The 72,089-nt window shown below is 39.4% G+C and overlaps 1 protein-coding gene across 1 annotated transcript; it reads right to left on the bottom strand.

Annotated features, from left to right (window-relative positions):
• Nucleotides 1-14,860: 14,860 nt before the first annotated feature.
• On the bottom strand, nucleotides 14,861-65,277 carry CA5A (carbonic anhydrase 5A). Its single transcript, XM_027847696.1, has 7 exons — nucleotides 65,071-65,277; nucleotides 58,405-58,602; nucleotides 34,281-34,399; nucleotides 29,860-29,955; nucleotides 29,598-29,660; nucleotides 18,354-18,509; nucleotides 14,861-15,131 (listed from the first exon to the last, which is right to left on the bottom strand). Exons 1-7 carry the CDS (start codon nucleotides 65,225-65,227, stop codon nucleotides 15,009-15,011), a joined length of 912 nt encoding a protein of 303 aa, XP_027703497.1. The 5' UTR covers nucleotides 65,228-65,277; the 3' UTR covers nucleotides 14,861-15,008.
• Nucleotides 65,278-72,089: the final 6,812 nt, after the last annotated feature.

Genomic DNA, 72,089 nt, shown 5'->3' with positions numbered 1-72,089 from the left:
AGAGATAATTCTTGTCCCTAAAGAAGTAACATTTGAATAGAAGACCACACACGGAGAAGAGTAGTGATCAAGGATGAGTGTTTTGTTCTAGAAAGGTGGGAAAGTAGAGTTGGGGGAGGGGGCTGGGGGAAAACTGCATCAAGCAGATGGTGAAATGGCCTGGTTGGATGTCTGAATGGAATATGAAACTGAAACATAGTCTTCTGGGCTCTCGGACTAGTCAGTAGATATAGAGGGCTAAGTGGGCTAGTTGGCACAGTCAGCCAACATCAGAGTTAAACCCCAGAGGTAGAAATCTGGAGATTAATGGATTAACTTCCCCTAAGGGAACTGGTGGCTGAACTCTGAAAGACCCAGATATGAAGTGCAGGCTTCAGGTTCAGGTGGGCAGGAGCAGATCATCAGAGAGATGTCCTTGTTTGATGGCTGAATGGAATGTGATAATGAAACATATGTCAATGAAATCCCTGTTCTAGTCCTTGCCCTATCTACCCTGAATGAGGTAGTCCACATAAATACATTTTCAGATTATGGAAATTCACTCCTTTAAGCACCAGAACTTTACAGGACTTAGAGCTAGAAGGATCTTAGATACCACTAAGTCCAACTCATTGTTACTGATGAGAAGCCTGAAGACCAGAGGTTGTAACTTGCCCAAAGTCACATTAAGTAGCAAGTAGTAGATCTAGGATTCCAATCCTCACCTTCTAACTCTAGTTCTAATAATCTTTCTGTTATATTATACTGCCTTTCAAAGCATCTGGGGCAAAAGTTTCCTAACAGATTAATAAAAATTAAATTCAATAATTTAACAAACATTTATTAAGTACCTACTATGTGCAGTTAAGAACTAGAAATATTAAAATAAATTAAATCATCTTTCCTTCAAAGAACTTATATCCTACTGAGGGTGTATACCAAGAGTGGGGAACCTGCGGCTTAGACGCCACCCCTGGTGTATACCATGAGCACAGATAAATAAATAGGAGATAATTAAAGAAGGGAGAAAATTAAAAACTGGGAAAATCAGGGAAGGCTTCCAGCAGGAGATGAGTCATGAAGGAATCTGAGGATTACAATAGGTAGAGATGACTAGGTAGAGCATTACAGGCATACAAGAGTACATGGAGTCAGACAATGAGATCTACAGTCTGAGGAACTACTATATTCCAGTTTGGAGGAATGTAGAGTGTGCTAAGGGGAAGAGTATTAAATAAGACTAGAACTGTAAATTGAGGCCAGGTTTGTGGTGGGGTAAGGATTGGGGTAGGGGGGGAGAGGCACTTTAAATACCAAGCTAAGACATTTAGATTTTGTCCAAGAAGCAATAGGGAGCAACTGATGTCTTCTGTTTCTAAATCCAGTGCCCCTTCTATCATACCAAGCTATATCTAACCTCATTATAACAATGTGGAAACTGAGGCACAGAGAGGTAAATTAATTTGTCTGGTGTCTAGGTATAAACAACCAATTGGTTGCAAAGCTGGGACTAGACCCCAGGTTTCCTGGTGTCTCTCCTCCTTCCACCATATCCCATTTCCTCTACTAACTCAATCTAACTCAATCCTATCAAGTGAAGCTCTTGGTACAGGTATGGGGATCTTAATCTGGGGTCCAAGACTTTTTTTTATAGTCAATCAATCAATAAACATTTATTAAGTGTCTTCTATGTGGCAGGGACTGTGCTAAACTCTGGGCTAGTATTAGGGTTAATATTTGGATAACTGTATTTCCATATAATTGTTTTCCTTTTGTAATCCTCTTTTATTTTGTACATTTTAAAACATTACTCATTCCCCACAACATTTATTTCAAACCTCGCCTTCTTTTTCCAAGCCCTCAACTCCATCCTTACTCTCCCACATTCACAACAGATTATCTCACCTCCTAATTCAGTGAGATTTCACTAAGAGTTCCATTGTCTTTAGCCTTTCTTTGTATCCCCAGCACCAGTAGGTGCTTAATAAACGCTTATTGGCTGACCAATTGACAGACTAATATGGGGCCAACAGATATCCCCAGACTGCCAAAGGAATCCAGGACACGAACAAGGTTAAGACCACCATGTCTAATAGAAAGACTGCTGCTAACTCTTAAATCAGGGGATGAGAATTTAAATCTCAGCTCAGCTATTACTATATAGTAATAACTGCTCTGAGCCTAATTTCTCATCAATAAAATAAGAGAGTTATCGCAGAACACCTCTGAAGTCCCTTTCAGCTCAGAATCCTATTATAATAAGTCCTAAATTAGTACCTTTTGTGAGGGCTGATCTCAAACACATTGAGAGTTGAGGAGGGATGGAGGGTAGAAGGGAAACAAGGGTGGCTCTCACCATTGCTGCCCCACCCTCCACCATATCTCTGGGATTTCCAAGCTACATGAGATACTTTGTAGGGATAGCCAGGACTACCTAAGAAACATTGTCTAACCTGATTCCCCACCGTTCCAGTTCAGCTAGAAAGAAAGAGGAAGTTGGGGAATCTGTATAGGAGAGGTCCCTCAAACTTTTACTGTCTTTTTTGACCCTTCTAACCTTGCCTTGCTTCATTTTGCCCATCTCTCTGATTTCAAGATGAAACTGATAAGGCTGGAAAATGGCATCCATTTACTCTGACCATAGTTCTTTTTTATTAATTTTTAATTTTTTAATTTTTAACATGTGTTTTTAGAACTTTGGGTTACAAATTTTCTCCCTTCCTCCCTCCCCACCCACCCTCATTGAAAACACAAGCATCTCGGTACAGGTTATAGATGTGTAGTCATGCAAAACACTTCCACATAGTCCTGTTGTGAAAAACTAAGTATATTTCCCTTCATCCTATCCTACCTGCCATTTATTCTGTTCTCTCTTTTGACCCTGTCCCTCCTCAGAAGTGTTTGCTTTTGATTATTCCCTCCCCTAATATGTCCTCCCCTCTATCAACCCCCTGCTCTCTTGTCCCCTTTCCCCCCTTATTTTCCTGTAGGGTAAGATAGATTTCCATATCCCATTGTGTATGTTATTCCCTCCTTAAGCCAAATGCTATGAGAATAAGATTCACTCATTCCCTCTCACCTTCCCCCATTTCCCCTCCACTGTAAAAGCCTTTTCTTGTCTATTTCATGTGAGATATTTTACCTCATTCTACTTCTCCCTGTCTCCTTCTCCCAGTATAATCCTCTCTCACCCCTTAATTTTATTTTCCAGATATCACCCCTTCATCTTCAACTCACCCTGTGCCCTCTATCTATCTATCTATCTATACCTACATATAATTTTTTCCCCTCCCACTACCCTAATACTGACAAAGGACTCATGAGTTACAAATATCATCTTTCCCTGAAGGAATGTAAACAGTTCAACCTTATTAAGTCTCTTACGACTTCTCTTTCCTATTTACCTCTTCCATGTTTCACTTGAGTGTTGTATTTGAAGGTCTGACCATAGTTCTTAAGTGTTTGTTGAATTGTTGCTTTGCTTTGAAGGACCTGTGTTCCTAAAAGACATCTAATCATGTTATTTCCCAGCTCCCAAAGCTGTATGTTGCATCTAGGATAACATACAAACTCTTTTGACATTTAAATCTGGGCTTTAACTACACTGGACTGGAAGCTTTCTTTCTAGAGTTAATACACATCAATCCCTTTATGCACTTTACATGCCAGACAAAATGTCCTACTTGTAAACCATAAATAATTTCCAGCTTCCTAATTCTAGATCTTTAGGTCAGGAAGACTTATCTTCCTCAATTCAAATCCAGCCTCAGGCACTTACTGGCTGTGTGACCCTGGGCAAACCATTTGCCTCAATTTCCTCATCTGCCAAATGAGCTGGAGAAGGAAATGGCAAACCCCTCCAGTATCTTTGCCAAGAAAACCCCAAATGGGGTCATGAAGAATCAGACACAACTGAAACTACTGAACGGCAACAACAAATACATGTACCCATATATACATCACAGTGTATACATGTGCAAATTGTTACGTTATTGTCCAAAAACAGTCTGAAGCAGCCTGAAAAAGTAACTGAATGTAGACCTAACCCGGTATACCTCTCTCTTGAGGAAATAAAAGGACAGATTAGGTCTGTTAGAGTCTCCAAATGCTATCTCAAATCAAAGAAGAGAAATTATCTTTTGAATGTCATTTATTTTGGCAGAAATGTGCATCCTATTATTTGTTGATGTTGTCTCTAGCAGATTTCCTTCATTCTGCTATCAGCAATTTACAGGACTAACTACTTCAAGCCATACAATGTCCTGGCAGGTACTACAGACAAAGATATACATAACTTCCTTATGTTTCTTTGCTGAAAAAAAAAATACAATCACTGAGAATGCTGTGGTGTTTAACCCAAGTGTGAAATAACAAGGCTTTAATGTCTGTGTATAAAAGAGATGCAATGCTATTTTTACTTGCCAGACAGTTTGCCTCGGGTAGAGACACATGAGCAATTCAATTTCATTTCCTCTAATGCCACAAGGATTTACTAAGTGGCTACTATGTGCAAAGCACTACAGTAGGGCTCACTATATTTAACTGATTGGCAGAAAACCGTGCAGGCTCCTCAAATTGCCTCAGTTATAAACAAGATGGTACTGCAAGAAGGAGAAACCTTTGAGTGAATTCAGCTGTGTCTGAACTTGAAAATACCTAATTGACCATTTTGAAGAGTTTCAGAAAGGTAGGGTAATGGGGAGAGCACTGGAGCTGAAGGCAGAAAATGCTCAGATCCCTAGTGTCAGCTACTTATTATCTCTGTGGTAATAGTAATAATAATGAATAATAGCTAGTTTATATAGTACTTTAAGTTTTGCAAATTTTGTGTAATGTTTTAAGGGTTGTAAAGTACTTTACAAACACCTCATTTAATCCTCACAATAACTTTGTGAAGAAGGTGCTATTATCTCCATTTTACAATTGAGGAAACTGAAGTAGACAAAGGGTAAGTGACTTGCCTAATTTCACACAGCTAATATCTGAAGCTGGATTTGAACTTAGGTCTTTCTGACTCCAGGCTCAGCACTCTATCAACTACTCCACCTAACTGCCTTTGGTTTCACTATTTAAGGCTTCCTTATGAGTTCTTTTGTATTTTCTGTCTCTGATGCTTATTATCTGTGTGACTCAATTTCTCTAAGCCTCAGTTTCCTTATCTGTAACATGAAGTGAATTAGACCATATGGTTTCTAAGGTCTCTTCAAACTCCAAATCTATGATCCAATAGCTACACTAGATGCCTTCTATTTCCTTCTAGCACTACAATGCTAGTATTCTAAGCAACTCATTTATTCATTAAAAATGTCTTTGACTAATGTGCAAATATATTCAACATGATTGTACATGTATAACCTGTATGAGATTGCTTGCTCTCTTGGGGAGAAGGGAGGGAGAAAAATTTGGAACTCAAAATCTTATTTAAAAAATCAATGTTGAAAACTATCTTTACATGTAACTGGAAAATAAAGTACTATATACGTAGAAAAAAGTGTCTTGAGTGGATGATCAACTGGGAAAACGTGGCTACTCTGATTAAGACAGTGATCTGAGACAATTCCAAGGGACCCACACTAAACAATGCTGTCCACTTGTGGAGAGAACAGATGAGCTCTGAGTGCAGATTGAAATATACTTTTTTAAACTTTATTTTGTGTGTGTGTGCATGTGTGTGTGTATTTGGAACATGTCTATATAGAAATATGTTCTTCATGACTTCACATGTCATATTAATATATTCTGCCTTCTCAAGGGGTAGGAGAATGTAGGAAGAAAAGAGAGAATTTGAAACACAAAAACTTTTTAAAAGTAATTGAGGTAATTTAATGTAATTACATGTAATTGGGAAGTATTCAACAAAATAAATAAAAATATATTAAAAAGAAAAGATGTTTTGAGTGCCTACTATGTGAAAGGCACTGTGACAAGTTAGACATGATTCTGGCCCTTCAGGGACTTACAGCCATCCTACAAATAGAATGAGATGAGTTCCATAAGCAGGGTACAAAGGACATCAGTAATGGTAGCTATGCAGATGGCCTTCAAATCTACACATGCACCTCTAGAACCATCTCTATAACTTCTTGGGACTTCTACCTAGAAGTTTCTATGGCATCTCAAATTCTTCATGTCTCCCTCACCCTCCATGTCCATATCCCTGCTGGCTCTATCTCTACCTCTACGTCTCTCTTATCTAAAATGTGTCATTCATTCATTCATTCATCCTGGAACTTCCCTCAGCTCCTGGAGCCTCCTCACACTGAAAAATCTTGCCATACCTATAGCCTACTGACCCTGGAATATCCCTCAGAAAGGCTCACCCCTCCATTCTACCCTGCCCCTTTTCTCATGGGCTCCTTCTGGAGCCTCTAATTGGTGAAGGGGACAATATTTTAAGATTTACAAAGCACTTTGCATGTGATAACCCTGTGTGTGAAGCAGGAAGAATGAATATTACTATTCCCATTTTATAGATGAGAAAATAGAGTCTCAGAAAAGTTCAGTGACTTGTCCAGGGACACACAGCAAATGTCAGAGGTCTAGGTCTCTATAAGCCTTGGGTCTAAACCTATTTTCATTACATTACTTTCTGATTCTTAGAGATGGTGGCCTCCACTATCACCACCAAATCTCCCATACAGCCAGGAAATCCTCGAAATGTGTGGATGGCTGTAACATATCCTCAGTGCCTACTAAGGGCATTCTAGATAATAATTGTTGTTGTTGTTCAGTCTTGCCGGACTCTTTGTGATCCCATGGACACTGTCCATGGGGTTTTCTTGGCAAAGATACTGGAGTAGTTTGTCATTTCCTTCTCCAGTGGATTAAAGCAAACAGAGGTTAAATGACCTGCTCTTGGTCACACAGCTAGGGAGTATCCAAGGTCGGATTTGAACCCCAGTGCTCTATTCCACTCAGCCACCTAGTTGCCTCCTAGAGATAATAACATACAAATCCAAACAACATACATTTTGGTTTAATTGAATCAAAGAATTCAAGAGAGGGGGAGATATTTTGGAGGCAAAAGAGGAAAGTGAGGAGGGAGGCAGGAATCAGATCTACATTGCTTTCTTAGGCTTAACCAAACCCTGTTCTTGTAAAACTCCCTCATCCACCCCAAACTCAGAGAATGAAAGACTCTGTGAGTGCCTATCAGCCTTTAAGGCAAGTAGGAATTCTCAGGAATTTAGGAGACAGAAGTAGACTCTGGCTGGTCTAATAGGATTATAGACCTAATAAGATCATTAGTGGAGGAAATTAGATTTGGTTTATTTTTACTCCTTTACCTGGCAATGAATAAAAAAAAAAAGCATTAATTAAGAACTCATTTTATGCCAAGAATGATGGTAAACACCTGGGGTCACAATCCAAAAGGGAAGACAATCCCTTCTCTCAAGGGAATATTCTAATTTTGAGAGACAACACTAGAAAGAGGAGGGGGAAAAAGCCTCACAGAAGATCCCCCCTCAAAAAAATTAGATAAATAGGATGATGGGATTTAGAGCAAGAAGAGGCCTTAAAAATCATGTGGTCTAAACCCTCTCCTTTTACAGATCAAGAAAGTGAAGCCCAGAGAGGCAAATCCATCTGCCCAGAGTCCCACAACTATTATGTAACCAAGGCAGGACTCAAACACAGGTCCCTTCATTCCAAATCCAGTCTGTCTTTCTATTATATCATCAACCCAACACCTAGTCCTCAGCCCTGCAATTCAGAAAACACCCAGTTGTATTATGTGACTTCTAACTTACTTTCTCCTCAGACTTTCATTGGGTCTATCTCTGCAGGTCTAGAATTCCCCTGTGATCCCTCCTTCCAGTGCCCCCAGTCTGTTACTGCTCTCCATTTCAATTTAATTCAATAAGTATGCACTAGGTGCCTACTTTATGCTAAACACAGTGCTAGGGTCTGGAGATGCAAAACTAAAAATTAAATTGCCCCTGCCCTTGAAGAGATCATATCTCCTGATACCTTGAAGTCTATGCTTGTCCTCTAGGATGTGCAATGCCAAAGACTAACGGTGATTGGAGCTTGTATGGCTGGCATGACCAGTAGAATATACAGTCTTGGCAAGATATTCAAGATATATAGGGAACTAACACAAATATATAAGATTGAGAGCTATAATCCAATGGATAAATAGACAAAGGATAGGAAAATAAAAATCCTCAAAAGAATTACAAACTATAAACAACTTTGTGAAAGATGGCTCCAAATCACTTGTAATAAGATAAATGGAAATCAAAACAACTCTTAAGTTTCACTTTGTACTTAGCAAAAAAAAAAATGACAAAAGATGGGACAGACAGCATTAGAAGGGTTGTACACACTAATGCAGCATTGCTGAAGTTGTGAATTGGTCCCAATATTCTAGAAAGCAATTTGGAATTATGCTAAGAAAGTGGCTGAAATACTCATGCCCTTTGACCAAAAGATACCACCACTTACATGCAGGTAGGCATATATATCTTTAAGGAGATCAAAGACAGAAATAAAGGTGCCAAATACATGAAAATTTTTAAAATAGAACTTTTTGAGATGACAAAGAACTGGAAACAAAGTAGATGTCCATTGATTGGGGACTAGCTAAATAAATTGTGGTACATGACTATAATGGAATATTAGGGAGTAGTAATAAATTTCGAAGATGAAGAATGCAAGAGGAACATGAGAAGATTGTTATGAACCGATACAAAGTTAAGTTAGCAGATCCAGAAAATGGCACAACGCTTATAGCATTGTAACTGGGAGACAACAATAGCAAAAAGAAAGTGAATGTTATGTAATTATAGTAACCAAAGTTGGCCCCAAAGAAAAGAGGAGAAAAGTTAACTCCCTCCCTTCTTTGAAGAGGTGGAGGACTATAGGTAAATATGGAACATTGTATATTATGCCAGACTCATTTGATATTTGTACATTTTTGCTGAACTATTTTTTATTTTTCTTTACATTTATATTTTCTTTATATTATATATTATATTATATTTATAAATTTATATTGTACATATTTATTTATTTATTTTTATCATACAGGAATGGCCAGATTGGTATGGGAGAGGAAAGGAATATATTTGGAAATGAAAGTATTTTAAAAACAAAAGATATCAATATCAATCAAACTTTTTTTTAAAGGGATATAGTCAGATGCTGATTCACCATTGGTGAAACTGTGAACTGATCTGAACATTTTGGAGAACAATCTGGAATTATGCCCAAAGAGTTATAAAACTATTTACACCCTTTGACCCAGCAAAACCATTATTAGGTCTGTTTCCCAAGGTGATTAGGGAAAAAGAAAAAGAACCTATATGTTCTAAAATACTTATAGCAGCTCTGTTTGTGGTGGCAAAGAACTGGAAATTGAGGGGATGCCCATCAACTGAGCAACTTGTGGTATATGGTTGTGATGGGATAGTACTGTGCTATGAAAAATGATGAGCTGGTTGATTGTAGAAAAACATGGAAAGACTTGCATGAAATAATGAAGAGTGAAATGGGTAGAACCAAAAAGAACATTGTACACAGTAACAGCAATATTATTCTAAGAACAACTTTGAACAACTAAGACATTTTGAGTATTATAAATACTCAAATCAGCTACAAAGGGCCTATAGAGGAAGATGCTATCCACAACCAGAGAAAGAACTGATAAATGGAAGTATGTGTAGTATGGTTTTAGAGATACATATATGTATATATATTTCTCCAAATATATATGTATGTATATACAATTTGCGTCTAATAGTGGTCTTCTCTAGAATGGGATGGGGAGGGAAGGAGAAAAATAAATAAAAAATGCACAGCAGAGAACAAAAGAAAACTTAGAAGAAGGCACAGAAAAACAGCCTTGAAAACAATGCGTAGTATTTATTACTTAGTTGTTTTTTTTTTTAAGTAAGCAGTGTGAAATAGAAATGCATGGTTTTATATTGAATCCTCCTTTTACGTTGTACTGTATACATGGAAATGTTCTCTTTTTTTGGTCTTTTTGTATTTATGGATAAATATTTATGAAAAGGAATAAAACTTTTTTTTAAAAGAAAAAAATAAAAGGAGCTTGGAGGTTAAAAAAAAAAAGATTATAAAGTCTTTGAGAGGCAGCTTGGTGAAATGAATAGAGAGCTGGCCTTGGAGTCAGGAAGACTGGTTCATGTCCTCTGACACAATACTGGCTTTGAGATTTGGGCAAAACACTTAACTTCGGTGGTGTTCAGATAGAAATCAGGGCCAATAAACCACACCCTAAGGCTCCTTGTGGGCTACATATTGACTTAGAAAACCACATATCAATGCTATCTGTTTTAATATATTTTAATTTATTTTGTTAAATATTTCCCTATCACATTTTCATCTGGCTCGGGATGCACTGGAGTGTTATGGGCCAAATTTGGCCCTGGTGGACACCATTTGATACCTTTAATCTCAGTAATCTAAGCTCTAGGCTGCAGAGAAGGACCCAACATGAATTTGGAGTAGTTTTCTCATCTGGCAGTTAGTTCCCTATATTAATGAAACGTCAAATCCAGTTTCTATTCTAAGACGATTGAAGGCAGGAAGTTTGTCTTTTCTGATCATCTTTATCCCTTGCAGTTACCACAGGGCTCCATGCATGGTAGATGCTTAATAAAGGCCTTAAATTTGAATTGAAAGGATGAGCTCAAACTTCATTTTAGACACACTCTCTCTTGCTCTCTCTCTCTCTCTCTCTCTCTCTCTCTCTTTCTCTCTCTTTCTCTTTCTCTCTCTCCCTCAGAAGCCTTTAGGTAGCACAGTGGATAGAGCACAGGTCAGGAGGACCCGAGTTTCAAATCTGACCTCAGATACTTACTAATTGTATGACCTTGGGCAAATCACTTAACCCTAATTGCCTCCTAAAAAAGAACCTACTATGTGCCAGCCACTGTGCTTAGCACTGAGGATACAAAGAAAGGCAAAAACAGTCCCTGCTCTCAAGGAGCTCACAGTCTAATAGAGGAGACAATGTCAAAGAACTATGTACAAACAAGGTCCGAGTCGACTAAATCAGAGATTATTGTAGAAGCAAAGAATTAGCATTAAGGGGGACCAAGAAAGGCTTTTTTTCCCAGAAGATGGGATTTTAGCTGGTACTTGAAGGAAGCCAGAAAGATCAGAGGCAGGGATGAGGAAGGAGAGAATTCCAGGCGTGGAGAACAGCCAGTACAAAGGCTTGGAGCCGATGGATGGAACGTTGTGTTGGAACAAGGAGGTCAGCTATGTTCTAGAAGACTAGAAAGGCAAGAGAGGACCAGGTTATGAAGGGTTTAAAAAAAAAAACAGGGTTTTTATATTTGATCCTGGAGGTCATAGGATTTTATTAAAAGGGGGGGGGTGTGACCTAATCAGATGTTAACTTTAGGAAGATCACTTTGCTAGTTGAGTACAGGATGGGCTACAGTGGGGAGACATTAGAGGCACGGAGACCAATCTAAGGCTCTCCAAGTAATCCAGGCTTGAGTTGATGAGGTCCTGCCTCAGAGTGGTAGTTGTGTCAGACGAGAGATATTCTGAAAGTAGAAAGCATTTTCAAGGAGTTTAGCCATGAAAAGGAGGAGAAATGCAGGATGATAGCTAGCCAGATGTTGTTTGAAGATGGGAGAGACATGGGTATATCCAAGTCAGCAAGGAAGCAGCCATTAGACAGAAAGCAAGTCAAGATCAGCGAGGGTACGGATAAAAGAAGAGGCAGTCTGGTGGAGAATACAGGATGGAATGAGATCCCTTGTGCACGTAGAAGGGCTTGCCTTGGCCAGCAGAATGGCCACATCTTCATGTGAGATGGGGTGAAGAAGAAACTAGTGGTAGAGAGTATCTGAGTGATACGAAACGCCTAGGAAGGGGAGAAGAGGAAGCTCATTTAGTTAAGTGAAATACGAGGCAAAGTTCTCAGCTGAAAAAGGGTAGAGGGGGAACATTGGGAGGTTTGCAAAGGGATGAAAAAGTTTGGAAAAGACACTGTGGTGAACGGGAAATTGAATCAATTAGGAACGTATAAAAGGACTGCCTTGGGCAATATAAATATAAATTTTTAGTGGAACCAGTCAGCACAATTTTGTGATTTTCTCCAGCTTCTTTCAGGAGCATTTTACGTACATTTTACAAGAACAAAGGCAGCAATGAGTAGTAGGAATAAGTAAAGGCTAGCACTTGTCAGGGCAAGATTGACTATAGGATAAGAGAACAGTGGACTTGAAGGAAAAGGATAATGTATACAGTTGAACTGGTTGGCCAACGGGTCAAGCTGGGGAAAGAAGAAGACTGTAGCCAGTGCCTGGAAAAGAACTAGGGGACTAGAGGTCATGGTGAAGACCAAGAACAGGCCGTTTCAGAATTAATGAACAAGGAAATGTTGCATTTATGGGTGATGGCAAGATCCAGAGGGTGACCATCTCTCTGTGTAGCTAAGATGGGGTGGAGGAGCAGGTCGTGTGAAATAAGTAAGTTGAAGAACTGAAAAATTAGGGCATTTGAGGGAGTATCAATATATATGTTGCAATCCCCTAGTAAGAGGGCAGAAGTTAATGATGAGAGAAAGACTGTGAGCCAGACACTGACCTCTTTGAAGAGGGAGGAAGAGCGTCCTGGAGATTGTCAGAATCTTGATTGATAAATATGGATTGTGAATGAACATCAGAGGAGAGGTTGCTGAATGGTGGTGTAGAGGGAGAACTTGGAAAGTGGTAAAGGAGAGCAAAGAGGATTAGCAGGTCCCCAACTCCAGCTAGTGAGTGGTATGAATGAAAGTGTAAAGAGAGTGACCTGGGAAGCTGTGTCATCTGAAGGGAGGCAGGTTTCAGTGAGTGCAAAGAGATGGCAGGAGTGAAAAAGGAACAGGTTTGAGATGAAAGTAAGTTTGTTACCTAAGGATCAGATGTTCTAGAGGGCACAGCGGAAGGGGTGGGATACACTCTCTACCCTGGCTTCTTCACAAAACAGAGACTCCTGGAGGAACTCAGCAATGAGAGAAGGCAAGTGGACTTTAGTGAGGTTGGGGCAACCGGTATGGAGATGTAGCAGGTCCAAAAGGGATTCCTTGAGGAATCCTAATGCCCAGAGGCAAACTTTTCATAGAGCAGATATTTAAGCAATGTTCATTGAATTACATAGAATTGAATTGAGCTAAATTGAGTGAAGAGGAGTTTTACAAGGTTAGAACCTTGGGAAACAGAGGGCAAGGACTGCCTGAGAGCCTTGGCCGGGGACCTAGTGGTATTAGCTTAAGAGAGAGTCTGGGTTGGTTTAGTTTGGTTCTGTTTTTAAACAGAGCATGGCTGACCTTTAAGATATGCTCAGGCAGCAGCCTGATTCCACTTTCCAAAATAATACCAGATAAAGTTTAAGGATATCAATGACATGCAAGATTATAAACCCTTTTGTCTCCTAGGAGCCTATTGGCCCTGAGTCACAGGACTTACTGAGGAATTGCAGCTCAGATTCTGGGTCTGAAGTCCAGCTGAAGGCTGAAAATCCTACTGAACTTTGAGGAATGAGTATTAATACATTTCAGTCAAGTCAGACAGTGGCCTGATTATGTATTTGTGTCAGCTAAGCACATCCTCAATGGTCACACAAATCCCTTTGGTATCTGGTGGTCAGCTGCAAGCCTGTTCGGCACGTGGAGACTAACGTATGTTGGTCAATTCTCGGCCACTGAGTAGCCCATTCCCTCTTGCCCTCTCTTCCTCACCCCGACACCCAGCCTTGGAGATATCCCTTGAGTAAATTAGACCCTTCCTCTTCATTCCCTGGATTTGACCTGGGCTTCAAGCCAGAAAACCAATCTAAAACTGGCTTGAGATATCTTGGGCTCATTTTACAACTCTTGAATGTAAGAAGTAGAAAAAGGCATGCTAGGACATAGGAAGCTGGAAGGGATCTTAGAACATAAAATGTCAGAGCTGAAAGCCATTCTGGAAAACCTGTAGTCCAAACACCTGATTTTGCAATGAGGAAATATTTCAGAGGAAATGAAGATCCAAAGCGAGGAAGTCATTTATCTAAAAATCTCACAACTAGTTACTGAGTTAGTGGTAAAACTAGGGCAAAAAGCCAGTTGTCCCGATTTATAGCTGGTGCCCTTTTCACCTAGAAAGCTAGGACAGAGCACTGGTTTAGAGTCACTTAAACTGCCATCTGCCTCAGTTTCCTTATCTGTAAAATTGAGATAATTATAGCACCTACCTCCCAGCTTTGTTGTGAGGGTCAAATGAGATAATATTTGTAAAGTTCTGTGGATATTTTAAAGCACCTAATGCTTTATATGATAATATAATGCTTATATTTCAACTATACCTTGATACTAATCTAAAAATCCAGGCTGTCCCTAAGATTTCCCAGAGGTGCCAGGGTTATGGTTGGCTTCAGTGTTTGAGACAGAGACCATGTCCCTCCTAGCAGCTAAGCAAGGATTCTCCGCATCAAACCCAACTATTCTTGCATTTTTTGTGTTAACAAACTTTCAGAGTCTTTTTCTTAAAATGATGTCAGAGTGCCAAATTGATTGAATCCTTAGCCATCCTTTAAAGCTCATCTCAGATAACACCTCTTTCAAAAAGCTTTCTCACATTTCAGATTATTATATTGTTTTGTGCCTCTCAGATCAGCTTATCATGGGATATTGTATACCACAGTCATCCATGCATTTATGTCTTATTGTCCTAGTAGACTATGAGTTCCATGAAGGCAAAGAATGTGTCATCCAAGCTCTGATTTCCATCAGTGTTTAGAATAGCGCTCTATAAGCAGTAGGTACTTAATAAATACGTGTTGAAATGATTGAATGAATGAGTCGCCCAATGAATGGATCAAATGTATGAATTGGATGGATGAAATGGATCTATTTTTCTTAGTTTATTGTGGCATAGGTCACATCAATTTCTATCCTGCCTTTCTTAGCAAATTGGAATGCTGAAATATCACACTGGCTCTTTCTTAAAGACAGCTAGACATGGGTTGATCGGGGGTGTAAGAAGGGGATTCTATTTGGAGATAAGTCCTGTGTTTCAAAAGTGCTAGGCTTGGAAGGATGACCAGACAGTACGATTCATGAGAGGTTGAAGTGGGCGAAAGTTGTTCACCATCTTCTTCTCTTCCTCCCCAAGGGCAGAAAACAGTAGCCTCCGAAACTCAGCTAGCTAGAAAAAAGATCAAGTAACTCATCAGGGTTAGGGGGCCTGCATAGAACAACAGCCAACAACAATGCTTGGATATGGATGCCAAGGTTTCTAGACTTGAATATCCATGCTTCAGAGACAGCACGAGTTCTGGCTGTGGACAAATCCAGAAACACCTTTGGTAACGCTTTCAAAAAATACTTTATCAGTGTGGAGGTCAGATTCTTCACTCCCAAATTAAATAGATTACAGTAATGAAGAGTTTCAGAATTTCCCTCTGATAGCCAGGGGTTTTATAACCTTCAAGTTTTAAAAGTTTAAGAAGGAACCACAACAAATTAGAATTAACTCTAGGCATAACCACATTGTGTGGAGGTAGCTTCATGGCTCAGTGAAAAACAGTGCTAGACCTGGAGTCAGGAAGACCTGAGTTCAAATCCGGCCTCAGACATTTATTAGCTGTGTGACCCTGGACAAGTCATTTCCCCTCTGTTTGCCTTAATTCACTGGAGAAGGAAATGGCAAGCCACTTCAGTATCTTTGCCAAGAAAACCCCATGGAGAGCATTGGCGTGATATGATCCATGAGTTCAAGAAAAGTCAAACACAACAGAATGACTGAATGACAATCACAACATACACCAGATTTGCCTTTGGCCTTAAGGGGCCTCTTTGTCATACTGGAGAACCTTTCCTGCCTCCAGTGCCCCATCTTCATTCCCCTTATCCTCCTGCTGCCCAGAGCTTTTATAAAAATAATGATTTCATTAATATTTCAATTAATATCATTAACATCTCAATTTTACCAGCCACTTTCCCCATAGCAACCCTGGGAGGTCCACAATGGAAGTATTTTATTGTTCATTTTACAGATGGCGAAAATAAGACCCAAAGAAGATGTTACCTGCCCATGGTTACACAGTCATTGAAGGTCCAAGCTGGAATTTTCCTGACTCCAAGTCCACTATGCCACACTTACCTCTCAAAGCTAAACATGTCCCTGTCCCTCCATGGGCCCCTAGATGGCCTCTAATACAAACGCATCTGGTCCCACCATTTTTTTCTGCATTTGCCTTTTTCTCTTGGGGGGAAAATCCCTTCCTTAAAATTCTATCCCTCTTCAGTTATAATGTAAAGTGAGTTGAAGAAATCCCACTTGGAGACTTTAATTACCAAACTTTGACTCTTAAAGGCTGATAGTACCCCTAGAAGGAGTCAGCTTCTTCCTGGAGAGTTCCAACAACCACCTTCCCTCTACCAATCTTCATGAGGCCTCTTCCAGCTCACCACCACAACAAACCACAAGGCAGTGACAGGACTCTGTTTACAACTGAAGGACTTTTGCGTTCATTCATTCATTCATTCATCAGGCAACCGGCATTTATTAAGTTGGGACTTGAAGGAAGCCAGTGAGGCTAGGAGAGGGAGATGAAGAGGGAGAGCATTCCAGGCATGGGGGACACCAGTGAGAATGCACAGTTTAGATGTAGAGTGTCTTGTGCAAGTGACCACAAGAAGACCAGTGTCATTGGATCTTTGTGTGCATGGTGGGGAAGTGTAAAGTACAAGAAGGGAAAGGTGGGAAGGGGCTGGGTGACGAAAAACTTTGAACATCCAACAAAGGATCTTATATTTGATCCTGGAGGTGACAGGGAGCCATCGGAATTGATTGAAGGTGGTTTGGGGAAGGTGAACGAAATGGTCAGGCTTATTCTCTTGAATATCGATTAACATGAAGGCTCCCAGATCTACCAACTGAAACTGCTTTTTAGCAAGATGTCTTATTATCTCCATGAGTGTAAATCCTGGTGCAAGCACAACCCAGGCCTTGTCTAGAAAGGTCATGATCTCAGTCTATAGGTATCAGGACCCTGGGCCAGGGCTCTCAAGGTGATTTCCGACCTTGATCTGAGTATTGAGTTGTTCTTTCCAAAGCACAGAACAAAATGAAAGGTCTCCCTCAAACCTCTGTCAACAGTCATCATTCCAAAGTGGTTGGATAGGAGCAAGGTAAAGAATCCAGTCAGGGATTTGCCAGGGAGCAGGAACATAACAGACTTTCAGGGCAGGGCAGAATGAGCTGGGTTGGCTGGGTCCAGACTGCAATGCAGAGGATGCATCAGATAGAGTAGAAGGAGCACTTACATGGTTATGTGGAGAATAAATATATAAATATCTGCACATATAATTTATATATTTATATGGGGGTATTTAGACATTTACATGGGGCATTTAGATATTTATATGGGGTATTTATAGATCTTATGGGGCATTTATAGATTTATATGAGGCATTTATGGATTTTCATGGGTATTTATATATTTATACAGGAATTTGTGTATTTATATAAAACATTTATATATTTAAATACATATTTAATAGCATAAAATTAAAAATATAAAAAATTAAAAATAGTATTATATGGGGCATTTATATAGGGCATATATATTATATAGGACATTTAGATATTTATATAAGGCATACACATTATGTGGAGCATTTATATATTAATACAGGGCATTTATGGAAGGACTTGGACAAGAATCTCATAGTATAGGAAGCTCTAGATGGGTTGCCATCTCTATGTATGGGACTTCACAAATTTAGGAGCCTCTCCAAATAGAAGCTTCTGGTCTTTCTTTCTTATAGTAATAGACTTCATGGCACTGATCCATTCAAATGCCATGGAATGTTGCTGATTAGCTGGATACTCTAGGCAATCTGGAAAAATCCTCATAAGACAAAATCTGAACCTTAGGAAGTTAAACCTTCTACTGGCAAATAAGCTTCCTTAGCATGCTAATATATTATCTTTTTCATTTGACTACTCAGTTAGTTGACCTCCGGTCTTGCCCTCTGGCAGGTGAGTATCTCCCCAGGCTCTCTAGGAACCCAGGCTGAGACATTTCCCCCAGAAACCACAACTCATTGACATCGCTCATCTTATATAATTCTTGTGTAGTTTCTCCTACAAATCCACTCAGGAGTCCAGCCAACCTGCTGAGGACCTTCTTCAAGGCCACTTGCCATTATGTATGCAACATCATAGAACTTGGGTTGTCCACATTTTATCTCTCCATCTCACCACATTATTGGCTTGCCTCCTTTTTGATTTATACAGTCATCTTTTACTGATTTAAAATATGAAAGCATAACTTCTAGCTATTGTGGAATTTCTTAAATTCATCCAGGAAATCCAGTCTAGGCCAAGAATTTTAAGAAGCTGGTTACACACATGACTCACCTGATTATGACCAACCTCAATTGGTTTTTTCTTAATGATCCAAGTGACAGATTCTGTAAGTGGTGGGGTGGTCAAAGATCCAGCATAGGTCCAATAATCTTGACAGAAGGGCAAAAGACACAAGGGATCAAATCTGTCAAAGGCCGCATGAGTATCCTAACAGATCAATAAAACCAATAGAATACATTTAATTCATACACTAATTAAGAAAGAATTACAGGAAGCAACTTAAAATTATAGAAATTTATGTCTTAGGTCTCTGAAATGTAATCACCAAATAGGTAAGAGAAAACATATGCACAACATGTTCTACTAATTCTATTTCTTATATGCTTCAATGTGTGCCTCTCTTCTATATTACCTTAAAATTACTCATTTGAAGATGCAAAGAGAAATTCAAGATGGTGCCAATCAGTTTTCCTAGTTCTTCCACTGCTCAAAACTCTTTAGTGGCTCCCCATTGGGTACTTATCAAAGCCAAATACCTTGGCATGAAGAAAATACACTCTCCACCCAATCTTTTAAGTGTCCTTTTTTTTTTTTTGACAAATTCATTGAGAAAGATGCATGGTACATCCAGAGAGTGCTGAAATGGGAAAGGCATTGGCTCCAGACTCAGAGGATATATATTTAAATTGTGGCTTTGCCACTTACTACCTGGGACATCTCTGGACCCATTTCCTCATATCAAAGATGTAGGGTTTGTACAACAACATCTCTAAAATCTCTTCTAATTCTGAGTCCATGATCCTGTGAGTCTATGCTTACAGTCAATCAATCGATCAATAGGCATTCACAAATGTAGTACCCACTATGTACCAGGCACTGTGCCTATATATCAAACACTGTCAAAATCATGGACACGTTCCTGCTACATTCACTAAGAGAGAGGCAGAGCCAAGATAGGAGAGTAGATAAGCACTCAACTGAGCTCTTTCAAATTCTCCTCCAAACAACTCTAAAATAATGCCTCAAATCAAATTCTGGAATGGCAGAACCAATAAAAATCCAAGTCAAACAATCTTTCAGCCCAAGACAACTTAGGAGGTCTGCAGGAAAGGTTTGTCTTACTCAGTGGTGGTCAGGCTTGAAGTGCAGTGCAGACTGGGCAGCAAGGCCATGCTGTGGGCCCAGCAGCTAGTCCTGGAGGTGACTGTATTGGCAGCAGTGGAAGCTTTGGGAATTTTCAGCCCATAGATTGTGGAGTGGTCAGAAGGAGATTGTAGGGGACTCTTTGCTGGTACTGGGTTTAGTACCCTGTTGTATTGCCAATGAGCAGTTCTGGGTCACAGTCCCAGGACCAAAAGGAGCAATAGCACTTGTAGCCACAGGAGAGCAGGGGCCCCAGTTGTGGTTCCAGGGTGAAAAGGAGTACATGTGGTCACTCACAAAGGAGTAGGAAACTTGCTCTCAATTTCAGGACAGAGAGAAGCACTAGCAATTGTGGCTACAGGAGAGTGTAGGACCTGGTCACTGTCTCAAGGCCAAGAGGAGTGCTACCACCATTAGCTATAGGGGAACAAGTTCCCTTCATGGGTAAAAGACTAAAGCACAGGCCAGGAGAGCAGTGATCACACCTTCCTCTAGATCACTCCACTTGGAAACACTGAAAACCTGCAGACCCCAAAGCTAGTTCTAAAAACAGTAACAAGTAAGAACTGAAGCTTGGGACAGTGGCCCCTCCACTCCTGAAGCTGAGCCCAACTATAACATAAAGTTAAAAGTCAAATGGAAAAATGAGCAAACAAACAAACAACAACAACAACCCCTCCCCGAAAAAAAAGAACCTGACCATAAAGAGTTATGGTGAAGATCAAGACACAAACTCATAAGAAGACAACAAAGTCAAAATAGCAACAGACAAAGCCTCATAGAAAAATGTGAATTGGTCACAGACCCAAAAATAATTCCTGGAAGAGCTTAAAAAGAATTTAAAAACTCAAATAAGAGAGGTGGAGGAAAATCTGGGAAAAGAAATGAGAGTGATGTGAGAAAATTATGAAAACAGATTCAACAGCTTGGCAAAGGAAGCACAAAAAATACTGAAGAAAATAACACCTTAAAAAAAACAGAATTGACCAAATGGTAAAAGAGGCACCAAAATCCACTGAAGAGAAGAACTAATTAAAAAGCAGAATTAGCCAAATGGAAAAAGAGATACAAAAGCTTACTGAAGAAAATAATTACTTAAAAATTAGAATTGGGCAAGTGGAAGCTAATAACTCCGTGAGGCACCAAGAAACTATAAAAAAAATTTTTTTAAATTGAAAAAATAGAAGAAAATGTGAAATATCTCATTGGAAAAACTACCAACTTGGAAAACAGATCCAGGAGAGATAATTTAAAAATTATTGGACCACCTGAAAGCCATAGTAATAATAATAAAAAGAGTCTACACATCATCTTTCAAGAAAGTGTCAAGGGAAACTTCCTTGATATCCTAGAGCCAGAGGGTAAAATAGAAATTGAAAGAATCTACCAATCACCTCTAAAAAAAGATACCAAAATAAAAATGCCCAGGAATATTATAGCCAAATTTCAGAGATCACAGGTCAAGGAGACAATACTTCCAGTATCCAAAAAGAAACAATTCAAATATCATGGAGCCACAGTCAGGATCACACAAGATTTAGCAGCTTCCCCCTTTAAGGATTGGAGGGCTTGGAATATGATATTCCAGAAGGAAAGGGAGCTAGGATTACAACCAATAACCTACCCAGAAAAACTGAGTATAGTTCTTCAGGGGGGAAAATGGATATTTAATCAAACAAGGACTTTCAAGCACTCCTAATTAAAAGAGCAGATCTGAACAAAAATTTGATTTTCAAATACAATACTCAAGAGAAACATAAAAAAGTAAACATGAAAGAGAAATCATAAGGGAATCAACAAGATTTAAATGTTTACATTCCTGTATGGGAAGGTGATAATTGTAACTCATAAGAACTTTATCATTATTAGGCATTTAGAGAGACTGTACATATACATAGGGCACTGTCATGAGTTGACTATGATGGGATAATTAAAAAAAATAAAATTAAGAGGTGAGGAAGAGGGATGCATTGGGAGAAGAGGGAAGGGAGAAGAAGAATGGAGGAAATTATCTTACTTTTAAAAAGTATGAAAGGCAGAGATTTTACAACGGAGGGCAAGATTGGGATGTAAGTGGTGGGCAACACTTGAACCTTACTCTCATTGAAATTGGCTCAAAGAGGAAAGAACTTGAACATTCAGTTGGGTATAGAAATTTATCTTATTCTTCAGGGAAGTAGAAGGGGAAGGGAATAAGAGAATGGGAGGGAGGTGGATTAAGGAAGGTAGTGGTCAGAAGCAGAAGAAACTTTTGAGGAAGGACAGGGTAAAAAGAGAGAGAGAGAAGGATACACAGGGGGAAATAGGATAGAGGGAAATACACAGTTAATAATCATAACTGTAAATGTGAATGGGATAAACTCACCCATAAAATGGAATTTGATAAAAAAGTGAACTAAAAAAACAGAATCCAACAATATTTTATTTACATGAAGTATACTTGAAACAAAGAGACACAATGAGCAAAAGGAAGCAGAATCTATCATGCTTCGACTGAAGTGAAAAAAAAAGTAGGTGTAATAATCATGATTTCAGAAAAAGAAAAAGCAAAAATAGATCTAATTTTAAAAGATAAGCAGGGAAACTACATTTTGCTAAAAGGTACCACAGACAGTGAATTAATAGAAATACTAAACATATGTGCATTAAATAGTATAGCATCTACATTTTTTTCTCCCCAGGAATACTTACATTTTATTTATTTTTAACTTTTTTATTAATTTATTTATTTTTAGTTTTCAACATTAACTTCTGTAAGCTTTTGAGTTTTAAATTTTCTCCACCTCACTCCCCTCCTCCTTCCCCAAGATGGCATGCAATCTGATATAGGCTCTACATATACATTCCTATTAAACATATTTTCACATTAGTCATGTTGTAAAGAATTATAACAAATAGGAGGAACCACAAGAAAGATGAAACAAAACAAAACAGAAAAAAAAGAGCAAATAGTATGCTTTGATCTGCATTCAGACTCCATGGTTCTTTCTCTGGCTGTGGATAGCATTTTCCATCATGGAGATGTCTTAGATTCTTGCATTGCTGAGAAGAGCTAAATCTATCAAAGTTTGTCATTGCACAATGTGGCTGTTACTGTGTACAGTGTTCTCCTGGTTCTGCTCACTTCACTCAGCTTCAGTCCATACAAATCTTTCCAGGTTTTTCTGAAGTCCGCCTGTCCATCATTTCTTATAGCACAATAATATTCCATTACATCCATATACCACAACTTGTTCAGCCATTCCCCAATTGATGGGCATCCCCTTAATTTCCAATTCTTTGCCACCACAGAAAGAGCTGCTATATGTATTTTTGTACATGTGGGTCCTTCTCCCATTTTTATGATCTCTTTGGAATATAGCCCTAGAAGTGGTATTGTTGGGTCAAAGGGTATGCACATTTTTATAGCCCTTTGGGCACAGTTCCAAATTGCTCTCCAAAATGGTTGGATCACTTCACAACTCTACCAACAATGCATTAGTGTTTCAATTTTCCCACATCTCCAACATTTATTATTTTCCTGTTTTGTCATGTTAGCCAATCTGATAGGTGTGATGTGTCACTTTGATTTGCATTTCTCTAATTAATAGTGATTTAGAGCATTTTTTTATATGACTATAGAGAGCCTTAATTTCTTCCTCTGAAAACTGCCTGTTCATATCCTTTGACCAGTTATCAATTTGAGAATGACTCATATTCTTATAAATTTGACTTAGTTCTCTCTATATTTTAGAAATGAGGCCTTTACCAGAGACACTGATTATAAAAATTCTTTTCCAGTTTTCTGCTTCCTTCCTAATCTCAGTCTCATTGGCTTTGTTTGTGCAAAAACTTTTCAATTTAATATAATCAAAATTATACATTTTGCATTTCATAATGTTCTCTATCTCACTTGGTCATAAATTCTTCCGTTCTCCATAAATCTGACAGGCAAACTATTCCTTGATCTCTCAGTTAGCATCTAAATTTTTGAAAGAGAAGTTGAATGAGTTACAGAATGAAACAGACAATAAAGCCATATTAATAGGTGACCTCAACTTTTCCCTCTCAGAACTAGATAAATCTGATCCTAAAATAAATAAGAAAGAAGTTAAGAAGATGAATAGAATTTTTAAAAGGTAGATATCATAGACTTCTGGAGAAAATTGAATGGGAATAGAAAGGAATACATCTTTTTCTAAGCTGTACATGGCACCTTGACAAAAACTGACCTTGTATTAGAACATAAAAAACCTCACAGCCAAGTGCAGAAAAGCAGAAATATTAAATGCATTCTTTTCAGACCATAATGCAATAAAAATTAAATTCAATAAAAGGCCATGAAAACAGATTAAAATTTATCGGGACTAAATAATCTAATCCCAAAGAATGAGTGGAGCTAAAGAACAAACCATAGAAACAATAAATAATTTCATTGAAGAGAATGACAACAATGCAACAACATACCAAAATTTATGGAAAGCGGCCAAAGTAATACTTAGGGGGAAATTTGTATCTTTAAATGCTCACATCAATAAAATGTATAAAGAACAGATCAATGTATCGGTCGTACAACTAAAAAAAATAACTGGGAAAAGAACGAATTAAAGATCTCTGATTAAATGCCAAATTGGAAATCCTAAAAAATCAAGGGAGAGATTAATAAAATTGAGAGTAAAAAAACTATTGAACTTACAAATAAAACTAGGAGCTGGTTTTACCCAAAAAAATTAGATAAGTCATTTGTTAATTTGATTTTTAGAAAAAGGAAAAAAAAAACAGATTAATAATATAAAAAAATGAAAAATGTAGATTCACCACCAATTAAGATGAAATTAAAACAATTATTGGGAGCTATTTTGCCCAATTACATGCTAATAAATCTGACAATCTAAGTTAAATGGATGGATATTTACATAAATATAAAGTACTCAGATTAACAGATGAGGAAAAAGAATACTTAGCCCTATCTTAGAAAAAAGATATTGAATAAACCATGAATGAGCTCACTAAGAAAAAATCCCCAGGACCAGATGGCTTCACGAGTGGATTCTACCAAACATTTAGAGAACAATTAATTCCAATACTACACAAATTATTTGGAAAAATATGCAAAGAAAAATCTTACCAAATTCCTTTTATGACACAAATATGGTGCTGATAGCTAAGCCAGAAAGAGCAAAAAACAGAGAAAGTTATAGACTGATTTCCCTAAAGAATATTTATGCAAAAATCTTAAATAAAATACTTGCAAAGAGATTACACTAACATATCACAAGGATCATACCCTGTAACATGGTGGGATTTTACCAGGAATGCAAGGCTGGTTCAGTATATGGAAAGCTATCAGCATAATTGACCATATCAATAACAAAATGAACAAAAATAATACGATTATCTCAATAGATGCAGAAAAAGCTTTTGACAAAATACAACACTCATTCCTATTAAAAAAAAAAAAACACTAGAAAGCATAGGAATAAATGGAACTTTCCTTAAGATGATAAGTAGTATCTATCTAAAACCATCAACAAGCATTATCCAGAACAGGGATAAGCTAGAAACCTTTCCAATAAGATTGGGGTGAAGCAAGGATGACCATTATCACCACTATTATTTAATATTGTTCTAGAAAAGCTAGCTATAGCAATAAGAGAAGAAAAAAATAATTAGAAATTAAAGAAATAGAAAGAAGAAATTAGAATAGACAATAAGAAAACAAAACTATCACTCTTTGCAGATAATATGATCATATACTTAGATAATCCTAGACAATCACCTAAAAAACCAGTTGAAATAGTTAGCAACTTTAGCAAAGGTACAGGATATAAAAAAACCCATACAAATCATCAACCTTTCTATGTATTACAAAGTCTAGAAGGAAGAGCTAGGTAAAGAAATTCCATGTATAATAACTACAGATAATATAAAATACTTGGGAGTTAGGCCAAGACAAACCTAAGGACTGTATGAACACAATTACAAAACACTTTTCACACAAATAAACTCAGATCTAAACAATAGAGAAATATTAATTTCTCATGGGTAGGCCAAGCCAATAAAATAAAATGACAATTTTACCTAATTTAATTTACTTATTCAGTGCCATACCAATTGAATTATCCCAAAATTATTTTATGGAGCTAGAAAAAATAATAACAAAATTCATCTGGAAGGACAGAAGGTCAAGAGTATCAAAAGAATCAATGGGAAAAATGTGAAGACAGGTTGCTTAGCAGTACCAAATCTCAAACTGTATTGCAAAGTGGCAATCTTAAAAAAAACTATCTGGTAATGGTTAAGAAATAGAATGGTGGGCCAGAGGAATATGTTAGGTAAACAATACATGGTAGTAAGTGACCACACTGATCCAGTGTTTGACAAACCCAGAGATCCAAGATTGTGGGACAAAAACTCACTATTTGACAAAAACAGCTGGGAAAACTGGAAAGCAGTTTGGCAGAAACTAGGTATGGATGAGCACTGAGATACTGGTGTACTGAGATAAGGTTGAAATAGGTATATAATTTAGACATAAAGAGTGGTATCTTAAACAACTGAGGGAGCATGGAATATTTTACCTGTCAGATTTATGGATTAAGGGAAGAATTTATGACCAAACAAGATATTGAGAGCAATATAGGATATAAAATAGGCAATTTTGATTATATCAAATTTTAAAGTTTTGCACAAACAAACCCAATGCAGCCAAAGTTAAAAGGAAAGTGGGAAACTGGGGTGGGGGGGAATTCTAGCCAGTGTTTCTGATAAAGGCCTCATTTCTCAAAAAATAGAGGACTAGGTCAAATTTGTAAGAATACAAGTCATTTCCCAATTGATAAATGGTCAAAAAATATGAACAGGCAGTTTTCAGAAAAAGGAATCAAAACTATTAATAGTCATATGGAAAAATGCTTTAAATCATTATTGTTTAGAGAAATGCAAATTTAAACAACTCTGAGGTAACACCTTACACCTATTGTAGTGGCAAATATGACAGAAAAGGAAAATGACAAATGTTGGAGGGGATGTGGAAATGCATTGTTGGTGGAGTTGTGGATCTATCCAACCATTCTGGAGAGTAATTTAGAATTATGCTCAAAGGGCTATAAAATTGTGCATACCCTTTGACCCAGCAATACCACAACTAAGTCTGTATTTCAAAGAGATCAAATAAAAAGGAAAAGGACTTATATGCACAAAAATCTTTGTAGCAGCTCTTTTTTGTGGTGGCAAAGAATTGGACATCAAATGAATGCCCATCAATTGGGGAATGGCTAAACAAGTTGTGGTATTTGGTTGTGATGGATTACTATTGTGTTATAAGAAATGATGAGGGGATGGTTTCAGAAAAACCTGGGAAGACTTACATGAACTGATGCAAAGTGAAATGAGCAGAATTAGGAGAACATTATACACAGTAATAGCAATATTTTACTCTGTTCAACTGGGAATGACTTAGCTCTTCTCAGCAATACAAAGATCCAAGACAATTCCAAAGAACTTAGGATGAAAAATTCTATCCACCTCCAGAAAAAGAACTGATGAACTGATGGAGTCTGAAGGCAGATTGAATTATACTCTTAAAAAACTTTTTTATTATTCTTTGGGAGAGGGGTTTGAGGGGAAGGGTCTGTATTTTCTTGTGCAACTTGGTTAATGTGGAAATATTTTGCATGACTGTACATGAATAATCTATATCAAATTGCTTGCCTTTCTATGGAGGGGAGATGGAAGGAATGGAGGAAGAGAATATGGAACTAAAAAAAATTTAAGAAGGATGTTAAAAAGTTTTGCTTACATGGTAATTAAAAACTAAAATTAAAATTAACCATTCACAAAAAGAGGGGAAACTGTATCAAGGCAAAAGGTAAGGAACTATTGTTGAATGAAAAGAGAAAGAATAAGTCAGGAAGTCTAGATTCTAGTCTCAATTCTGCCAGTAACTAGTTGTGAGCTAGGCTAGGTCAGTTAGTCAACTAGCATTTAAGTGCCCACTATGCACCAGGCACTGTGCCAAGCACTGGAGATACCAAGAAAGGCAAAAACCAGTTCCTTTTTTAAAGAATCATATGGTCTAATGGAGGAGACAACATGCAAATAACTATGTACAGAGAAGATACACACAATATAATTCGGGGGTAGCGTCAGAGTCAGTTCTCCTCTCTGAGCTTCAGTCTCCCAATCTATAAGATGAGAGGGTTTGGGGGGTTATCTAAACATTTTTTGTATCCTGGACACCATAGGCAGTTTGGTGAGATCTATGGGTTTCAGAATGATGTTTTTCAAGGCATAAGATAAAACACATAGAATTACAATGGAACTCAAAGGTTGTGAAAATAAAGATTTTTTTTCCCATCCAAGTTCATGAACTCCTAGAAATCTATTCATGGACCCCTTGGCCATTCGTAGACCCCAGGTTAAGAACCCCAAGGCTAAATGATCTCTTAGACATTGACCAGAACTCTAAGTTCTCCATGAAAATGCTGCCTCCCTGAATATTGATCCCAGAAAGTTTTGAGCTGAAAGGGACCTTAGAGCTCATCTTTATTTTACACATTAGGAAGATGAGGCTTCAAAGTGACTTACCCAAGGTAAAAAGGGTTAGTAGTAGTCATCTTCCCAGGGGGAAAAGTTTCCCAGAATTTTCAAAGAAGAAAAAGAGGGAACCCTGAGTAAACAACGTTGCAGAAGTTGGTTCTTCACTGCCAGATCTTTTCTTTCCTACCAAAAGGCATTGTGTTGTGGCCTTCTTGTTGGAAAACATCCCAGGTTTAGTTTGGCAAAGAAAAGGATGAGGGCTCTGGGATTCACCTTGAACTTGTAAAGTTCTGTAGTTTGCCGAGATGTGTGTGTGGAGGGTGGGACTGACTTGATCTAAGCTCCCTTTAGGGTGAGGGGGCCAAGAGGAAGTCCAATGCACAGATCAAACAGAGGCTCTGAGGAAAACTCATGCTTTCCGAAGCTTTAATCCAGTGGTAGCCAACACCATTGTTATAGGGAAGGTTTATAGTTTTCCCAGGGATCACATCTTAATATCGCTGTTTATTGACAGCATCTAGGAATCCTTCAGGATGCTTATACATTTCACTTCTTGTTTGACCCTGAATAAATAAACAACATTTCTTGAAATTTCCATTCCATATTCACCTAACAATCAGAAAGCCCTTTTTCAACTAAAATTGGAGCAGAGTGACATGCTCATCTTTGCCATGGTTCTCTTGGATTATGGAGTCCTAGATTTCAAGCTGAAATGGACCTTAGCAGTCATCTAGCCTAATCATTCCATTTTACAGATGAGAAGACTTAGGCCTCAGAGAGGTGATATCACCTGTCCAGGGTCACCCATGTAATAAGATAAAAAAAAAAAAGATTTGAGCCCAGGTCCTCTGACTCCTGAAGCAGTACACTTTCCTTTTATGTTACTGGGGTCATTATACAAATTGTTCTGATTCTTCTATCTTCTCTCTGTATCAATTCATCAAAATCTTCCCAGAGTTCTTTGAACTCTTCATATTCATAATTTCTTATGGTGCAATAATATTCCATTACATTCATGGACTACGATTGTGTTTAACCATACTCCATTTCTTGGGTGCCCACTTTGTTTCTAGTTCTTTGCAAAAAATAACCAACTCTCCTTGCACTGCACCAAACTGCCTCTGTTATACTGTGAATAAATCAGTAAATTTAGAATGCTTTAGTGATTGATGCAGTGAAATCCTAGAAGGTCAGCTCTGGAAGTAAAGAGGAAGGGAATAAGCATTTATTAAGAGCCTACTGTGTATCTGGTACTGTGCTAAGTGCCTTACAAATATTATCTCATTTGATAAGAGATTTGAATTAGGGGCCTTAAAGATCATCTCATCTAACCCCTTCAATTTATGGAGGTAGAAACCGAGGCATAGAGAGGTAAAGTGACTTACCCAAGGTCATATCACTAGCTATTAATAGAACCCTGGACTTCTGACTCTCAGTCTGATGTCTTTCTGCCATAGCATGCTTTGTATGGTAACAAGAAATCACAAAAATGATAACAAAGCATTCCTTTGGCACCAAAATACAGCGAAGTTGGTCAACTAGCATTTCTTAAGCACCTCCTGTGTGCCATGAACTGTGTGCTAAGCAAGTTTTGCTTTCCAAATTACGTTGATTTCAGGATAACCATCTTACCTTATGCTTAATTTCTGGTAAGACATTGACCAACTTCTGTAGTTCCTTGTGCTCTGCTCCCAGCTGTAGGATGCAAATCCATAAAAACTTGTGTTAAAAGTGCTGTCTGTGTTTTTTTTTTAACCAGAGAGGTAAGAGTAGCTTAGCAAGACAAGATGACAAATTCATACCCATCACGCTTAATTTTTTAAAAATCAATGTTTAATTTTTTTGCCCACATTGAATTCCTGAGTGGAAGAGCTATAATATTATGAGGGTTTACCTTCAAAAATACTCCTATTACAGCCAAACCACTTTCTCCCATTACTGCTTCTTTGTAATTTTGGTATTTGGCAGAATTCCAGTGTACTAAATGAAGCTGAAATGAAATTCAAAAAGAATTTAAATTTCCTGAGACATAGCAAATATTAAGACTTGACTTCATTTGAAAGCTATGGCCTTCTTTGATCTTTCCTTCAACCTCCATATTGGGGAAGTTGAGGTAGAATTTAGAGGGAAGTTGGAAGGAGGATGCCATGGTCTCTCTGTCTCAAGTTTCTCTCTACTCCAGGCCATTCAATAAATTCTGTTGATTCCCTATTATCTCCAGGATCAAATATAAAATCTTCGGTTTGCCTTTCAAAATCCTTTATAACGTAGCCCCTTCCTTCCTTTCCAACCTTCTTATACCTTATTCTCTCTCCCAACCCCCAACATTTTCTGCAATCCAATGACAACGGCCTCTTTCCTGTTTTTCGCCCAAGTCCCTCCATCTCTAGATTGGAGCATTTCCACTGGCTGTCCTCTCATACCTGGAACTTCTTCCCTCCTTATCTCTGCCTGCTTGGCTTCACTGACTTCCTTCAGATCTCAGATAAAATCCCACCTTCTCCAAGAAGCCTTTCCCAGTTCCTCATAATGTTAGCAGCTTCCCTCTGTGATTAGCTACAATTTATTCCAACTCTAGTTTGTTTATCCGTAGTTGTTTGCATGTTTCCTTCCCATTAGATGGTGAGCACCTTGAGGACAAGGGCTTTGCTCACCTTTTTTTTTTTTAATGTCTCTAGTGCCTAACACAGTGCCTGGCATATAATAGGTATTTAATAAATGCTTGTTGACTTGATCATAAAATTGTGTGATAACTTATCTCCCTACTAAATTATAAGCTTCATAAGGGTGGCAAGATCAAATTACCAAATCAGATAATATTTGCAAATATTAGCATAGTGCCTGGAACATGTTGTTGAGTTGTTTCAGTTGTGTCCAACTCTTTATGACCCCATTTGGGGTTTTCTTGGCAAAAAATACTGCAGTAGTTTACCATTTCCTTCTCCAGCTCATTTTACAGATGAGGAAACTGAGGCAAACAGAGTTAAGTGACTGGCCCAGGGTTACATTGCTAGTTAGTGTCAGAGGCCATATGTGAACTCAGGAAGAGGAGTCCTCCTGATTCCAGGCCTAGTACCCTATCTATTGCACAACTTAGCTGCCTCCTGGCATATAGTAGGCACTTAATAAATATTCTGACTAGTGACAATGTCTTATTTAGACTGTACCATTATTGATTGATGTGATGGAGTCATCAGATGTCAAAGTTGGAAGGACCTGTAGAATGTTAATAACATTATTAGATATAGATCTGAACTCTATATGTGAGAGATCCATCCTGGACTTCAGACCTCGGAGGTTTAATTCCTGAAGGGGCTAAAGGCCTTCCTCACAGGGCCAATTTCACCTCTGGGCCATTGTAGCAGAATTCCAAGCGTATTGTTAACCAACTGAGGAAATACGTTCTTTTTCCTTCAATGTATTAAATGTCAGTCCCCAAAGGTTGATTATCAGGTGATCAAATGTCTGGGCTACCTGTAGTCCATCTACTCAGAAAAAGCTGAATTGCAATCTGCATTGGTGGAGGGAGTAACTATAGCCGAAGTGAAGAAATCACCCACTCTTGAAATATTTATGTATTCAATTAAATTAAATTTCCTGAAATACTGTTCAAAGTATGAAAGTTCAGAAGCTCCTCAGATTTGTTTGTGAGCTCCCCTTTCAGACAGAATAAAAACTTAACAAGGTTGTCTGGCTTTGAAACTATAGCCTGAGAAAGAGGAGTGTTTTGGCAATACTAAATAAATAGGCTGTAAACTTCTCAACTAGACTGGAAGTTCCTTGAGGGCGGGGATTGGGTCATAAATATTCATCTTTATATTCTCCCCCTTCTCCTCAAATTGTCTAACACAGTAGGAACTCCATTTCAAAAACTTCAATAATTCAATATAACATTCAGTATAATAATTCAAATAATCAATAATTTTCCAGTATTGGTACTTCTTTCACCCATGTAGATCTCAGCCCTTAGGAGGCAATGAAGTACAGGGAATAGCACACTGACTCTGTAGTCAGATGCGTTGGGTTCAAATCCTACCTAACGGCTAAATCCTGGGTAACATTGAGAAAATCATTTCGCGTTTTTTGGGCCTCAGTTTTCTCATATGTAAAATGGAGGGGGAGAGGTTGCTGGACCAGAAGGCCTCTGAGGTCCCTTCTAATACTGGATATATGATCCTGGCCATCTGTCCCCAAAACTGCACTAAGACTTATGGGACACTGTACAATTTATTAGAGAGACAACTCAGAGAGTTGTTGTCACAGGAAAAAGAGTTGTGATTCTAGAATCATCGCGATGATGGGCCTTTCCGACAATTGCCCAGGCTGGTTCTTGAATAATAGACTTCCCGTCTCTTTCTGAGTTTTCTAGCATGGCAAGACTCAGCAGAAGTTACGTTCTACCCTCTCCGTTTTAACAAAAAGGTAGATGATTTTGAACTAGATGGGACCTTAGAGTGTCTACGATCCAATCCCTTGGTCTCAGATGAGGAAACGAAAGCCACAAGACAGGATGTGACTTGCCCAAGGTTATATAGATGATGCCTTTAAATTTCTGAAAATTCCCAAAGAACATGACTTTTTGAGGCTGATCATGTCTTATCTGAACTTCCCGTCTCTCTCAGGGCCGGGCATGGAGTTCCCCACAGATTAGCCACTAAACAAATGTTCATTGTCTTGTTGTAAATAAAGGTGGCCTTTCCCCCCATGTATTTATTTATCTATCGCTACTTTTTAGGTGCCACTCACTGTTTTTGCTATGTTTCATTTCTGGCCTTTGAGTCCTAAAATACTATGTTTCTTTTTTTGCTCCTCTTCCCTTCCTGCTTTCTCCTGCTTCTCCTCTCCCCCTCCTTACTCTCACTCCCCTGCTTTTGAATCCCTTCATCTGGGGATTTCATTGTCTTAATCCCAGCCTCTATTTATTTACCCAACTTCCGGAGAATAAACATGTGATATATCCTTGAGCTTCCAAATTACTATGGAAATGGAAGAGAGCTAACCAGGCGGGTTCTGTCTGTCGGCAGTGAACTCTGCCTGGGGAGAAACCTCGAGTCAGCCGGGCCCTTTCTTCCCCTACCCCTTCCATCCTATTACTCCAAAGGCAGGCAGACAGGTGCAAACTAAAGAATCAAGGTGGCACAGTGGATAGAGGGTTAGATCTGCAATCAAGAAGACATTAGTCCAAACTCTGCTTTGGGCACTTGCTGGCTGTGTGACCCTGGGCAAGATGCTTAACCATTTTCAGCCTCAGTTTCTTCATTTGTAAAATGGGCGTAATAATAGTACCTATATCTCAAGCTTGTGAGGAACAAATGACATAGCATTTATAAAGTCCTTAGAAAACCTTAAAACACTATGTAAATGCTAGATATTATTATTATTTAGAAACAGTACAAACTATGGGCAAATTGAATAGTGATCTCATCTTCTCCTCCAAATTGGGAGATATAATTTGTTATATAACTAGAACATTCTATACTAGCAGCATGATTTAAAGACTTCTCTGCAGAGCTGTAACTAAGTGGGACAAAGGGAACTCTGCTCCAGGGTGCCAACATTCAGGAGAAGCATATTCTCTCCCCACAGCCACCCCACGCCTATTTTTGTGGTTCTTTGGAACTTCAGGGTAACCCCTCCCAGATTTCTGGTCCCTCATGCCTTTGGTAGGACTGTTCTCTGCACCCAGTACTACCCTTCAACCAAATTTGCCCCAGATACCTCTCATCTATTTGCATCTGGACCTCTCATTCCTTCTACACCTACCCCTATAGTAAGATCATCAGCCTCAGAAGAATAATAAATAACTCAAATTTTTATAGTGATTTAAGATTTACGAAGCCATTTCCCGTGAAGTAGGTAGTAACAGTATTTTTTGTTAAATTGTTTCAGTTGTGTCTAACTCTCTGTGACCCCATTTGGGGTTTTCTTGGCAAAGAAACTGAAGCCATTTCCTTCTCCAGCTCATTTGACAGATGAGGAAGTTGAGGCAAACAGGGTTAAGTGACTTTCCCAAGGTCACACAGCCAGTAAGTGTCTGAGGATGGATTTAAACTCAGGTCTTTCTGACTCCAAGCCCAGTACTCTATCCACTGTACCACCTAGCTGTTCCTTTTATGTTCATAAACCCTCTGCCATATCTGAAATCAAATGATGCTCTGCTTTTGATACCTGCTACTTCTCCTGCTACCTTTACTCTTCCCAGTATGATTTTTCTCAAATATTCGTGTTTTTAAAGTTCTCTGGGCCCGAGGTTGTCTGTCGGTGAGAGAGGCATCCTTAAATCCTTTAAATAAAGCCATGGTCACATGTGCAAACCTCAGCTGGGTAAACTTGGTTGTCCACTGTGTGCTCTGAACCCCAGTCGTTCATTTCTCCCCAGTGGAAGTGGAACTGTTTGAGTCTGTAGTGATTGTCCAAGGGTCCACCACTAATTCCTAGAAAAGGAAGCCAGAGAAGTTTTACAGCAAGCTGCCTCCCCATTGCCCTGTTTTCCCAACTACGAGGTTGGACTAATTGGGTTGTAGATGTTTCAGCCTGCAGATTCTACTTTGCAGAGGGTCACTCACCACTCAGAAGAAGCGAATCTCTACTTGGGGGGAGGGGGTGGAAAGTGGGAATTCCTGGAAGGAGAATTCTGAATTCTAGCCCTGTTATTTCATATCTACGTCATCTCAGGTAATTTCCTTTCCTTTTCTGGACATGGAGGGAATAATCCTGCTGTTCTTGCCTTTGGGCAGACCACATGGGGAGTTTGGGGTTCAATTCTGAGCCCCACATTTGAGAAAGGGCATTAGTAAGCTGAGAACATGCAAAACAATGGTCAAGGGCCCAAGTCCATGTTTTCTGAGGATTGATTGAAGACAATGGGGGTTTTTAGCTTGGGAGGAGGGCCAAGGAGGTGGGCTGGAGAATTAAAGTGATAACCTTGTCAAGGACTTGAAAAGTGGTCACAAGGAAGAAAGATTATTAAACTTTCCCTTCTTAGCTAAACCAGGAGCCATGAGTGAAAGTCACAAAGGTCAACTGAGCCTTGATACCAGGAAAAACTTTCTAATAATTAGAACTACTGAAAATTGGCTCTGAAATTCTGTGACTTCAGTTTTCTCATCTATTAAAAAAAAGGACTAAATGATTTCTAAAGGCCCTTCCAGATCTCCATCCTATCCGTTTAAACTCCTAGGTCATGCCTTTAAGACTCTCTATAATTTGACCCAAACCTGCCTTGATAGTCTCATGTCTTGCTATTCTTCAAGGCTGTTGTGGGTCCCTGAGACTTCCACTTATGTAATTCAGATGCAAAAAATCACATTCCAAAGCTGATGGTCCACAGAGATTCTCACAGAATCAACAAGGAAAATCAGTTCTGATCATTCAGCGTACACGTCAAGGAAAGCAAACAAACCTCGCCGAGACAGAATAAAATAATCTGATTAATGTGACTATAAAAATAAAAGCATGAGCCGGTTCCTTCCAGTCTTTGTACACACATCAATGAAAAACATTCTATTTTGACATCTATTCCTGGAGAGGTATCATAGCACAGCAGGCACTGGCCTGGGAGTTAGGAGTTCTGGGTTCTCTTCCCAGGTCTGCCCTCTCTACAAGGTGGATGGGCAGGCTACTTTCCCTCTGTGGACTTCAGTTTTCCCAACCACAAAATGAGGACGGTCAATTATCTAACGACAAATGCTCTATCTAAGGGACCTTCTAGCTCTAACTTTCCTTAAGTAGACATTCCAAATAGTAAATGCCAATTTCAGGTCATTTCTATTCCTAATTCTCTCCTTTTGCCCCTATTGCCCTGTAACTTGCATTCTATTTCTTTGAGAACATGTCAGACTCTCCCTAAAGACTGAAAGCTTTTGGTGTTTGTTCAGTCGTTTCAGTCATATCCTACTCTTCATGACCCCATTTGGAATTTTCTTGGCAAAAATATTGGAGTGGTTTGCTGTTTCCTTCTCCATCTCATTTGACAGATGAGGAAACTGAGGCAAACAGGGTAAAGTGACTTGCCCAGGGTCCCACGGCTAGTAAGTGTCTGAGGCCAGACTGGAACTCATGTCTTCCAGACTCCAAGCCCAGCACTTTATTTACTGTGCTATCTAGCTGCCCATAAGACTAAAAGACTAGACCCCGCCGTTTTTATATTTTCATGACCCCAGAACCTAAAAATACTGTGTATGTAGTAGGCACTTAATAAATGTTTATTGGAATAGAATAATGATTCACATTTAGATAACGGGTTACGAAGCTTTCTTCACACACATTCCTACCCTGTGGGGGAGAAAATTCAAACGTCTTTACTGCCTCCCCCATCTTTTTGATGAAGAAACTGCTCAAAAGGGTCAAGTAATTTGCTAAAAGTCACCCAGTTCTTGAACCATAATAATGTCACAGAAAGGGAAACTGAACTCTGAGTGAATACAATGACCAGTTTTGTCCCCAAAGAAGATGACAAATGTACCTCTCACCTTTTGGCAGAAGCTGCAGTCCCTTCACTAACATACCTTGTTGGTTTTGCTGAACGGCTTTCCTTGGTGTAAGGGAGATGTTTCCTCACTAGGGACAGTGAGGGAGTATCGTCTGTAGCTCAGGTATCAATTATAGCTCAGGTCCTCACACTCCAAATTGAGGAGAGTTTTACCCAGCTGGGAAGCAAGGAAGCCAATGAAAGATTGCTTGGGTTTCCATGAGCTCTGTGATTAAATGAGCATCCTGGGAATTATGCAAAACTTCTCTGGAACAAAGCGTCCCGAAAAGATGGCCACAAACTTGACCTGGAGAAGAGCAGCCTCCGGTGGTAGAGTGGTGGGCGTGGGGCTGGGTAACACAATCCTTCCTTTCTTTTGGCCTTACCCTGAAGGACCCACGGAATCTTGATTCTTCCTTTTCCAGAAAGAGAAAATGACCTATAAGAAACTCTAATATGTCCCCTTTACAAAAATAACTTAAAATATTGCCTTCTTATTTTACATCACAATCATTTCCTTACAGACTTCCCCTCTGTCCCCAGTGAAAGAACATCCCCCCTTATAACAAGAAAAACCACTGGACAAAACCAACCGAGTACGTCAGTGGAGGGATCATAGCCTCTGCTAAAAGGAGGGAGGTGCATTTGTCATCTTTTCTCTAGGTGAAAGACTGGTCATTACATTCACTCAAAGTCTGGCTTCCTTTTCTCTTACATTACTGTAATTGTGATGAAGAAAGAATGGAAGGAAGGGAAGGAGGAAGAGAAGAAGGGAGGAAGGAAGGAAAAAAGAAAGGGAGGAAGGAATGGAGAGAGGAAGAAAGGGAGGGAGGAGGGAAGGGATGAAGGAATAAAGGGAGAGAGGGAAGAAGAAGGGAAGGAATGAAGGAGGGAAGGAAGGTAAAAAGAAAGGAAGGAAGGAAGGAGAGAAGGAAGGAAGAAAAGAAAAGGAAAGCTACAACAAGCATGTGTTAAGTGCCTACTATGGGCCAGGCACTGTCCTAAATGCTTTACAAGTACTATCTTATTTTTTCGCCTGGCTCTGGTCCCTTCTCTTTGCATTGATTCATAATGGTCCACAGGATCAAAGGGTAATAGAATAGGAAAGGAGAAGTAAAATGATTTGCCATAGGTCACACAGATAATAATTGAGAGAGTCAGGATTTGAACTCAGGTCCCTTCACTGCCTCATTCTGGCTTCAAGTCATGTTTGCTGAATAAATATTGAGCAAACACATGGTTTTCAAGGCAGAATCTAAGCTAGGAAAGGTTTGAAACAGTTAGTAGAACAGTTAGTTCTAAAGCTGAGAATAAGATATTTCTGTTCCCATTCTTTTAGCATTATTAAGATTAGTAGCCTTTCTGACAAGCAAAGTTGTTCTCAGTTTCAAAATAAAAGTTGTTGAAGTTTCGGATGTTCTAATCTAATGAAGTTGCAAATTCCTTGAAGAAGCAGCAAAGAGAAAAAACCCAGCCAGGGTTCAAATCCTGGCCATGCCACTGACTTGAGCAAGACATTTCCCCTGAGGGTCAATCTCCTCATCTGTTCAAAGGGACAATAATATCTGTACTCCTCACCCCATTCTGAAAAAAGAACCTTTTCCCTTAAGATGCTATGTAAGCACAAATTGTTATTAAATTTTAGACCACCAGCATAACCCTTTGGGGGTGCAAGAGGAATCTAAGACATGGCTTCTGCTCTCAAGGAGTTTATAATGGAACTCTGAGTGTCTGCTAATCCCAACATCTATCTGTCATCCCTCCACTCCCAGGGCAGGGGGCAAAAAACCAATCTTGAAAGAAGGTGGTTTTTTGTTTTTAAATCAAACCATCTGCAAGTTTGGAATATTAGAGGACCACTGCAGAGATCTTGGATGATTGCAAAAAGCACAGAGCAAATAGGGCTCCTGAAAGGATCTGGAGCTGAATACAGCCTTAGAGATTAGCGAATTCCCGGATCCTTAACCTTTTGTGTGTCCTGTACACCTTTGGCAGATTGGGAAAGCGTATGGACCCCTTCTCAGAATCATGTGATTAAATGCATAAAATGAAATACACAAAGTTACAAAGAAAACCAATTATGTTTAAATAAAACATGATTTTCACCCACCCAAGTTCATGGGTTCCTTGAAATCTATTCACAAAACCCTGGATCCATGGAGGCCAGGTTAAGAACCCTTGATGGAGTTGAACTCCATTACCTTACAAATGAGGAAAAGAAATTGCCCACAGCTGCTGCAGAAGGCAGGAAACAAGCATTTATTAAGTACGTACTACGTGCCAGGCACTGTGCTAAGCCCTCCACCTCACTCAATTCTTGTGGGGAAGATATGCTGCTATTAATATCCCCATTTAACAGTTGAGGAAACTGAGTCAGGCAGAGTTTAAGCAACTTGCCCAGAATCACACAGCTACCAAGCGTCTAAGGCCAGATTTGAGTTCGGGTCTTTCTGACTTCATGCCCAGCTCCCTATCCTCTGTATCACCTGACTGCCTCTGTTAAAACAGCATCAGGAATTGAGTTCAACCTAGGTGCTCTGACCTCCAATCCAGTATTCTTTGCACTATATCAGAAGAACACTGTAGAAGGGAGTGGTACAAAGCCCAAGTCTCCAAGTCCTAAGACCTGAGATCTGCTCCTAACCTCATATGCAAGTCTCTCTCCCTCTCTAGGTCTCCATTATCATCATCCTCCAAACCCCTTCCAGCTCTGACCTATAATTCAGCCACTAATTGTGTTCCTGACATTCTCAGTTTTTTTGTCATTCTGCAAAATCTGAGAGTAACCAAAGAGGGACTATGCATCTCAATCTTGTTCAAATGATTCTTCAGAACAACTATATCCTACTCTCCCACTCGTTTCTTTGATAAAATAGACCAAAGATGTTCTGAGAGGACTGGAATGTGTTTTCTTTTATTTGATCAGAAGAAGGTCTCTCCGGGCTTCTCCCAGGCCACTATGAATTCCTTCTCCTATGTACCTCTTACTCGTCTGGATCAAGAGTCAAATAACATTGAATAAGCACCTACTATGTGCTAAGCACCATACTAAGGGCTGGGCATATAAAGAAAAGCAAAAGTTAGTCCCTGCTCTTAAGGAGGTCACAGTCTAGTGGGAGAGGTAACATGCAAACAACTACGTGTAAAAAAGAGAAGAGTGTGGTAAATTGAGAGTAATCTCAGAAATTAAGAGGGACTGGAAAAGACTTCTTACAAAAAGTGGGACTTCTGCTATGATTAGAAGAAAGCCAGAAAAGCCTGGAGGGGGAGAAGACACACACACACACACACACACACATGCACATGCACACGCACATGTACATGCACACATATACAGAGAGACAGAGAGAGACAGAGAGAAAATTATAGGCATAGGAAATATGAGGAGACAAAGTATTCCAAGCAAAGAGGGCAGCCATGTTACATGGTGGACACTCAGAGTTGAGAAGTGGAGGTTCATGTGGGAGGAACAGCGTGCAGGCCAGTGCCTCTGGATTACAGAATACGTGAAAGAAAGTAGAGCCTAAGAAAACTGAAGGGTAGGAAAAGATCAGGTTAGGAGTAGGGAACCTGAGGCTTTGGGGCCACATGTGGCCCTTGGTGGTCTTTGGGTGCGGCCTTTTAACTGAGTCCAAGTTTTACAGAACAAACCCTTTTATTAAGGGGAAGTTTGGATTCAGTCAAAGGGCTGCACTTGAGGACCTAGAGGACCACATGTGGCCTCGAGGCCATGGATTACCCAGCCCTGGACCAAGTTATTAAGAGCTTTAAAAGCCAAATTGGGGGGGGGGGGCATAATACTTGATTCTGTGGAAATAGGGTTTACCTTCAGCTTTAAACTGGAATTTACTATATAGGGGGAGGGTAAAATATGGCAGGATGTGGGTTTTTTTTTTAAAAAAACTTTCTTTTTCTTTTTTTTTCTTTTGCGCTGAGGCAATTGGGGTTAGGTGACTTGCCCAGAGTCACACAGCTAGTGAGTGTTATGTGTCTGAGGCTGGATTTGAACTCAGGTACTTCTGACTCCAGAGCCAGTGCTTTATCCACTGCGTCATCTAGCTGCCCCGGGATGTGGGTTTTAGGAAGATTAGTTTGAGAGCTAAGTGGAGGATGGATTGGTGGACAGAGACTTGAGACAGGGAAACCAATAAGTTTTGTTGCCGTCATATAGGTATGAGGTGATAAAGGCCTGCCAGTGGTGGCAGTTTCAGAGAGGAGAATGGGGGTATGCAAGATACACTGCGAAGATAAAACCAACACGCCTTGGCAACAGATTGAATATGGGGGCTGAGAGAGGGTGAGGAGTCCAGTGTGATTCCTAGGTGGTGAGCCCATGTGGTTAGGAGGATGGTAACAGGGAAGTTAGGATGAGGGGAGGGTTTGGAGGGAAAGAAAATGAGTTCAGTTTTAGGAGTGCTGAGTTTAAAAGTTTATAGGACATATACTTCAAATGTCTAATTAGCGGTTTGAAATCCAAAACTAGAGCTCAGTAGAGAGGTTTGGACCGGACGTGTAGATCTGAGAGGCATCTGCATAGAGATGATGATGACGAGATCACCAGGTGAAATAGTATAGAGGGAGAAAAGCAGAGGGTGCAAGAAAGCACCTTGGAGAACCTCTGCTCTTAGCAAACATAATGTGGATGAAGATACAGCAAAGGGCCCAGAGAAGGAGTGGCCGGACAAGTAGGAGGAGAACCAGGAGAAAGTGTTCTCATAAAAACCTAGAGGAGAGAGGATCGAGAAGAGATTACTTAGCAGTGTCAATGTCTGGTCCAAAGAGAGGTCTAGGGGCAGGTAGGTGGTGCAGTGGATAGAGCACCAGCTCTGGAGTCAGGAGGACCTGAGCTCAAATCCGGCCTCAGACACATAACATTCACAAGCTGTGTGACTCTGGGCAAGTCACTTAACCCCAATTGCCTAAAAAAAAAGAAAAGAAAAGAAACAAAGAGAGGTCCAGAAGCATGAGGATTGAGAAGAGGCCATTGGATCTGGCGATTCAGGGATCATTGGGAGTTTCTGAGAAACTTCAGTTGAATAAACGATGTCAGAAGCCAGACTTCAACGTTAAAAAAAAAAGTGAGAGGAAAGAAGTGAAGGCATCTATTGTCAATAACCTTCTCAAGGAGTTTAACCACAAAAAGGAGGAGAGATATAGGATGATAGCTAGAGGGGATGGATGGGTCAAGTGAGGGTTTTGAGGATGGGGGAGACATGGACATGTTTGAAGGCAGTAAGAGCAACCAGTGGACAGGGAATGATTGCATAATAGTGAGAATAGTAGGGACAGGGAGAGAGTAGGGGAAATCTGCTGGAGAAGACAAGATGGAATGGGATCCCTTATACACATAAAGAAGTTTGTCTTGGCAAGGATAAGTCAGGGATGAAGAAAGAGAGTGGCAGAAGACATCTGAATGATTCAAGATGAGAAAGAGGGGAAAAGAGGAGAAAATAGAGCTCTTCATGAACAGACTCCATTTTTGTCCTACAAAATAATGAGGCAAGGTTCTCCTCTGAGAGGGGAGCAGGAGGGTAGGCAGGGGAAATTTGAAGAGGGATGAAAAAAACTTGGAAAAAGCAGTGTGGTGAGTGGGATAATGAATCTGTTAGAGAGGTGTAAAAGAATTGCCTTGTTGCAATGAGGGCCCAGCTGCATTATATAATTATATAACATAAACTGATAGTGGACCCAGTCAATGCAGTTTTGCTATTTTCTCTAGCTGCATTCAGCAGTGCGTGAGTAGGAATGAAGGCAACAGCGGATGGTGGGAATGATCCAAGGCTGGCGTTTAGAAGTACAAGATCTTCTATAGTCAGGAAAAAAGGAGCAAAGGCTTCAAGAGATAAGGAAAGTGTGAGTTGAATTGGTCCGTTCGGACATTAAGATGGGATATGGAAAGAGTTTAGCTCAATACAGGGATGATAGCCTGGGAAAGAACTGAGGGGTTGAGGGATGGGAGCGTCATTGTAATTTCTTGTATAAAGATTGAAGACTTACATTTTATGCCATGTTTTATCAGCTTTGAGGTCAAGGATTTTCCCTTATCTGGTCTCAATAGAGAATGTGTTGCAATATGATGGCTTTGTTGTGATTACAGTTGTTCAGTTGTGTCCAACTCTTCATGACCCCATTTTGGATTTTCTTGGCAGAGAGACTCCAGCTCATTTTACAGATGAGGAACTGAGGCAAACAGGATTAAGTGACTTGCCCAGAGTCATACAGCTAGTACATGTCTGAAGCCAGATTTGAACTTGGGTCTTCATGACTCCAAGCCCTGCACTCTATCCGCTGCACCACCTGGATGCCAATACTATGGCTTATAGTCACCCAATTAACAAGCACTCCTTAAGCTTCTATTGTGAACCATGCACTGATAAGCACTGAAGATACAAAGACAGAAATGAAATAATCCCTGCCCTCAAGGGGGCTTATATTCTATAGAGAGGGACAACACTGTATAGCATGTGCAATGAATGCAGATGTAAATACAAATAACATGTAAAGGATTCTAGGGTGTGGCCTCCTTGAGAGGCAGTATGACATAGTCAAAAACATTAAATACTTATTACTGTTAATAATAATTAGTACTTCATAGTACTAATAGTATTAAGGACTTAATAAAGTTCTTAATAACTGCTAACATTTATATAGTTCCTACTCTATGCTAAGCCCTTTACAAATATTATCTCATTTGATTCTCACAATAACCTTGGGAGGTAGGTGCTATTATTTATCCCCATTTTACACATGAGAAATTGAGGTAGACAGAGGTTAAGTGACTTACCTGGGGTCACACAGCTAATAAACGTCGGAGACCAAATTTGAACTCAGGTCTTTCTAACTCCATGTCCTGTGCTCTAACTCCACCTAACTCCGCCTGTGCAAGTCACAATGAATGGCTCATGAGACGTGGAGTCAGAAGGCCTTCGACTCAAATCCTGCCTGACCAATGTCCCAAGGTAAATCATTTGCATGAACCTCTTTGAGCTAAATTTTCTTCAGCTGTAAAATGGGGGCGATGATAATAATAACATCTACCTCACAGCATTATTGTGGGGATTGAATGAGATAATACATGGATAAAAGGTGTAAGTGTGAAAAATAGAGAGGAGAAAGGGGAAGTAAATAAGAGTAGGGAAAAAACCAACCCACAAAAAAAAGACCCACTGCTTCCAGGTGGAGATTCATTCATTCATTCCACAGCCAAGCACAAATTTTCCATTTGTTTCAGGCTTATGGAATTGCTGCTTCTCTTGTTTCTTTTCTGCCATCTAGTGGACTAAAGAGCAAATGGCAGTATGACCAATCCTCCAGACAGAAATTCAAAATTTTAAGGGTTCTCTCCCCTTGGAAGTGACCTCAGAAATCATTTAGGCCAACATATTCCCGAGCAGGTATCCCTCTTTTAGCATCCTGGACAAATGATTATCCAGCCTCTAAGGTCTCTAGGGAAGGAGACCCCACTCCCTCCCTAGGAGGGAAATTAGGAAAATTTCCTTATATGGGGTCAAAATTCGCTCCTCGGCAACTTCTGCCCATCACTTGGAATTCTCAGCTGGCTGCCCTCCTCTCTGCTCTGTGGACTGAAGGAATGGAAAATCTAATACATATATAATACCCATGTAATACATATATGCATATACACATACATACACATATACATACATATGTGCATATAGACATATGTGTGTATATATGTCTATATATATAATTACATGGTGCATCATCACTGGAGTGGCAAATATATAGAAAACACCCCAAACTTGTGCTCTCAACAGGCTCCTGGTTACATGGGACATTAGAAAAAGCCCTTAGGACCTCAGTTCAAATTCAAATCCCCCAAATCGTCACCTGTGTGACCTTGAACAAACACTTGGTACCCCTAGGCCACCATTGTCTCAACAGTAAAAGAAGGCGGCTTGATTATATAAACTCTATGGTCTTTTTTTTTTTTTTTTTTTTTTTAGCTCTAATATTATCTCCTGTGACAGTCAGCCAGTTTTGATGGGCTTGGGCTATATTTTCACCCAGAACCTGGTCATTTCTTATTCCTGGGTCATGGTATGAACTTAAAAAGATTTTTTTGTAACCCTACCTCTGAAGGTTGTGGAAATTCAAGGAGCCATTTGCATAGGTCAACAGGTCTTTAGATCTCCCGTGGGATCCTATCTTAAGCTGGGGGGAAGTAGCCAAGCTAGAATTTCATTCTTTCATGAGGCAGTTAATGGATAGGACAGGCAAGGTAAAAAAAAAATAGCTTATTTTAAGAAGAAGCCGCTTATATTTTAGGTTCACAAATATTGACATTTTATTATGACCTTTTTGCATGGATGTTGGTATCAAGCATGAAAAGAAATCTTTTTTTATTAATTTATTTTGATTCATCAACAATCGCTTCCATAAGCTTTTGAATTTTAGATTTTTTCTCCCCCTCCCTCCCCACTTCCCTCCCCAAGATGGCGTGCAATCTGACATAGGCTCTACATATACATTCCTATTAAACATATTTTCATATTGGTGATGTTGTAAGGAAGAATTAGAACCAATATAAGGAACCACAAGAAAAAGGAAACAAACAAAACAGAAGGGGAAAAAAGAGCAAATAGTGTGCTCTGATCTGCATTCAAACTCCATAGTTCTTTCTTTGGAGGTGGATAGCATTTTCCATCATGAGACCCTTGGAGATATCTTAGATCCTTGCATTGCTGACTAACCAAAGTTAGCGATAGCACAACGTGGCTGTTACTGTGTACAACATTCTCCTCTGCTCACTTCGCTCAGCATCATTCCATACAAGTGAAAAGAAATCTTTTTCTCTGCTCCCCACAAAAGGGTCCCTTGTTCTAGGTCCATAACCAGAAGGTTTGCATGAAGTCGGGTAGTTGGTTTATGGAATTTGACGTTGGGCATCTCTCTGGGCGGGAGTTTTATTCTTCTGTATTACCTCAGTCTTTCCTCTGGCTTCCCCCATTCCTATAAAAATTGTTTGTCTCCTTTTTTTCACCTTGGCTTCCAGTGCTGCTAACATTCCAGAGACCGAATTCACAGTTCCCTGAGCCTGTTGCTGACCGGGCCTTGGGTGCGGAATTTTTGCCTTCATTTAGCTCTCTCGGGCTCCCAGGAGCCAAAGGAAAATCTGCATGGATATTTAGTAATGGTTGGCCTCACATCTCGGGCTCTCACCCAGCTGGTAATACCCCAACACCTAAATTGCTATGGGTTTACATATATTAACTCATATACTGCATGTCTTTTCAACTTGAAATCTTTCCCCCTTCTTACTCTATTCTTTGTTTCTTTGTACCCTTGCTTGTTTTCACTAATTTCCTTTTTTAAAAAAAATGTTTTAAGTGATATTTTATTTTTCAGATACTATATTTTAAGTTTTTTTTCTTTTCATTTCTGACATGTGCACTCTGACCTTCTCTCCCAAAGCCAAGTCTGCTACAAACGTGAAGGGTTTAGAGACACTTTGCATCTCTGCTGCCATTGGCTCAAACCTCCACGGGTGATGCTTCTCTCCATCATTAGGGGCCAGTTACAACCACCCCAGGTCCACTTAATTACTTACCATTGATTAGCTTTTACAAGGAGATCCTTACTTCAAAAATAGAGCAAGAACAAATGTTCCTTACTTCCCATCTCCCAATGCATCCCATATACCACCTGGAGGAATAAGGTCAAACTTAGCTGAGTTCCTATATATGACTAGTCCCAACAAGTTTGTGTCTAAATGCAGCCCAACTTCTGGATGAGCCTACGTCTCAGATACCACTGAGAAGGGGCCCTGGAAGCCATTCCTAAAGGTTTCTCCTTGTTCCTTGGGGCATTGATGTGGTACTATGTGCAAAACCTACGTGGACTCTGGCTCCCAGATTCCTATAGCTTGCTCTCCCAGTGTTTTGAAACATCCGTAGTTGGTGTGGTCTCTCACCAAAGCCATGAGCCAGGAGTCACCAAATGAAGCCAAAAGAAAATGAAGCGATAAATATTTATTGTGTCTACCATGTGCCAAGTGCTATGCCAAGCGCTTGAGGATGCAGCAGCAGCTGAAGCTGATAGACCTTTTTGAATGCCTTGGCAGCCAAAGAACTTCTTCTTAAACATAGACAGCCAACCAGAACCATGGCATTTCTCTTACACATTACCACGATTCTCCCAGAAGCAGGATTCCCAGTTTCTCCATGTGAAGGGATACCTTCCCAGGAACTCTATGCGTGTGTCAGAAGTCCTCCAGAAATCTCCCAATTTCGAGTATGGTTGAATAAGTCAAGAAGAGGAACATAGAAGAAGTCAAGAGGAAAGAATTGTAAAGGGAAACCAATGTCAATGTCCACAAGTGTTAATATTAAGTGCTAACTATGTGCCAGGCACTGTGGATAAAAAGAAAGGCTAAAACCATGATTCCTGCCCTCAGGAAGCTCACATTGGAATGGAGAGAAAGCATGGACACACACACAAGACCTCTCCGGTGTAGATGGGACGTAATCTGAGATGGGAGGTAGACTCAGGGCAGTCACTAACAGAGGGAGGAGGGGCCAGGACTGGATCATGGAGATAGATGAGAAAAAAGACGGAGGGGAAACCAGATGGGCAAGAAAGACAAAAGAATGTGAGCCAAAAGATCATAGAATTCAGAGCTCAAAGGTACTTTAAGAGGTCTCCTAACTCCCTTGTTGGACATAGAACCAAATATAGATTGAGATAGGGGTGATAACTTGTCCAATGTCGCACAAGTAGTCAGTGGCAGAAATAGGATTCAAACCCAGGTCTGCAAGACTGCAAATCTGAAACCCTTTCCTATGTGAACTGTTTATAGGCAACATTGGTTTACTCAATTTGGCAAGGAATGTAAGTGGACAATTGGCCAGTTTATCAGCTTGTGCATTAGACAGGCCTCTCATCCCCTCTCTATATCATTGCCAGTATATTTCTGGTCATCAGCCCTTTCCTCAGTGTATTAACATTTATGTAGCACTTGGAAGTTTCCAAAATGCTTTATATACTTTATGTCATATATTCCTCACAAAATCCTCATGTGGCAAGAGGACATTATTGTCCCCATTTGCCAGATGAGGTGACTGAGCTTCAGAGGGGTTGGCTTTCCCATGGTCACACAGCAGAAGTCAAGCCCACCTCCTCCAGAGAAATACTTCTTTTTTTATTTTTTTTAAATTTTTTGTAGGCAATTGGGGTTAAGTAACTTGCCCAGGGTCACACAGCTAGTAAGTGTCAAGTGTTCGGTCTGAGGTCGGATTTGAGCTCAGGTCCTCCTGACTTCAGGGCCGTGCTCTATCCTGTGCCACCTAGCTGCCCCCTTAGAGCGATACTTTTTAAAACGGTGGGTCACAACTCCATACGGGGTCACAAAAAATTTGGCAATAGTAAAAGTTTTCTGAATGTGTAACAACCAAAAATGAATTAAAAATCAAACACATAATGAATCCACGGCATTTCTGGCAATACTTGCTCTTGTTGCATTATGCCACTTCACTGTAGCCTTGGTTCTGAGCACAAAGCATGTGCACTTTACGCTGGGCGTGCCCTCAGGCCAATGAACACTGCCAGAACATGGAAAGAGATTGTGAGTGAAAAAAGTTTAAGAAGCTCTGCTCTAGAGTCTGAGTGCATTCCTCATTCCACTACTTCAGATGACTAAGTAGGGTTTCTTTAGGCTACTTGAATAAAAAAAGGTTTGACAAAAATTAGTTGGAAGAATTTATTCTCCTTGGATATTATCATCATTAGTATTAATATGCTATACTTATAATTAATAATAATAACCCTACACAAACTCCTACTCCAATACTAATTGTAGTGTGAAGATAAGTATGGGTTCTTTGCCATTGGACTGCAAGTTCTGACAGGGTCTGACATGATGGAATGGTTTCGATATGGTCCTACTCTCTGAAGTCTGGCCAACCTCAGTACAGAGACTCATCATCAATAGCCTATTTACTTGGTGATGAATCTTTTGGCTGTGATTCATGAAATAAAGAAAAAATACAAAAAAAAATTAGTTCTCAGTCCTACGCAGCCTCTTTCAACAGTGACAAAGATCAAGTGTTAGGAAAGAGGGCAGAGAGGACTAAGAATCACATTGTTTTTAGACTGTCTACAAACGTGAACACAGCAGTTAGTGTCTACATTTGAGATTCTTGTCCAATGGCCAGTGAATGGACATACTGGCAGAGGAACCAAATTATATCAATGTTGACATTCTTACTATAAATGAAACCAGAAGGAATAAAAGACACCACAGAGGAGTGAAAGGAGAGCTCACAGGGCTTTTTTGGGGAAGCAAATAAAGGAGTTGGTGGAATTGTATTTATTGTGTGCCCAAAGGCAACAAAAAAGATAATTTCATGAGACATTTGGTCATCTCATGTTGCAATACTCATAAATATTTACTAAAAAAAAAAGGCAACCATGAAAATAATCATGATTGCAGCTTATGCACCAACAGCCATTACAAAGAATAAAGACATTGAGAAATCCTATGAAGAATTGAGTAAGTCTTTCCAAATCAAATCAACATTCATCATGTAAATATCTTGTACATATGCAGTTTGTATGTTGTCCCTTCCATTAGAATGAAAGCTCCTAGAAGGCAGGAACTGGATTGGTTTGTTTTTGTTTTTGCCTTTCTTTGTATCTCCAGTGTTTACCACAAGGTCTGGAACACATTAAGCGCTTAATAAACACTTCCTGCAGTCTGAAATATACTTTGAAATGCAATGACTTCAATACAAGAGTGGGAATAATTAAGAATCACAGGAACATAATGGAAAATATGTATCAGAAATAAGGAATGAGTGAGGGCAAAAACTTGAAGACTACACATATACCTCATACTATATATTGATTCTTGTCTGTATTTTATTAGACTGGAGATGACTCTCTATGGCTGGTAAGGTTTTCCAGTACCTCTTGCTTGTATGTGATATTATGTTGGGTACATCGGGCCCTAGAATGCTGAAGAACCTCCTAGAAGAGACCTAGGTCTAGTCAAAGGAGTTTAACCTAACCATTCACACAGGGAACACTATGTGGATGAAGAATATCTGTTATGACATGGATAACCTATAGAACTTATCAACCAATACAGATGCCTTAGACAGACAGTAAAAATGCACAAGTAAAATCATGGAGGATGAGAGAAGTCTGGCCTTCAGATGACCTTTCGATGACCTGAAATTTGTTTCAGAATGAAAGGCCCATCTCTTAAATACCACTACTCTACTGGCATTTATTATAAGGCCATGAGTCATAAACACTAAATTCTCCAAAGAATTAAAAATGTATATTATTCAGAGAACAATGGAAAGGTATATGGTGACTGTGAGTAGGCTTCTACAGATTAGGAACGTCACAGAAGAAGGAATGGAATAAAGGTTGCTCTGGGCTGGGCCTGATTCAGGTCAGCCCTTTGGTAGTTGTGTTTGGTAGTGGCACCAAGTGAGATAATTGTAGGTAATTAAACAGTTAAGAAAAGGAGATTTTCTTTCAGTAGTAGATATTCAACAAGGATAGGTATTGAGTATAGCTTGAGTTGATTTAGCTGGATGAAGCTCCCTTGTTGGAATTGCCCATCATTTTTCAGCAGCCAAGCATCAGAGAAGGCCAGGAGCTGCTCATGGCTATTTTGGACTAGGCTGCAGGGGTGGGGAATCTGCAATCTCAAAGCCACATGTGACCCTCTAGGTCCTCAAGTGCGGGCCTTTGACTGAATCCAAACTTCACAGAACAAACCCCCTTAATAAAAGTATTTGTTCAGTAAAACTTGGACTCAGTCAAGAGGCTGCACTCAAGGACCTAGAAGGCCACATGGGACCTCGAGGCCACAGGTTCCCCACCCCTGAGCTAGAGTGACCAGGAAGTTATGTCAATAATAGCTCGAATTTATAAAACCCTATAAGGCTTGCAAAAAACAAATTTTATTTCATTTTATTCTCACAACAATCTTGGGAGGTGGATATTATTATTATCCCCACTTTACAGCTGAGGAAACTGAGGCAGACAGCAGTTAAGTGACATAAGGATCACATGCCTAATAAGTATCTGAGGTAGGATTTGACCTCAGCTCTTTCTGACCCCAGGCCCAAGCACCCTATCCCTTGTACCTCTTAGCTGCCTCAACAGCCTTCCCCTTTAGTCCTGAGAGCCAGTAAAGGCTTAAGAATGGTTTCAATACCATTTAAGGCAAACTAGCCTAAAATCTTGCATGGGATTGAGATATTGCTCCCATCGCAATTGTCAACCGAGAAACATATGATTATAAAAGAAAACGGACTGTTCACATGGCAAGAGTGAGTGTCAACAGGCATGGAGCCCGAGTCCTCACTGGCGTCCTCAGCTGTCAGGAGAAAATGAGAAAGGCTCTTAGCTGTTGGCCGGACAGCCTGTGGGGATCCTGCTTATGGGAGGACATGGGCAGACATGGATGGATTGAGATCTCGGACCAGAGCCTGAGCATAATGAAGGGTTGAAGTAGAGGTTGAATAGCTGGGAATTGTTGAAAGGAAAATCCAAATTGATGAGATCATAGAGCCACTTGAATTTTTGAGTAATAATGGCAATAATAATAAGTGACATTTATATAGCGATTGAAAGTTCCCAAAGTGTCTTGCAAACATGATCTCATTCGAACCTCTCAGCAGCACTGCCAAAATGCCAGTGTTCTGGTACACATGAGCTCTCTGTCCCCATTCGTCCTGATATTGGAGAATTTCCTTCTTAGTTCTCCGAGGGAGATAAGCTCGTTTTTATTCTAAAACTAAACATGTCATCAATAAATGCAGATAATAAATAACTACACTGTCCTTGGGAGATGAAGATCATGCCATTTATCCATCATCAGTCTGATCAAAGGCTTTGAATGACTATCAGGATCAATGACTTAAAACTGGCAAAGTTAAGTAACTTGGTCAAAGTCACAAAACTGATAGCGACTGAGTTGGGATTCAAACTCACGTCCTCTGACTTCAATTCAGGACGCATCACCCTTCCCCAAGCTGCCTCTCCCGAAGGGAGGTGGATTTGTGGTGAACCATGCACACTGAAGGGCCACAGCCCCTTCATGACCAAAAAGTGAAACTTTTTGCTAATTACACTGGCCAGGATCAGGGGTGTAGTCTGGATCCATGCAACAGAGCAGAGAAAACTGGCTCATGTGGATTTCGAACCCATGACCTTGGGTCTCTTTAGCACGGTGGGCCAATGTTTCCCTTCCTGAAGAAACAGGATACTAGCATTTGGAATCAAACCCCAACCTTATCCTCACTCCCAGGGCTCCAATTGGAACTTTGGGCTTTTGGACCAAAATTGGTTTTTGTTTGATTTGGTTTGGTTTGGTTTTCTTGATTAGGGGTCTCAGGCTTCTGGAGAGTAAAGAGGACCCTGCTTACTAGAATTCAGCACATGGTTCCTGGAACATAACTGTTCTCTGGTGTTCAGGGGAATGGAATTCTTAGGGGACTTCAACCATTGATGGAGGCGGTGTGAGTACAAATGTTCTGCCAGGACCAGAGCCTAATGACTCAACCAGAGACATCCAAATAATAATAGCAGAAGCAGCAGTGGATGGAGACCCAGATGAATGCATTCAGCTAATTACCTTGGACAGTTCTAAGGCTCTTGGCACATCAAGGGTCTTAAAAAGCAGATGAGAAGCACATGGATGCATTGCCCTTCGTCTCCCCTTTCTTTTGATTTGGAAAAAGGGATGATGGCCATCACCCCCAAAATAACTGTTTATGCAGGCCAGGAACTACAGAGAGAAAGATACATTGACCTAAAACTCTACTGGGCTCAGGGAATTCACAATCAACAGCAATCGAAAGCCAGAGGTAGAAACAATAGGTCCGCCAAGCTGTTGGTTTGGGGTTTCCTAAGGTAAAATTCTCAAATATAGAAAGAGACATTTGTTCATTCATTCAACAAACACTTATTAAGCCTACTATGTGATTCAGTGGACAGGAAGTCAGAAAACCTGGGCTCAGGTCTTGGTTCTGTAACTTATTAGCTCTCTGACTTTGTGCAGATCACGTTCTCTCTTAAGATTTGGGTTTTTTTTTGTTTTGTTTTGTTTTTAAGGCAAATCTCAAAGACAGAAGAGCCAGGTAACAGCAAATGTGACATCACCTTATAATAATTACATTTTTGCTGATGTTCTGTTGTTTCCAACTCTTCATGACCCCATTTGGGATTTTCTTATCAAAAACGCTGGAGTGGTTTGCCATTTCCTTCTCCAGCTCATTTTACAGAGGGACTGATGCATATGAGGTTAAGTGACTTGCCCAGGGTCACACAGCTAGTAAATGTCTGAGGCTGGATTTGAATTCAAGTCTTCTAGTCTCCAGGCCCAGCACTCTATCCATTGCACTACCTAACTGTCTGGCAATAGTTATATAAGAAGTGCTAAAAATGAAGATGAGCTGAACAAAGGAAATAAGCACTTATTATGCACCTACCAGGTGCTTAATAATACAGGCACTGTATTATTACTAAGGAAACTGGGGCTGACCTACCCAGGGTCACACAGCTAGGAAGTATCTGAGGCTGAATTTGAACTGAGGTCTCTTCTGATGCTGAGCTCAGTGCTCTATCCACTGAGCATCTAGCTACCATCAGCCAGTGTCAACTGAAAGACATTATCTGGCTTTTATATTCTCTTTGTTCCTCATTGCTACACTCTCTCTGGTGCCATCACTCAGGAACCTCTTCTCCTTGGGGGTAGACTTTGTTCAAATTTATCAGCCAATATACATCCCCATGGCTGTTATCCTCCAGCTTCTGCTTACTTTCTCCATGAGTTCAGTGGCTGACTCAACCTCCCTCTCATTCTACCTCCTGCTTCCAATCTTGAGGATTCTAACATATGTGTTGATGTTGCCTCAAATACTCTAATTTTCTAGTTCTTGAATCTAGTCCACTCTCATGATCTACTCCTGTCCTGTGCAGCTACACACAGGGACTTACACTCTGGACCTTGTCATCACTCACAAAATTCTATTTCCACGCTGGAGAGAGCACTGAAATTCCTTTATAGGACCATTCCATCTCTCCCTAAGCCTTACTCTTCCTAATCCTCTTCTCTATACCCATCGTGACCTTCAGTCCTTCTTTTTCTCAACCCAGACCATCACCCCTGCTAGGGGTACAACCTCTTCTCTTCCCAACCTCAATCCCCTTAAGGAATAAGTTTTACATGATTGTCACTTCCTAATAACTTCTCCCCTCATAAAGCTCTCTCCCGCAACAAAGAAAAATAATTATTTCTTCAGTTTTATCTTTCTACCAAAGAGTATGATCTTTGGACTGGAAAGGATTAAACAAAAATGACAATAAGAGAGTTGTTCATAAGATTATAAAAGAGAGCCTAATTGACCTCAAGGCGCTCAAATCACAAAGCCTTCAAGAACTATAACCCCAATTTCTTTTCTAGCTTCCATTTTACATTGTCTTTCCCCATTAGAATGTAAGGGAATTGTCTTTCTTTCTGTTTGTATTTGTATCTCCAGCGTTTACCATCGTGCCTGGCTCATAGTAAGTGCTTAATAAATGCTTGTGTATTTGACTTGACTATATCTCAGGGTACTAAAACAATTATTGCATATGATTGTTTAATCATGGCCAGTGATCTCTGAAACATAATGGAAAAGAAGGTAGGTGTTATAAGACTGTAGAGAGGAGAAAAGGAAAGAGAGTTGTGACTTTACGGTTGAGTCTAGGGAGCTTTAATTTGATTCTTAGTAAAATTCTAAAAAGCATTAATAAGAGGATAGTTAATGAACAGCTAGGAGAGGAAGCAATGAGCACCAAGCGCTAGCATTGCTTCCCCAAGAAAAAGTCAAACACCTACAATAACATACATGAAATCATTGAAAGGCAATTGAATCTTGATGAATTATAATGGCCTCCGTTGGCCCAGAGGCTAGATGATAAAACATTTTCCTCCTCCCATTAGAGAGGTTATAGACAAGTAGTGGGTCAGCTAAGTGGCATAGAGTGCCAGGCTTGGAAACAGGAAGACTCATCTTTATGAGTTCAAATCTGGCCTCAGACACTAATTAACTGTATGCCCCTGGGCAAGTCACTTAACCCTGTTTGCCTCAGTTTCCTCATCTGTCAAATGAACTGGAGAAGGAAATGGCAAACCACTCCAGTATCTTTGCCAAGAAAACCCCAAATGGGGTCACAACAGAACAAAGACAAGTAGCATCACATATGATGTTAAACACAGTCACTGTGTTGGCTGGCTTTGCTTAACTATTTTCTTCTTGTGTGTGTGTGTGTGTGTGTGTGTGTGTGTGTGTGTGTGTATAGATAGATAGATGGACAGATAGATATAGATATAGATAGATAGATAGATAGATAGATAGATAGATAGAGATAGAGATAGAGATACAGATAGTTTTTTTTTTTTTTGGCGAGGCAATCAGGGTTAAGTGACTTTTTCTTCCCATATTTTAATGAGGATTCAATGACAGAAATAGGAAGATATATTCAGAAAATAAATATATTTTTAAAAGCATCAATAAAACTTTTTTAAAACCCCATCTAGTTCATAGTTGACTAACCGACCTTTGTTGATATGGAAATTAAATTAGAAGATATGAAACACCATTTGACCAGATTTTGTCAAGTATTTGATGAAGCTTCTCATCTTAATTTTGTGAACAAGTTGGAGAGATGTGGATTAGATAATAGCACAGTTAGGTTATTTCAGAAGGGGCTGGCTATCAGTACAACCATTTTGGAAAGTGATTTGGAATTACATAAATAACGTGTCTAAAATGTTCATGCCCTTTGACTCTGAAATTCCACTATTAGGTTTATATTCCAAGGATGCCACTGATATACACCAAAATATTTATAGCAGCACTTTTTTCAATAGCAAAGACTTGGAAACAAAGTAGATGCCTATCAATTAGGGAATGGCTAAATAAATGATAAGAAATGCTAACTATGATGAATAAAGAAAAGTATGGAAAGATCTATATGAACTAATGTAAAGTAAAGTGAGCAGTCAAGAAAAACAATACATACATTGACTATAATAATTTAAATGGAAAGGACACTCCTTTTCAATAAAAATAAAAAATGAGTTTTGCAAAATTACAAAGCATGGTTCCAAAAGAAATATGAGAAGATGCCCCCAACCTGTCCCTTTGCAGAGGCAGGACACCCACATATGAAACATTGCACATATTTTTAGACTTTTGCAATGGATTGATCAGTTTGGCTGATTTTTTTCTCTTCATTTTTTGTCTTTAAAAATATTTTTTATATGAGATGGCTCTCAAAGAGGGGAAGGGGGGGGGAAGATATTGGGGAAATTTTTGGTGATGAAAAAAAGAAAAACAGAAGATCAGTTCTAAAAAAAATATTTTTAAAAAAGTAGTTGAATGGCTAGATTCATACTATAGTCATTAATGGCTGAAGGTCAATTTGGAAGGAAAATACTGGTGGATTGCTCCAGGACTCTATTTTGTCCTGTACTGGTTAATGTATCAACCAACTGGATGAAGGCACAAATAACATTCTTAGCATATTTGCAAGTAACACAAAGGTAGGTGAATTGGTTATTATCTAGTGGAAACAGCATTGGACTTGGAGATAGGAAAAACCTAGGTTTGAATTCTGCCTACAAATGAGATCATGTATATCAAGTGTTTTATAAACCATGAAGTGCTTTTAAAATATCAGCTCTGATTGTTCCTATGGTATGACCAAGTCTGACTGGAAGAGATCTTAAGAACTTTCACTTTTGGTTTTTGGCAGTTCTCCTTTCAATTTGAAGAAATCTTGACAAGCAAAGTCTAGGAAGATGAAATTAAATAGAAATGTAAAATCTACTGCTTGGATTGAAAAAGAAATCAACTTCACAGGTGCAAGATAGAAGAGAGAGAAACTCATCTGGAAAAGATCTGGGGTTTTTAGTGGACTCCAAGTTTAATATGAGTCAACCTTTTTATGAGGTATGTCAGCCAAAAAAAATTTAAGATAATCTTGGACTTCATTAAGAGGAATTGTGTCCAGACGGAGGACCATAGTATGGCTGCCACACTCTCCCCTCAAATCCCACCGTCTAGTCCCTGCCCCTGAGGCATTTACAATCTAGTAAAAAAAGGATCACTCAGTCAATCGACAAGCATTTATTAAGTGCTTCCTATGTGCCAGGCATTATGCTAAGCACTAGATTAAATATATTCACAGATAAATAAAATTCAGATCTGAATTTAAGTGCATGAGAGGAATGAAAAATTCCATAAGATGAAGGAGGAGGGATATAAGGGAGGGAACTCAAAACTGCCAAACTTAGGAAATTTCATCCACTGGCGTTTGCTTTGTCTCCAAAAGAAAATGGAAGCCCTGATGTAAATGAAAAGAATAATAGAAAGAAACTTGATCTCTCTATAATTGTAATGAACAATCTTGACCTTTTGAAGAGATTAGGTGATATACCTCCCTTCAATGAAGAGATGGGAGGCTATGTATGTGGAATGTTGTATATGTGATTAGATAAGATGGGTACCTATGTTGCCTTAGCTAATTTTTTTTTTCCTTTTTGGTGAGGCAATTGGGTTTAAGTGACTTGCCCAGAGTCACACAGCTAGTAAGTGTCAAGTGTCTGAGGCCGGATTTGAACTCAGGTCCTCCTGATTCTGAGGCCAGAGCTCTATCCACTGCACCACCTAGCTGCCCCTTTCTTTCTTTCTTTCTCTCTTTTTCTTTCTTTCTTTCTTTCTTTTTCTTTCTTTCTCTTTCTTTCTTTCTCTTTCTTTCTTTCTTTTCTTTCTGTCTTTTTTTTTTACAAGAGAAGGATAGGGGCAGGGAATGCTCACTGGTCAAAGGAGTGGGAAGGTGGAAATATACAGAAATAATAAAAACAAAAGACACAAAGGATAAAAAAAGTTGAGGCTCAGGATTTTATGAAAACTGTGTAGCAGCAATAAAGATCAAGTCATTAGGAGAGCTTCTCCTTCCCTTATACTTCAGGACTGGTGCTCTATCCACTGGGCCACCTAGATGCCCCCTTTCCTATTACTCTTGAGGGCACCAGAATATTTCCAGTCACCCAGGCTCACAATCTCGCGTCATCTTCCATGCCTGACTTTCCATCACCCTACTTATCCAATTAGTTGCCAAGTCTTGTCATTTCTATCTATCCCACAGCAAATCTTACACCTGTCTCCTTCTTTGTATTCACACAGTCACTACCAGAGTCCATCCCCAATTACCTGGAAGGACAACTGCAGTAGCTTCCCACTCAGTCTCCCTGCCTCAAGTCTTTCCCACTCCAGTCAAGGTGCCAAAAGATTTTCCTTAAATGCATCTCTGATGAAACCATTCTCCTCAATAAACTTTAGTGACTCTAAGATCAAATATTATTTCTTCTTTATCTCATCCTTTTAAAATGTCTATTTTATGTAAGTCTTATGATATACCTAATTATTAATATTGTCACAGACATTAATAAATAAGTAAATATATTTGTTATTTAGTTGTTTCAGTCATATCCAACTCTTTATGACCCCATTTGGGGTTTTCTTAGCAAATATACAAGCTGGTTTGCCATTTCCTTCTCCAGCTCATTTAACAGGTGAAGAAACTGAGGCAAACAGGGTTAAGTGACTTGCTAAGGTCATACAGCTAGTAAGTATCTGAAGCCAGATATGAACTCACAAAGATGAGTCTTCCTGACCCTAAGCCCAGCACTCTATCCACTGTGTCACCTAGCTTCTCTAAGTAAATATATATATATATATACATACATATATATACATATATACATATGCTCAAAATGCTTAAAATGTTTTTATTGATCAAGTGTCTGGTCAGAAAAGTTTGGAGACCACTACTCAAGATACATGATAACTCCAGCCAAGGCCAAGACTTCTCTTTATTAAAGAGGTCTTTCCCAGACCTCTTAACATCTCTGAGTATAGACCCTCAATCTCTTACCTGATCCATCGGCAGAATCATCGAATTCAACCTGGAACAAGTATCCTGTATTCCATACATGAAGACAACAAGATGGGTCATAGGAGATTTTCAGGGGTTTCAAGTGAGGGTCATAGACACTGTCTTTCCACTGGATATTGATAGGAGATTGCTGAGTGCCTCCTGGTACAGACATGGGGCTTGTCCAGAGTGGATGTACTATAATCCAGAAAAAAGTACACTGTGTTGATGAAGCCAATTCGGCCATCACCCTATTAGCCCAACCCGAAGCATTAGAACCTTGGGCAAACCAAGTTGCCATTTGGATTTTGATTCAGTGAAACCAGACCAGACACTCTAAAAGAAAAGGAATTAAAGTAACATTTTGGGTATTTGCCTTTAGGGTTGATTGTTAAATTTTCACTGTGAGCATTTACACCTTGCAATCCGCAAACACTACAGATTAGCACTTCATTTATTGTTATGTTGATTTCTAGGCTTAGAAAGTGAGGGACATCATATTAATAATGCAGATTAAGCTTAAAGGTGTGTCATGGTTACATAGTTCTTTTGGAGAGCCAGTGGTTAAATGTTAAGCACCACCACCACCACCAACCCCTGCATGCGCATTATTTGGCAAGGCAACATAGAGTAGCTGACAGAGGACTGAAATTAGAGTCAGGAAGATTTGTATTCAAATCTTGTTTCTGAGACCAAGTAGCTGTGGGATAGTAAGCAAATTACTTAACTTCCTCAGGTGTGCTTCTCCATTTACTAAATGGGGCTACCCTAGCAATGAGCCTCTCACAATGGTTGTGAGGCTCAAATAAGACAGACAGACAGATAGATAGATATATAGATAGATACACATATGTATGTATGTATGTACATATACATACACATATATATAATGTGCTTTTCCAACTTTCAAGGGTTATATAAATTCATTAATTCAGTAGAATTAAGGGAAATAGTACCTACTATGTGCTGGGCCCTAGGGAATATAAAGAAATAATAGGAAAGTTCCTGCCCTCTAGGAGCTTACATTCTTTTTTGAGGAGATGCTACCCTTATATGGAGAAGCAAATATAAGGTATAAATGAAGTTATATGAGAACAACTTTAAGGGAAAGAAATAAACAGCCATGCAGTGGGGGTGTCAGGAGATGGCTCTCTTAGGAAATGGTGCCTGAGCTAGGCTTTTAAGGAAGGTAGGGACTCTTGGAGATGAAGGGAAGGAGGACACGTGGACACACCTGGGGACACCTGTGTAAAGGCACAGAAGTGAGAGATGAGGGTCAGGCACTGAAAGCATACTTGGAAAGAAGCCATACCAAGCACAGTCATTGGTTTCCCTAAAGCACAGGTCTGAAGTTTAACTGCTGCCCTCTCGCCTCTAGGGAAAAATACACATTCCTTTGTTTGGCTTTTAAAACTCTTTCTGGACGTGGCTCCAGTCCACTTCTCTAGCCTGATGGCCCACCCTTCATGTACTCTGCAGCAGGGCCAGACTGACTTTACTTTATTCTTCATTTCGGGCTTTCTGCCTCTTCACCCAGCGCCTTTGCAGAAGCTTGTCATCCCCCTTCCCCCCACATACACAGACCCTATCCCTGAAATGCCCTCCAGCCTCGCCTCTGCCTCCTCTGAAGAATCCCTTCCTTCAAAGCTCAACTAAAAGGCCTGATCTGCATAGTTGCTAACAACATCCCCTCCCCCAAATTACTTGGCACCAACTTTGTGTGTGTGTACATTCATATAAGCATGTATGCTCAGTCACATACATGTGCATATATATGTTCATAAATACATATATGGGAGGAAGAAAACAGAACAAGCCTTTATTAAGTGCCTACTATGTGCTAGGCATTCTGCTTGGTACTTTACAAATGTTATTTCATTTGAGTTTCACAACAACCATGCAAGGTAGATGCTTTTTTTAATTCCCATTTTACAGTTGAGGAAACTGAGGCAAACAGTGGTTAAGTGATATATGTATATAGTTTGTATTTCCTTTTCTGTACACATGTTGTTTCCTTCTAATAGAAGGTAAACACCTGAAGGGCTTGCCTGTTTCTTCTTTCTCTGTATCCTCAATTCTTAGTACACTGGCTGCATGTAAGTGGTTAGTGGATGAATGAATGAATGAATGAATGAATGAAACAAGATTGGAAAGGCATTTTAACTTAAGATGAAAGCTTATTGACTGCTCCCTATGATTTTCACTTAAAAATCTTTTTTCTGTCTCTCAAACTTTTGAGTTTATTTGCCATTCATTGCTAATGTCTCAGGCATAATTTTGGTTTATTTTACTGTTACTTTCACAGAACTTGGTCACAATGGGTGGACTTTCCTGATGCTTAATGTCCCTGAATGACATGAACACAGACCCAAGATGATGAAGTCCATGGCCACCGTTAATGTTTTTTGGCAAAGAACCAAGAAGGGTCCTTGCTGTTCTCTTGCAAAGTTAGCCAATGGAAGGCGGAGGGTTAAAGGTAGTGAACCAGGGTAGTGGTACTAGGGAGGGTCCTGTTGTAGAGGATAAGGAGGTAAGACTCTTAGGTTGTGGAACTTTCAGGAAATGTCTCACTGTCTCCAGCAAACATTTATTTTTGAATTGTACTCTTTAACTTTTCCTATAAGTGAATGGTATGGAGGTGACCCTTGAAGGACATGCCAGCAATGATGAAGCTCTGACAGGTCCTACCAGGTTGGAAAGGTTTCCAGGACCAGGCCAGGCATGTATTGTTTGCTCCATGAGGACTATCCTAGCTAAGTTGAGAAGATCATCACCACGTTGGTAGCTGAGGATGAATCCTTTGGCCACAGCAATAATTCCCAATCTTCTACTAAATTATAGAGGAGTTGTGACCAGCAAAGGTGAAGGGAATACTCACCCCCAAAAATTCCAGATCATCAGATTCCAAGCCAATGTTAAGGGAGGTAATGGAGTTTGGTGCCAAGGGACCCAGACTTGAGATTAGAAGGCCTTTCTGAGTTCTCTTCCTATCATCTGCTAACTACGCTAAAAGGAAAGCATGCTCAACTGGGGAACCAGAGAGTGGTGGTACTAAAGAGGGGTACAGGTGGTGGAGGGCAGGGGGTGAGACTTGGGTTGTGGGGCTTAGAAGGGTATGAGGCACTGGGAAAGCAGGCACTGAGAGGGTGAGGCGGAAACCTCTTTCATAGTTTTGTCTGGGCTAGTCCATATGTTCCCCTCACATATACGTTTCTAATAATATTTTTAAAAAATCAAGAGATCTTAGAGCTGGAAGGGATTTTAGAAGGCATCAAGTTCAATCTCATTTTATTTTTTTATTTTTTTTATTTTTTTCCAATCTCATTTTATAAGTAAGGAAACTGAGGTGCAGAGAAGTTCATTGATTTGCCCAGGGTTACTTATCATTGCTGCTGTTTGGTTACATCCGACTCTTTGCGACTCATTTGGAATTTTCTTGGCAAAGATACTGAAGTGATTTGCCATTTCCTTGTCCAGTTCATTTTACAGATGAGGAAACTGAGGCAAACAGGGTTAAGTCCCAGGGTCATACAGCTACTAAGTGTTAGAGGCCAGATTTGAACTCATGGAGATGAGTCTTCCTGACCCTAGGCCCGGCACTCTATCTACTGCACCACCTAGCTATCTGCCTCGGGTCACACAATTAGGAAATATCTGAGCCTGGATTTGCACAGAAGTCTTCTTGGGCTCCATCCACTACACCAAGTTACCTCTTAATACCACTACAATCAAAATGATTAGTTTGATTGGACTATGCCCCCACTGTTAAAACAAAATGGAAAACAGAGGTAATGGTTGGGTAAACCTACCTTTAAAGCTAATTAATTAAAGAATTTCCTCAAATTTTAGCTTAAATAACAGCAGTACCATAAAGTGGATAGAATCCTGGATTTACCATCAGGAGAGACCTAGGTTCACATTCCAGATTGGACTCTTAAAAATTACATGACCTCAATCAAATTACTTATTCTCTCTGAGCCTCAATTTTCCTTATCAATAAAATGGAGCTAATAGTACTTGCAGAGCAAGCCCTTTATAGACCTTCAAGGACTATATGAATCATCATGAGGCTTATCCTTAGTTGTACTTACTTGGAACAAGGAGCTGAAATGGTCTTGCAATAGATACGTTTTTAATAATCTGGGCAAAAAAGGCTTTTCAGTCAGGCCAACAAAACACCTTCACTTAGGCCTACGGCAATTTGTATCAAATCACGTAAATTCAGGAGGAAAATTGGGAGCCTGTCATACCCACACAAGATTACAGGAGCTTGTGATACCCATTTCTTCTCTGAGTTGACCTCTGGTCTCATTGCCAAAAAGGTTTCCATTGATTCCTTCACCTCTCTCTATTGTCCCTCTCTTTGAGTCTTAGGGCATTAGGGACAATGGAAAGGTAAGGGATATGAGGAGAAGGTCAGCATGGAGATAGGGAGTGGGAAGAAACTGGCCAGGGCAGGGAGGAAAAAGAAGATTCACAAGACCACAGGGGAAGCTAGTTCATTAAGCCATTCATAAGGGAAAAAAAGTTGGGGATTTCAAGAGAGAGGAAGAGAGGGGTATATTTAGCCCTGAAATTTAATTTCTGGACTGAGTGAGGGTCTAGATAAGATGTTCTAATTAATGTAGCAATAAAATGGCATAGATTGTACTGGAAGATGTGTCCATTGATCCAATGAGAAATATTAATATGCACCAATTCAATTTATTTCTGCACATAAGTCCTCCAATGACTGATATGGTGTTGAGTCTGGGTTGTTCATGGCTATGCCAGTGAGACACAAGCTTGGTCCCATCCAACCAAGCTGAAAAGCCTTATAATGCTGTTATGGGACCTACCCCGTTAAGGGAGGAGGGACTCATCACTAGAAGGTTGGTGCTAGGTGATGGGTTCTTTGGCCATGGTGACTCATGAAATAGATGAAAAAACAACAACAACAACAACAACAAAATGGCTCCTAGTCCTGGAGGAGCCCCTGTTCACCATCCACAAGCATTAACAAGGTCATGAGCTTGCCACTGGAAGACCTATACCTCATTCACGCTGTCATTAAGGCCTTCAAATGACAAGCCTTCCATGGGATCCCCAGTGCCTACCAAATATGGTATAAACTCCTGATCCTGGCCTTTAATATTCTCCACAATTTGGCTCTAACTTGTCTTCCCAAGACCCATCTCATATTGTTCCTCTTTATATATTCTGAAATCTAGCCAACTGGGACTACTCTCTGGACTCATACTCCATCTTGCCTCCATGATTTTGCTCATGCCATCATCCAAACCTGTAATGCAATCCTATGTCTTCTGTCTCACCCCATTTCTGTCAGTAGAAGCCTATTCCTTCTTTCAAGGTCCAGTTCAGGGGCTTCCTCCTCCATGAAGCTCCTCCTGAGCTCCCTTACTGTACCCTACAGAGAAAGTACTATTTCTTACCTCAAACTTTCCATTATGTTTTGCTTGGGTCCATCTTCCTCATATCAGAGTTATCTGTGGGCATGTTTTTATTTATCCCCTACCCCATTAGATTGTAAGCTTTGAGACTACAGTCTATGTCCTATTGTCCAAGGTCCTAAGTTTTCTTTGCATCTGTAGCACCCCATGTATAGTATTCATTGAATAAATATTATACCCATTTTAACCACCTCTTGGACTCTTTTCATATGGCAAAATCTCTAAACCACCCATAAACTAACCATTCATTGCCATCTTTCCAAGTACAAATGGAAGTTACATTTCCTAAGAATGATTTCAGCTAGTGTGTGTCATCCTCAGGATGAAAGTAAAGCCCCTGCTATTGTTGGGTTGGTAACTTCTGAGGGGAAAAGAACAGAAGCCCAGTGTCACAGAGCAATCCAAAAAGTTAATGCATTCTTAGTCTTGCACAGGGAATGGTATGATCAGGAGTGAATGGAGAAAATAAAAGGTATGTCTGGGAATCAAGGAGTAGTCCAGTCTAGATAGAGCAGAAGGTTCTCATAGAAGAATTAGCAAAAAGATAATCCTAGAAAGATGGATCAGGGTTCATGGAAGACCTAGAATCATAATGTAATTGTTACCTTATGGTTTCATATAGTCCTTATAACAACTCTGTGTTCTAAGTGGTATAAATATCATAATTCTACAGCTGAGGAAATAAGCTTGGAAAAACCTAATTCTATGCATTAATAGAAGCATAGTGTCCCAAATGAGAGAGTGATAATTTGAGTGAACTCTGCCCTGGTTGTACACATTTGGAATATTGTTCTAGGAACCACATCTTAGGGAGGAAATTGTCAAGCATGTTCTAAGGAGAGTCGCAAAGATGGCAGGTGGACTGGAGGCCAGAAATATGATTAGCTAAAACCTGGAGAAGAGGACCTAGAAGGAATATGACTCCTATCCTCAAATATTTGAAGGGCTGTCATTTAGTAGAGGTATTACACTTGTCCTGATGGACCCCAGAAGGTAGAACAGAGAGCAAAAGTTAGAAGCTACACAGAGGCAAATTTTGGCATGAGAGAAGGAAAAAACCCTAATTTTTAACCATTAAAATTGTTCCAAAGTGGAACGGGCTGCCTCACAAGGAGGTAAAGTAGATAAGAAGGACCCTATTTGTCAGTACATTATAGAGAGTATTTTCGTGTATACTCACTGCTCTTAAATCAAGAACAACCACATGTTGACTTACAGGATTTATTCCTATTTCTTAGAACACAGGAATCCCCGGTGCATGCCCTTTCTGGTCTCATCTGGTGACGCCTGGGACTTCCTCTCACTTGTTTGCCAAAAAACAGGGAACTCAAACCTCTGAGGTTGTTGAAGACCAAGATCTTGGCTCTGGACATCCTGGGCTGTTCCACTCTCGAGTCCCAATGTTTCACAGCACCCAGTGGACACTCCAGTTTGTATCTGATGGATGGATACTTGTTCTCCTTTTGACGGTTATTATGCCCAAACCAGGCTGTACCTCCTACACCATACAGAAGGCCTCCCGAATCTCAGGGCCAAATAGTTAATCTTCAAACTATCCCTGTCCTGACCCTTCACCCCAGGCTGATGCTAAATTTTGTTTGAGAATCGAGTGGGACAACTGGGATTGGCTGTATAGATCTGATTTGTATCTCTGTCCTTTGGTTTTGTCAACATGGGTTAGTTGGCCAACATGATGGGGTGAATTATTCTCAGAATAGGACTTAAGGAAGGATATAAGATAGAGGATACATGATTCTGACCCTTAGTAAATTACACTTTAGCTTGAGAAGATAAGACTTTACTAAATCAAACACCTAGAAAAAATGAAAAATGTACAGATTGACACAAGAAATGACCTTCTTAACACAGAGCCAGAGTGAAGCAAAATCACTTTGTCTTGCTTTGCCTTTTCTCTTACCTCTCCCTATCTCCCCATTTAAGTATCCAAGGCCTTCAACTCTTTTCAAATATGCAAGATAATGTGATTATAGCTCCCAAGATGAAAGGGATCTTAGCAGTCATTCAGTCCAGTCTCCTTGTTTAACAAGTGAGGAAACTGAGACCCACAGAGTCCAAGGTCACACAGATAGCTAATGGCAGAGTTAGGATTTGAACTCATCTTGTAACTCCAAATTCAACAATCCAGGTTCATCTCACTTTCTACTGTTATTAATCTGCTTCTCCAGCCAAGCTCTCTTTACCTCTTGTCTATAGCAAAACCTCTTTTTATGAAAGGCAACGTGTCAGTCATTTATACCTTCGTGTGAACTTAAATCTAGTTGCTACCTTTCCCAAGGGAATATGAATTTTAAGTCATCTCTGAAGCAGGGGAAGGAGGGAGTAAAAACTTTTGTCTCTGGTTAAGGAAGTTTAAACAATTCCAACAAGGTGGGAGAGTTTTTTTGTCTGTAGGAAATTATTTCTTCTGTAAAAGAGAAAAGAGCTTTGGATTTGGAGTCAGAGGGCATGGATTCAAAACTGGCAGTCACTACATGTGTAACCCTAAGCAAGTCACATCACCTCTCTCTGAGAATCAGTTTCCTCATCTGTAAAAGGAGGAGATTGGACTAGGTGACTTTGGGGGTCCCTTCCAGCTCCAATGAATCCCCTTGACAATACTTCCAAGAACTGGTCAGTAAGATCACTACTTAAAAGATTCTGAACTTGGAATCAGGGAGACCTTAATTCAAATTCTGTCTCAGACACTTAACTAGTTGCACAACCTTGGGTTAGTCATTTAACTTCTGTCTGCCTCAGTTTCCTCATCTGTTTAAGAAAATGAATGAGTTGGACTCTCTACAGTCTCTAAACCCTTCTGGCTCTATATCTATGGGCTTATGATCAATGCCTTATGCACAGGAGGGACCCAGTAAATACTCGTGAATGAATGAATGAACAAATGAAAGGGCTGCCACACATGAAAGCTACTCAGCTAGACTGTTCCAGTTATTTTGTCTAATCATCGGCAGACTTTCTGGATTAATTCAGGTTGGGTAAAATACAGACCAAGAAAATATTTAAGCAAGTGGTGTTTATCTTAAAGGCTCATGGAAAACATTGGCTTTCAGTAATCTGCATGCCTGGAAAAATGAAGGACATTCTCTTGTTAGGATTGATCCATCCCAAAGATATTAAAGGGACTGGCCCCACCCCCCACCCCCAAGCATTGGGTCACCTAACCTTTCTGGGCTTCAATTTCCTCATCTGTAAAATAGGAGTAGGTGGTCTAGGAGTGGTGTCAAACTCAAATAGAAACAGAGGTCTCTAAACTGTACATAAGGATTTCCATGGACTGTATTTCAACTTAGAAAACCATTTCTTTTTATATTAGTTTGCCAGTACATTAAAATCAGATAAAAACTACATTTTAATCTGGTTCATCCTTGACTCAGGAGTGTTATGGGCCCCATGTGGCCCACAGGCTGGGTTTTTGATCCTTTTGGTCTATATGCCTTTCAAGGCCTCTTCAAGCTCTCAATCAATGATCTTATGGTCCCATTCTGTTCTTTACTGCAAAACCTGAACACTTGGGTCATTAAAACACACAAACAACAAATGCAGAGATGTCTAATTTATGTGAATAGAACCATGCTATGGTTCTTTATGCACTATCATTATTCTTATTGTTTTAATTATTTCTGACTTCATGAGACTGGAAAACTTCTGAGTGTATCCTCTGACTCTTCAGAATCTTTCAGTTAGCCAACTTGGAAAGAAAGAAAGGAAGGAAGGAAGGGAGAGAGGGAAGAAGGGAAGAAGGGAAGAAAGAAAAGAAGGAAGGAAGAAAAAAGGAAAGAAAGAAGGAAAAAGAAAAGGAGGAAAGAAAGAAGGAAGGAAAGAAACCATTTGGACTTCTAAGCTAATAGTATTTTGGTTAGACTTATTTCTCTCCCCTAATCCCTGTTGTTTTTGTGTTTAAAAAAAATCTGGATCCAAAATAGTGCTGGGAATGAATGTTGTGGATAGGTAGATTAGTCCTATGGGTCATCTTTTAAAGTCTTTGTTTAAATCAACCTTTACCTGGGGGCAGGTCTTTCTGCAAAAACCCTCCTTTCCTTCTCTCTTCTTGAAAGTAAGCATTCTAGACCTCAGCCAAGACATGACAAAATTCACCACCCTCCATTCATTGAATAATACAAGGGGACCATGGGTGTCAAATGGAACATGTATAGTTAGAGCCATTTGCTATGTTAGTTATTTTTTTTCTCAGTTGTTTTTCTTTTTAAAAAGGGAATACTTTCTTGGGGGAAGGAGGGAAGAGGAGAGGAAAGGTAGCTCTGGAAATTACTGTGATGTAAAAACAAGTATCAATAGAACTTCTAAAAATAAGCCATGGAAGATGATGGAGTACAGGTAGTGACCCAGCTGAATTCTCCCAACACTCCCTTCCAAACAACTTTAAATTAAAATAACTCTTCAAATCAAATTTTGGAGCAGCAAAGCCAACAAAAGGTCAGAGTGAGATGTTTTTACAGACTAAGACAACTTAGAAGGTTTGAAGGTGAGATCTGTGACACTGGAGAGGGGTGGGGGCTGCCTGGAATGTAGCAGTGACAGTAGCAGGGGTGGGCTTTGGAGGTGACCCCAATAGCAGCAGCAGCAGCAGCTTTGGGAGCTTATAGCCCAGAGATGGTAAGGGGGGTCAAAAAACTGGTCAGGTGCAACTGGTTCTGATTGACAACTCTTGTCCATAAGCAGTTCTGGGTCACAGTTCCAGGATGAAGAAGAATGCTTGTGGTTGTTCACAAAGGAGCTGGGGCCCTGCTCACAGCTCCAAGGCAGAAAGGAGGTCTATCACTTGTGGTTGCAGGCAAGCAGGGCCCCTTCCTGGGTAAAGACCGGAGCCCAGACCAGAAGAGCAGTGACCACACCTCTTCCTGGATCACACCATCTTGTAAACTTGCAGAACTCCAGAATAGGCTCTGAAAATAGAGGCACAAAAAAGCCTGAAACTTGGGACAGCACCTCCCCACCTCCAGGTGAGCAGAGCCAAACTTGAATATAAAGTTCAAAGTCAGGAAATAGACTGGAAAAATAAACAAACAACAACAAAAAAGAATTTGACCATAAAAAGTAACATAGTGGTAGTGAAGACCAAGACATAAACTCAGAAGAAAACAACAGTGTGAAAACATCTACAAACAAAGTCTCAAACAAAAATACTAATTAAACACAAGCTCAATAAGAATTCTTGGAAAAGTTAAAAAAAGAGAAAAGAGTGGTAGAGGAAATATTGGGGAAAGAAATGAGAGTGATGCAAGAAAATTATGAAAAGAAAATTAACAGCTTGGTAAAAGAGGCATAAAAAAGTACTGAAGAAAAGAACACCTTAAAAAACAGAATTGGCCTAATGGTAAAAGAGGCACAAAAATTTATTGAAGAAAAGAATTCCTTAAAAAGCAGAATTACCCAAATGGAAAAAAGGTACAAAAACTCACTGGAAAAAAAAAAACTTAATTTCCTTAAAAATTCCTTAAAATTCCTTAATTCCTTAAAAATTACAATTGGGCAAGTGGAGGCTAATGACTCCATGAAACATCAAAAAACAATCAAAGTCAGTATCTCATTGGAAAAATAACTGACCTAGGAAATAGATCCAGGAAAGATAGTTTAAGAATTATTGGACTACCTGAAAGCTGTGATCAAAAAGAAAAAAAAAAAGAACCTAGACATCAAATTTCAAGGTAGCATAAAGAAAAACTACTCCAAGGAGATCCAGAGGGCAAAATAGAAATTGAAAGAATATACCAATCACCTCCTGAAAGAGATCCCAAAATGAAAACTCTCAGGAATATTACAGCCAAACTCCAGAGCTCCCAAGTCAAGGAGAAAATATTACAATTTCTGTCAGAAAGAAACAATTCAAATTTTACAGAGCTACATTAAGGATTTAGCAGCTTTAACATTAAAAGAGCAAAGGGCTTGGAATATGATGTTACAGAAGGCTGTACTTTGTTGGTAATATATAGAAATGCTGATGATTTATGTGGGTTTATTTTATATCCTGCAGTTTTGTTAAAGTTTTTAATTATTCCAACTAGTTTTTTAGTTGATTCTTTAGGATTCTCTAAGTATATCATCATACCATCTTCAAAGAGTGATAGTTTTGTTTCCTCACTGCCTATTCTACTTCCTTCAATTTCTTTTTCATCTCTTATTTCTATAGCTAACATTTCTAGTATAATATTGAATAATAGTAGTGATAATGGGTATCCTTCCTTCACCCTTGATCTTATTGGGAAGACTTCTAGCTTATACCCATTGCAGATAATGCTTGCTAATGGTTTTAGATAAATACTACTTATCATGGTAAGGAAAGCTAGATTTATTCCTATGTTCTCCAGTGTTTTTAACAGGAATGGATGTTATATTTTGTTATATTTTCTGCATCTATTGAGATAATCATATGATTTTTGTTGGTTTTGTTATTGAACTGCTGGCATGATGTCCAAGTGGAGACAACTATGAGATAGAAGAGAAATTCCTTTTAAAAGAATGGTAGACAATATAAAATACTTGGGAGTCTACCTACCAAGACAAGCCCAGTGACTATATGAACACAATTACAAAACATTTTTCACACAAATAAAGTCAGATCTAAACAATTGAAAAAAATGTTAGTTGTTCATGGATAGGTTGAGTTAATATAATAAAAATGACAATTCTACCTAAATTAATCAATTTATTAAATGGCATACCAATCAAACTACCAGAAATTATTTTATAGAGCTAGAAAAAATAGTAACAAAATTCATCTGGAAGAACAAAAGGTCAAGAATATCAAGGGAATTAATGAAAAAAAAGTGCAAAGGAAGGTGTCCTAGTTGTACATACTACTTAGGTATACCTAACTGTACCAATATCAAACTATATTATAAAGTGGTAATCACCAAACCTATCTGATACTGGTTAAGAAATAGGGTGGTGGATCAGTGGAATAGATCAGGTATATAAGACACTGTAGAAAACGACCATTGTAATCTAGAGTTTGAAAAATCCAAAGATCAAGCTTTTGGTACAAAAACTGTTGGAAAAACTGGAAAACAGTATGACAGAAATTAGGTATAGACCAATATCTCACACTTTATTCCAAGATAAAGTCACAATGGGTACATGATTTAGACATAAAAGATGATACCAAAAGCAAATGAGGAGAGCAAGGAATAGTTTACCTGTCAGGCGTATGGATAGGGGAAGAATTCAGGACCAAACATGATATAGAGAGTACTACAAAATGTAAAATGGATAATTTTTATTATACAAAATAAAAAAGTTTTTGTACAAACAAAACTTCTTTTTGTTTTTGTTTGGCAAGGGGATTAAGTGACTTGCCTAGGGTCACACAGCTAGTTAGTGTCAAGTGTCTGAGGTCGGATTTGAACTCAGGTCCTCCTGACTGCAAGGCCTGAGCTCTATCCACTGTGCCACCTAGCTGCCCCCTGTTTCTTTTCTTTTCTTTCTTTCTTTCTTTTTTTTCTTTTTTGGTGAGGCAAATCAGGGTTAAGTGACTTGCCCAGGGTCACAAGCTACTACATGTCAAGTATCTGAGGTCAGATTTGAACTCAGGTCTTCCTGACTCCAAGGCTGGAGCTCTATCCACTGCGCCACTTAGCTGCCCCCACAAACAAAACTAATGCAATAAAAATGAGAAGGAAAGTAGAAAACTGGGGGAAAAAATTTACAGCAAATTTCTCTAATAAAGGCCTCATTTCTTAAAATATATAGAGAATTGCCTCAAATTTATAGGAAAACAAGTCATTTCCCTGTTGATAAATGGTCAAAGGATATGAACAGGCAGTTTTCAGAAGAAAAAATAAAAACTATGTATAGTCATATAAAAAATGCTGTAATCACTATTGATTAGAGAAATGAAAGTTTAAACAACTCTTACATACCACCTAACACTCATCAGATTGTCTAACATGACAGAAAAGGAAAAAGATAAATGTTGAAGGAGATATGGGAAAACTAGGACACTAATACACTGTGGTGGAGTTGTGAACTGATCCAACCATTCTGGAGAGCAATTTGGAACCATGCCCAAAGGATTATAAAAATCATAAAAACCCTTTGATCCAATAATATCACTACTAGGTCTGTATCTCAAAGAGATTTTTTTTAAAGGGAAAAGAACCTATTTGTACAAAAAATATTTATAGCAGTTCTTTTTGTGGTGGCTAAGAATTGGAAATTGAGGGACTGTTCACCAATTGGGGAGTGGCTGAACAAGTTGTG

The sequence above is a fragment of the Vombatus ursinus genome, unplaced genomic scaffold (genome assembly GCF_900497805.2).
Source record: "Vombatus ursinus unplaced genomic scaffold, bare-nosed wombat genome assembly UNPS02005286.1, whole genome shotgun sequence".
Classification (NCBI taxonomy): domain Eukaryota; kingdom Metazoa; phylum Chordata; class Mammalia; order Diprotodontia; family Vombatidae; genus Vombatus; species Vombatus ursinus.
This window is presented reverse-complemented; position numbering and strand designations above follow the sequence as displayed.

Bases quoted from the DNA above. Each gene is read 5' to 3' on its own strand.
- CA5A (XM_027847696.1), bottom strand. From the start codon at position 65,227: ATGTCCAGAGCCAAGATCTTGGTCTTCAACAACCTCAGAGGTTTGAGT. The intron at 29,661-29,859 runs GTAAACCCTCAT...TGCATCCTACAG, and splicing joins TAATAGGAGTATTTTTGAAG to CTGGGAGCAGAGCACAAGGA. The intron at 18,510-29,597 runs GTAAGATGGTTA...TTGATCTGTTAG, and splicing joins TACCAGAAATTAAGCATAAG to GATACTCATGCGGCCTTTGA.